This window comes from Myxine glutinosa, chromosome 5 (genome assembly GCF_964187855.1).
Source record: "Myxine glutinosa chromosome 5, kmMyxGlut1.1, whole genome shotgun sequence".
Taxonomy (NCBI): Eukaryota; Metazoa; Chordata; class Myxini; order Myxiniformes; family Myxinidae; genus Myxine; species Myxine glutinosa.
In genome coordinates this window covers 8722626-8794714 of record NC_136265.1, presented here as the reverse complement: position 1 = coordinate 8794714, position 72089 = coordinate 8722626, and the positions used below count along the sequence as shown (strand labels likewise).

General features: G+C 47.5%; 1 protein-coding gene across 1 annotated transcript; it reads left to right on the top strand.

Annotated features, from left to right (window-relative positions):
- The first annotated feature begins 20342 nt into the window (after positions 1 to 20342).
- On the top strand, positions 20343 to 60017 carry LOC137427971 (transmembrane gamma-carboxyglutamic acid protein 2). Its single transcript, XM_068117843.2, has 7 exons — positions 20343 to 20605; positions 40007 to 40102; positions 42871 to 43040; positions 55810 to 55846; positions 55996 to 56131; positions 56598 to 56756; positions 59504 to 60017. Exons 2-7 carry the CDS (start codon positions 40012 to 40014, stop codon positions 59574 to 59576), a joined length of 666 nt encoding a protein of 221 aa, XP_067973944.1. The 5' UTR covers positions 20343 to 20605; positions 40007 to 40011; the 3' UTR covers positions 59577 to 60017.
- Positions 60018 to 72089: the final 12072 nt, after the last annotated feature.

Below are 72089 nucleotides of genomic sequence, written 5' to 3'. Positions count from 1 at the left end.
GCGATCGTGAACGGCCGGTTTGGAGATCTTGCTGGTGGTCGTAAGGAGGACGAGCCGCGGCTTTCCAAGCAAGAGCGATGGGTGGACGAGCGCTGCTGGTTCGCTGCAGCGCGACAAGGCCCAGAGTGAGCGCGACACACAGTGAGGCCTGGTTCCCGCCAACGAACGTGCGGTTCCCGCCAACGAACGTGCGGTTCCCGCCAACGAACGTGCAGTTCCCGCCAATGAACGTGCGGTTCCTGCCAACAAACGTCCGTTTCCCGCCAACGAACGTGCGTTTCCCGCCAACGAACGTGTGTTTCCAACCAACGAACGTGCGTTTCCCGCCAAGGCCCTGGACGATTTCCACAATTACTGACGAGACCCCACCAGCGATCAGAGTTAAGTGTACACAAACACACATTTATTTTCAGTTATCCTTCCCTTTCGTCTGTTTTCAAGTCTGTTGTGGGGACGTCCCAATTTAGGAATTTAGTTTATCGTGCATTTTCTTTGTACCGCCATTTATTTATTTAAATAAACCGGTTATTTTTGTACATTTTAAATCCGTTTGCGTTTGAGTTATTTTTTCCAGGTATGAAGACGTCGAGTGAAAGGCGTTCAGGTAAGGCTCCGGGTTTGCTCTCTCCCTCTTGCTCCCCCACGCGTATTATCTGCCATTTGACTGAACGCCTTGGAGTAACAGCTCGTTTGGTCATCCGTGCTACCCTAAGGCGTTCACCAAGGGTAGTCACGTGACAATTGGTGTCAGGAGTGTAGGATTCGAACCTAGCGGACAGTTGGTGTTCAAGGGTTGCGAGTTTGACACCTGCTGAGGGCAAATTGCGCTCAGCTTTCGGAATCGAAATTTTTTAACGATTGTCACTCTCTCATCGAGGGGGAGGTAATTGTAGTACCGGGGTGTAAAATTTTGTAGTAATTGGTGAGCAAAGCGCAACATCGCGTTTTCGAACAATTGAAAAAAAAGAAGTTTTTCTTTGTCTGAGGTAAAATACGCAGGCGGGAGAACTACTTTCTAACCGCGGATGGCGGAAGAGAGTGAGATAGCGGAGCGGGTTGGGGAGCTCGAAGAATATGGAAGTGAGCCGGAGATAGGGGGATTAGAGGTTAGGAGTGATACCTCCTCCGTCCCGAGCATCAGTCCACCACCCCCCCCCCCCCCCCCCCTACCAGGGAGCCGGGACAGGACCCGGTCTTGTTGCAAATATTGGATAGAATGAATGAAATGAAGGTGCAGGGTGAACAAATAAGGGAAGAAATGAAGGGATTGAATGATAAAATGGATGCTCAGAGTGAGCGATTGGAAAGCAAAATGGATGCCTGTCATGAACAATTGAGGGCTGAATTGAAGGCCTGTAGTGAGCAATTGGATGCCTGTATTGAACAAATGGATGCCCAGATTAAAGAAACGAAAACCCAAAAAGAACAAACGAATGAAATAAAGAAAGAACAAAAGAATGATCCATTTGGAGCACAGGAGAAGCCATGGGTGGCAGAATTTGAATCAAAACGGGGGGAGGCAACAGTGGGAATGGAAGAGTGCGAGACCCAAGCTGATGCGCTTCGGGCACAGGAGGGGAAATGTTTCGTTAAAGATGGCCAGAGTGAACAAATTAATGCTCAGAGTGAGCTTGGGGAACAATTGGAAGGAAAAAATGATGGAATAGAGGGAAGGAACGAACGATTGGAAGGCAAAATTGAGGGAATAACACAAGACATGGGGGAACGAATTGACAAAGTAGCGGGGGAAGAGAAGACATTGGAGATTGAAGAGGGTGAAACCCCAGCTGATATCAACGGGGCACAGGAGCAGGTAACGGCAACAGAATTTGATTCAAAACGGGAAGTAAGTGGGGAATGTTTAGAGGTAAAGAGGGAAAATTGAAATTTAACTGGGGAATGTTCAACTGAAAAAGACCTGGAAGGTTATCGGGCTGGTGTGGATGCCGCAATGCAACAACAGGGAGAGGAATTTGGAATTGTGCAGCACCAGGGCAGTTGTGCGGAGCAACAGTGGGTAACAACATTGGAGGTCCGTGCAACGGAACCGGACTGGATAGTTGTGGATGAAGACCTGTCGGAGCCAGAATTGATGGGGGATGATGATGAGAATGAATTGACACAGCGGCTTGAGGCCTTGAACAGTACCATCGAGGAAGAGGTTGCTCAGGTCCAACAGGGTCTGGAGGATGAGGTGATCGGTCCGTTGATGAGGTTAAAGTGACCGAGGAGACCCTCACCACAAACAACGATTAGGCACAAGAGGCTCCGAAACTGAATAACCAGTTGGGGGGTGTTTTGGATCCGAGCTGGACTTGGACATGGAAGTGTCGGGAGTTAGAGCCTCGGAAAAGCTGATCCCCATAGAGAATTTGGAGCAGCTGCAGGGAGGGGCGGAAGAACCCAAGGAAAGGGTTGTCATCTGCAGCTGCGGTTATTGGGCACACGAGGCCAAAATCTTTAAAAAGAAAATTAAATTTAAATTTAAATGGGAGTTTGATTTGGCACAGCGTTGGAGGGAATCGGTCCCAGGGCTGCGGAATTCGGACCAGGAGAGGTCATTTGGGTCTGCCTCGTGGGGAATTGCCCCACTTTGAAATTGGTTTGTGCCAGCCAGCTGGGGGGCTGTGCTGGCAGGATTTGGACGTGGGGTCCGACCATGGGTGTCATGGTACGGCTTGTGCCCCATGGGGGTCTGGTGGAGTGTGGTGCCCCTTGTCCATCAGGGCGCCGCCCGAGTGAGTGTCTCAGGCCGGCAGGGTCACTGGAACCTGGTGGGGGTTAAGACCTCCGGTGGGGGGTCCGAGGTGGTTTCTCACAGGTACCTGGGATGGTATATAATTAGGACCACTAGGGGGAGGTGTTGTGGGCCGCGCTTTGGTGGCGGCACTACGGACGGCCAACGCGGGCCTGATGTGGTGACCACCCGGGCATGCGGCCTGGCAGCCTCTCCCTGAGACTCTGGGACAGCCAGCATGTGGTGACCTGCCGTGCTGTGCTGGTCGATGGACGCGGGGTCGATCCACATGGATAGGAACGGTATAGCCTACTGGACAATCATTGGAGCATCTGTGGAACATGATGGTGTGAGAATGACGTTCCACAGATGTTCTGTTGTGATTAGTGGACTCTTGGCTTGGGAAGAGAGCCATGGGGTTGTTGAATTGGGAATTTGTAACGAGCCAAGGATATAGGGCCATACTCGGGTGGCAGGGAGAAGCACCCTTCTTTTGTGAAGATAGCGAAATATGAAAAAATATTTGGCATGGGTAATCTGAGGGTTAGATGTAAATTTAAGAGTGAATTTTGTGAAGAGGAATGGTGGACACTGCACAGTGGCACCATTATTGATCCAGGTGTGTTAGACCAAAGTGTTGGAGGCTGGGATAAAAATGGATAGAGTAGTAGGACACAGCCTTTAGCTGGCTATGGGGGCGACGGCAACGATATTTGGGATGCGGGAATGTGGAGATGTAGTTGGGTAGTTTGGAGGTCAACGTGGTGCTATGGGTGTCTGAGGTGTGTGGACCATGTCTTCTGGATGAGTCTCCTGGGGGAGCATGGCTGCCGACTAGACCTTGGGCATGGTCAAGTGTGGGTGGGTACTGGGGGCTGCATGTGAGTAGACTGGGGGATGTGAAAGGAGCAGGGGACGTGATGTGGATGCCACACATTGCGACCATTACCCCCAGGTCCGAGGTTTTGGGAGTGATGGAGTTGGCAGCAGGTGCTCACCACATTGGCCAGCTGGGGCTAGTGGCGCCATATTCCTCGCAGGGGGCTGAAGGATGGATGGTGGACACTCATTGGCCATGTTGGCGTTACGACTACTCCACTTGTCCCGATGGCCCTTGCATAGTAGAGGGGCGGAGCTGTCAACGCCAAATGTAGTGGTGTAGTAAAGGTCACCGGAGAAGGCGGATCCACATACTTGCCAGTTCAGCTGACAAAAGGAAATTTGGTAGAATTTGACAGGCCCTATGGGATAAATTTTGGGATTTTGTGTGGTGGATGGCACTCTTTGGCCCGAGCAACCTGCAACTACCTGCACTTGAGGTAATCGCCTTGATGTGTACTGTCCCAGGGTTCAGTACTTGCTTATGTAAATTGGGACATGATAATTTGGAATAGGGGGCGGGTGAGAGTGATGGCATGGCCGGTGAGGGGATTGGAATGTGTGCCACAAAGTGTCTTGTAGGTGGCGTTTGTTTATGTGTAGAGGTGTTGTGTTTCTGTGTGGTCGGGAGGATGGAGACTAAGTTGTGATTATTGTGGTTGAAATGTGGTTAACATGTGAATGGGGATTTCCAAAGAAAGCAGGCCATGGCAGCATCGTTTTGTGACATCTTTGATTGAAAATGTGGTTGAGAATTGAATAGCAGTGGGGGATGAAATATTTTTGTGGATTTTGTGGGTGGGGAAGGTGTGTGTGTCCGCAGGTATGGATCAAGCTCTGGAGGAGTGGTGACTGCGGCCCCCTTTGCGGTAATTGCCCCTGGCAGCCAGTTGTGTCTGGAAATGGGAGCCCGTCAGGGTGGAGTCTGTTTGGGTACCCTGTGGTATGGAGAGACCCTCGGCGACCCGTGAGGCTGTGTGGAAGCCTGAGGTGGCGGAGCCTTGTGTGGAGACCTCCCCGGCGGGACGACAGTGTAAGGAGCTGTTTGGCTGCCATGGGGCCAGGAGTTTAAGGGGGGGGGGGGGGGGTGGGAGGGTGAAGAAGTCATAAGTCGGGCGACTTGTTTTTGGACTGTGGGCACCACAGCCTGAAGCGCCCCCACCTTTCTTGCTTGTATGGTACCTCCCCGCTGCCTAGTAGAAACACACACACACACACACACACACACACACACACACACACACACACACACACACACACACACACACACAGGTGTAATGACATCTATGCCATGGTCCTGCAGGGGGGAAAAATACGTGCCCTGATGATTTTGTGCTTTGATGATTTTTAGAACGTGTATGAGTGGTTTTGGGATTTGTGTGAATGGATGTGGGTGAAATCCACCGAGCCATGTCACTCACCTGTAACACCAGGACAGGGCCCGTGGAAATTTGGGGCACATTGGGATGGCCCCCACAGGTAACGTTGTCTTGTGGCATCCACCGGGAGACACGGTCTTTCGGAAGGGGTTGTATAAATGTTTACTGAATTTTTGCATTTTTGATGGTTATGTTTTGTGGTTAAGGTAGGTTTTTTTGTGCTTTGTTGACTTTTTTTCCCACCCCAGGAGTTAGGAGCAAGGACTTCATGTTTTGTACATAGTTGCATTGTTGCTTAAGGGGGTAGAACGATAGGGAGAATAGGTAAGTAGTTACGGCTCACTTCCCACAACCCTCCTGATATATTTCATAGGCTAATTAAGTGTGAGTTGGTAAGTGTTAAGACTGGGATGGCAGCGCCTGCAGTGAACCTTGCGGGAGCTACGGTTCCAGGGGGGGTGTCTGTATTATGTTTCTAGGGGGTAGACAATGATTAGGCCGAAAAATATATATTGCTGGTCTCTGGTCAGACCAAAGTTCCAGAATTGATGCGGCGATGCGGTTTTTTTTTTCTTTGTTTTTTTTTGAAAAGCATAGATTGCACATATAAAGGTGTTTTTTGTGTCCTCATGCCTTGCGGTCCTCCGTATCTGCCGCGGCGCCGTCCAGAGAGAAATTAAAGACAGCCAATGGGACTTGTAGGCCTTTATTTGTAAATAATGAACACAAGCTTGTTATTTTAAAATGTATTTATTCTGAAAATTATTAAGTTATTCAAGCATATGATAGACTGCCATTTCGTTCTCGAGATCGCCTCGCCGTACCGTCAAACATTCCAATGTGTCGATCGCGTCAACACTGCGCATGCGCAAGTGGTCTAACAGGCCGATGGTCTCCCACGATCTCTTCTCCCAGTCCACCAGATTTTCACAGACACTTACAACTTCATGACAAACGAGATAGGATCCAGGGCTAACTAACGAGACCACTCCCAGCTCTCTAGGCCTTCTGGTTGCTTCACACGAACCCGACAAAGAACGTCTTCGTTTCAATAAATTACAATATCCAGCCGATAGAGGCCTTGCATCGCGTGAGCGTCGTTCATGGCAACCGGTTCCGGCCGCCATCTTGGGTGGCATAAACAACATGACGGGAAAGCTGTCGTTTGATCAGACGATCAGACGTAAACCTGTCAGTTTACGCTCGTAGCTTGCCCGTTGAGGCGTTTTCGCGGTATTGCGAGAAACTGAGGCTGTGTCATCTGCCTGTGGACCCGTGTGGACCCACAAGTACGCCACACACACTCCACAGTGCACACACACTCCACAGTCCACACACACTCCACACGTACGCCACAAGTAGGCCACACACACTCCACACGTACGCCACACGTATGCCACACACACTCCACACGTACGCCATAAGTACGCCACACGTACGCCACACGTACGCCACACACACTCCACACGTACGCCACACACACTCCACATGAACGTAACCAAATGCCTAGTCCTGCTTTTCGCTTCGTGAGCGAATGAGCCATATCCTCACCTGAGTGCTGCAGTCAAGGCAGCTATGAATCCGTTTTAGTGTTGTGTCGTCCGGAAAACGGTAGAATGACGATCCCGATCCCTTATGAAATCGGGCTGTACATCCGACAGCACAACAACTCTTTACCATCGTGTAGGGGGCAATTTATATGTGAGACGAGTTTCAAATTGCCGCCATTACGTATGGTGGCAGAAGCAATGTTTTGCCACCCAAGCGGTCACGTGACTAAGACGATGACGTCACATGCAACTTCCCCATTGGATTCATGACGTCACGGCACACAAAACTACTCATATCTTTGGAACGGCTGGTTGGATTTGGACAAACTAAACGCTGTTTTGTAGGGGAGAACCGTGCGCGAACGTCGATACCAAATTTGAAAAAAAAATTGTTGACGCGCAGGGTCAAAATCGATGCGCGCGCTGACCAGAACCCGGAAATATATTTTTCTCGGCCTTACCTTAGAACCAGGTAGATTTGCATAAATTAGCATGCTCCATATTGTAAAGTATCTCGACAAACTGCGATCAATTGTCGTACGCGTTTATTCACTCTGCCGATCAAGGCCCGATTCACAGCAGCGCCATCCGAGCTCTGGCGTAGGGATACAACCCGGTCCCGGTGTAGGGATACAACGGTGAACATTTGCACTGCATACATTAAACAAGAATGTATCAATTGAATGCAGGTTTATTAGCAACAACGATGAACAATCAATCTGCAAGACAAAGAAAGCGATGGTAGATATTAGAATAAGATAATAGATACAGAATATGCAAATAACAATGTGCAGTATTACACAAGATGAGAACGCAATAGAGAACAGCACCATACAAGAGTTGTCTATCTCCCTTTCCCAAAAACGTTCAATTGTGACACAGAATAGAACGAAACTGGAGACCGAGAAAAAGGATCACATGAGTTTATAATTGATATTCTTCTGAATTGAATCGGGCTGGTGGTTTGATAATTCGCTTCGGGCGGCCCGTCACCACCCGATCAATCGTCGGAGTCCTCTGAGGGCAGTTCGTAATTTCCTGGTCCATTGTGGGAGTCTCCGGTGGGTGGTTCACTATCGCCCTGTCCGACGCCGGAGTCCCCTCCAGCTGGTCCATCATCACCCGAACCGTCAAGGGGGCAGAAATAGGCAGTGACCATGGAGGTGTGGCGGTGGTCTGCACATGTGGTTGGTTAGCGACTCTCGCGGGTGGTGTCATCGCGGTGGTGGAGCGGAGTGTCTGTGATGGTAAGCCCGGCGCAATGACATGTTGGGGTTCACCCTTCTGGGGAGTGGTAACAGGATTGAGACAGACTCTTGGAGCGGCGATGGGTTGGGTACCAGACATTAAGTATTTCGGTACGATTGGCATAACACTTGGCATAACGGTTGGCAGCATGCCACTTTTGCCAGTCGTAGTGGGAGTTGTCATGCTGAAAGGCGTAAAACGTCGCAGGAACTTACGATTCCGGAGAGTGATTCTTCCGGAGCCATCCACCTTGACAACGTATTGATCGAATTGTTTTACCTCAATCACGGTTCCGGTCCGGTCCCATTTTCGTGGTTCCAGGCCGGTCTGGTTCTGGATCCGGACATGGTCCCCGACGGCCAGTGGAGGTAGTTTTGTCGTGTGTTCAGAGAGTCTTTCGATCTCCCTGGCATGCCGAATGCGCAAAGCTTCCTCACGATTGTTGCGTGTTTCCCGCCAGGTGTCCGATGGCAAGTATCTGCCTGGGATGATGGGTATGAAGTCCTTGACTGGCCTCTTGAAGATGATCATGGCTGGAGACAACCTAGTGTCCTGATCCGGTGCATTCCGGTACTGGAGTATTGCACGTTGGAACCGATCAGTGTCTAGTTCACCATTGGAACCAGTGTTATCGGTGATCATTCTTTTCGATGTTTTGACTGCGATCTCGGCACGACAGTTGCTGTGTGGGAAGGCAGTGGATGACAACCGATGGTTAACGCCCCACCGACGCAAGAAGTCTTGGGTGTCATGTGCCGTGAATTCTGGCCCACAGTCAGATGCCAATTCGTCGGGGATACCATAAGTGGCGAAGTTCGACCGCAGACATTTCACTAGGCCTTGTGCCCCGCCAGTAGTTAGCTGAATGATTGGCCAATTAGAGTAACGATCAACGGTGACCAAATAACTCCGACCCTTGTGATGAAAGTAATCTGAACAAACGTACTGGAAAGGGTAGGCAGGTTCAGCTGAGGCTGTAGGTGGAGCACTTGGGTGCGATGGGGCCATCCGATTGCAGTGTGAGCAGCGATTGCGCATCTCATGAATCTGGGGAGTGATTCCAGGCCAAAAGATCGAGCTGCTGGCCCGGGTGGTCATAGCCGTGACTCCTTGGTGAGCAGCATGAAGATTCTCAAGGACAAGCTTCCGTAGCTTCGGTGGGATGATAATCCTCCCCTTGTAGACCACTATGCCATCAATAGTGTAGAGGTGTTCACGGAAGGGAAAGTATTCCAAAATGGACACAGGGAAATCGTCCCGACTGGCAGGTAGACCCTGCTCAATAGAATTGAGTAACTGCAGCATCTGAGTGTCACTTGCTGTTTCGTCCCGAACATCGTCCCAAGTGACGGACCGCACAGAATCGAGTGTCTTGATGGCTGCCATAGAAATAGCCATTTCCATGCCAGAGTCGTCATCTGTGGTCCACAGCCCAGTCAAGGTGTGCTGTCTTAGTGTAGTCGATGTGGCCACATCCATAATGGAGGAAATGTCATCCACCAGTGGCAGTCGTTCCGATGGTCTGGCACCCGACGGATGTCGTGAAATCGCATCTGGTACGCAGTGTCGTTTTCCCGGGATGTGGATAATTCGGAAACGATATGCTAGGGTCCTTTCTTTCAAGTTGGCAAGCCGCGTGTTATGGATGTCCTCTAATCGTCTGTCACCAAGAAGCTTGATTAAGGGCTTGTGATCGACGGCAATAATCAGGTTCTTGCATCCCAACACAAAATACTTTACTTTTTCCAGGCTGTCCGCCACTGCTAGAGCTTCACCCTCTATCGGAGCATAGCGCGACTCCGCTGCATGGGTGAAGCGGCCTCCAGCAAGGGTGATTTTCCAGCCATCGGGGCAGCACTGTGGGGTTTCACCAGGGCATCTGCAGTGTTTTTGGAGGAGCCAGAAGCCAATCCCATCCTTCGACCAGTCAGTTGCGAGACATGTTGTCCGTTCCTTGTCAAAGATCCGGACCCCATTTGCGACTTCAGATATGATGAGTCGTTTTGATTCTTCGAATAGGGATTGTAGTGTTGCATCCCAGTAGAAGGGGGTGCATGGTTTTAGGAGGTCCCGAAAAGGTCGCATCCTCTCGGTCATGCTGAAGCAGTATGTTACCTGATTGACTAGCCCAAACCAGGAGCGAATGTCAGTAATTGTTTTTGGTGTGGGGAAGTCCTGTATCGCTTGGAGATACCTTTGGCATGGTCGTACACTGTCCATGGTGATCTCGAATCCAGCGAATTCGACCGTGTCCTGACCAAAATGGAATTTCGTCGGATTTTGCGTAATCCCATTACGGCCGCACAGGTCGAGCCAGTTGCATGTCTGAAAAAAGCTCTCTTCCAATGTGTCGCTCCACATGATGGTATCATCAATACATTTGGACTTGTTTTTGAAGTCCGATACGATTTCGTCAAATCGTCTGGAGTATCCATCACCTGAAGCGATGTAACCTTGGGGAGTGGTGCAGTAACGGTATCGGCCCCATGGTGTGATGAACGTTGTCAGATGGCGGTCACATTCTCTGATTGGAACGCTGTGATAGCCATTCCAGGCGTCTGTTACCGTCTTTTTGGTGTTATGTGGCACCGCCATTGCTTGATGGAAGGGTGACTGGGTGTGGTGGGTCTCACGTGTGCAGTGCGCATTCAGTGGTTGCAGATCAACTGTCCTCCGTGGGGTCCCATCCTTCTTTGGACAGACGACCATTCTGCTGCACCATGTCACTGGTTCACCAATTGGCACCGGTTCCAGAACCCCTAACCTGATGTCGCGATCGATACCAGCCTTGACTTCTGCCTGCCAGTGTAAGGGGACAGGCACTGGGGTGTGCACCGCTTTTGGTGTTGCCTCGGGGTCAACCATCAGTGTGAGAGGCGGACCTTCCATGTGGGGTAGTGGCTGGTGTTCGCAGACATTGAATGTGCTGCTTTTGTAGTACTCCAGTAGCCATTTCTCCAGCCTCTCTCGGTTCTCGTCAGTGGCCGGAAATGGGATAGATGTAGGCAGTGTAGGGGGAAGCGATCTTACCGGGCAGTTACAATTTGCATCGATAACTGCTGCCACTGCAGCACCAACTGTGTTGGATTCGCCAATGGTTGGGAAGCTACTAGACACGAGGCCTAGATCGACGCATGCTTCACGACTGAGATACATGTTCCGTGTGTCAGGTGAGATGTAGCAGATTTGTCGGGTTTCAATAATGTCGCCATTGGCTGTGCGACCAGACAGGTGTAGGAGCATGGCGCCGATAATCCGGACCCTTCCACTGTTAACAGCATTCATCTTCAGGTTGACAGGTAACAGGTCTTCATTACGCAGCCCGAGTTTGTGGAAAATATTAAGTCCTGTGAGGCAGCTTTGACAGCCAGTGTCGGCCATGGCCTGGAGCCTGGCCGATTTTGGTCGGGATGACAGTGGCTGGCCGAAATGGTCATAAGATTCCTTATCGATCCGTGCTATGAGTTTTATGTACGGCTGTGGTTGAGACTTCTTCTTGGTCCAGCCAGAGAGGTGGTCAAATATATGGTGGTCGAGGTGTAGTGGAGTTGACAAGGTGGCCATGGCCCTTTTAATTTGCGGCTTCCAAATGGCCGTTTCTCGTTCCGTGACAGAGCAGAGGAGATCGTGGACCTGGCTGCTTTCATCCACATCATGAGCATCCATTGATTTGTCCGTAGGTTTGTTGTCCGCCTTTTTCGTGCCTCCCCGGCAGACATGTGCAAAATGGCCGCGAGTGGCGCATTTACTGCATGTTTTCCCGTAGGCATTGCAGAATTGACGCCTTTGGTCGATGTTCGGCTGTTTGCCATGACCAGTTTTGCCGCAATAACTACAAATGGCCGCCTGCTTGTCGGTAGTGATCAGGGCTCTTTTGTTCTTCCAGTTTTTGTATTGGCTTGCGCCATGAGCGCCTTCACTATCGAGCAAGGCATTCTGGGAACGTTTCCCTGCTTCCTTGGCCTCGACGAAAATGAGAACTTCCTCCAAGCTCATGTTCTGATTTTGATCGCCGAGAATGTCCTGTTGTATATCTTGATCGGCGAGTCCCCGACATAGGACATCGCGAACCATGTCCTTGGTGTAGTTGACATCAGTAGGGGGATTGCATGAGCATACAACAGAAAACTTGCAGATCTCGGCTTGACCAGCCAGACGGGCTGCGTAGGTACGAATTGGTTCTTCTCGGTCCTGTCGCATGTTGTGGAGGTTTACGCGGGACACCATGGTATTCTCCTCTCGGACAGCAAGGGACCGAATGGCTTGTAGTATAGCTGCCTCGTCCTTGATTTCAATGCGTGGGTTGCTGCGGTGGAGGTCACGTCGTAGGTTATCATCACAACATTCAAGGAGTTGAACGCGAACATCATTGCCGATTATCTGGATCGCTGCCTTGTAACCATCCCATCTTCTGGTGAAATATTGCCAATCTTCGCTGGTACCGCCGGTTTGGATACGAGGACGGCTGACTTTGTCCGGTTTGGCTGGTGCAATGGACGTGTGGGTCATGGCGTGGATGGAGAGCTGGATAGCAGCAACGGCATTGTCAGTGCTGTCAGTAACGTAGACACAGCTCGGGAAGGGGCAGACTGCAGCAGGCATCTTCAGATGAGTTGATTGTTCATAAACAAGAATGTATCAATTGAATGCAGGTTTATTAGCAACAACGATGAACAATCAATCTGCAAGACAAAGAAAGCGATGGTAGATATTAGAATAAGATAATAGATACAGAATATGCAAATAACAATGTGCAGTATTACACAAGATGAGAACGCAATAGAGAACAGCACCATACAAGAGTTGTCTATGAGCGAAATTTCGCAAAATCCGACGAAATTCCATTTTGGTCAGGACACGGTCGAATTCGCTGGATTCGAGATCACCATGGACAGTGTACGACCATGCCAAAGGTATCTCCAAGCGATACAGGACTTCCCCACACCAAAAACAAACGTGAGCGAATGAGCCATATCCTCACCTGAGTGCTGCAGTCAAGGCAGCTATGAATCCGTTTTAGTGTTGTGTCGTCCGGAAAACGGTAGAATGACGATCCCGATCCCTTATGAAATCGGGCTGTACATCCGACAGCACAACAACTCTTTACCATCGTGTAGGGGGCAATTTATATGTGAGACGAGTTTCAAATTGCCGCCATTACGTATGGTGGCAGAAGCAATGTTTTGCCACCCAAGCGGTCACGTGACTAAGACGATGACGTCACATGCAACTTCCCCATTGGATTCATGACGTCACGGCACACAAAACTACTCATATCTTTGGAACGGCTGGTTGGATTTGGACAAACTAAACGCTGTTTTGTAGGGGAGAACCGTGCGCGAACGTCGATACCAAATTTGAAAAAAAAATTGTTGACGCGCAGGGTCAAAATCGATGCGCGCGCTGACCAGAACCCGGAAATATATTTTTCTCGGCCTTACCTTAGAACCAGGTAGATTTGCATAAATTAGCATGCTCCATATTGTAAAGTATCTCGACAAACTGCGATCAATTGTCGTACGCGTTTATTCACTCTGCCGATCAAGGCCCGATTCACAGCAGCGCCATCCGAGCTCTGGCGTAGGGATACAACCCGGTCCCGGTGTAGGGATACAACGGTGAACATTTGCACTGCATACATGACATCCTCACCTTTAAGTCCAAAATTACCAAGAGCAATACGTGCTAGATTTCCAGAATTGACATTTCAAAAGCAACATTTCCAAAACATGTGAAAATATGTGTGCAAACGGTTATGAGAATAATGAAAATACGTGAAAATAGAACATGTGTCAACGTGAAAAAAAAACATCTTCAAAGATTCAACCGGTCGGGTGCTTTTCTCTCACGCATTGAGCGTCGCGGTGTACCAGTGGATACAGAGTCCGAGGTGATTCCTTTGGGTCGCGGTGTACCAGTGGATACAGAGTCCGAGGTGATTCCTTTACTTTGGTCTCCACGAAGGGTGTAGCGTTTGCAGAGGTTTTCGGGGCATCCGAGCCGGCTGGAGCGGCCACGACGATCTCCGGCAGTGGCGGGTCGAACTGTTGTCCTGACTGTGACGATGCTACAGGCTCCATCGACTCACAGTGACGGTAGGTTATGTGGTCCTGATGTCGACGAATTTCGCGGCCGTCCTGCAGGCGAATCACACTGGACAGTGGACCTGGCTTCTCGATGATGTCCCCCGGTAGCCACGTCGCACCTGCACCAAAATTTCGGGCAAACACTGGATCTCCAATGTTGATACATCGACTGTTGGACGTCTTATCGTGCACCAACTTTTGATTAAGCTGGCTCTGATAAACATTTGATGATATGTCTGGTTTGAGATTGTCAAGTGTCGATCTCAAGTGTCGTTTCATCAATAACTCAGGCGGAGCTGCACCGGTTGTTGATTGTGGCGTGATGTGGTATTTGAACAGGAGACGAGACAGCTTTGTTTCCAGGGTTCCCTCCTGAAGTTTCTGCAATCCGGATTTGATGATTCCCACGGATCGTTCGGCCAAGCCATTTGAAGCCTGGTGATGTGGGCTGACAAACTTATGTTTGATGCCGTTCCGACGTGTGAACTCGGCAAACTCGGACCTGGAAAAACACGAACCGTTATCACTCACGATCATCCTGGGCAGACCATGAGTGGCGAAACAGCGTCTGAGTCTTTCGATGACAATGGCTGACGTAGTACCACGCGTCACATAGGCATCAATCCATTTTGTGTGCGCGTCCGTAATTATTAGAATCATGCTGCCGTTAATAGGCCCGGCATAATCGAGATGTAGGCGATGCCACGGTTCGCTGGGCCATTCCCAGGGATGCAGTGGCGCTTTCGCAGGTGTATTCCGGGTGCTCTGGCAGGGGTAACAATGTCGAACATGATGTTCGATATCAGCATCAAGATTCGGCCACCACACATAGTTTCTGGCGAGTGACTTCATCTTCACAATCCCGGGGTGACAGTCATGGATTTCATCCATGACCCTGGAACGCAGATTTTTCGGGATCACGACACGACATCCCCAGAGTAGGCAACCATTTTCCACGCTGAGTTCGTTTCTACGTGCTTTAAAAGCCGCAAAATCTGGGTCACCCTCAGGTAGCAAATGCCATCCAAGCTGTACAGCCTGGACAGTTCTGGACAGAATGGGGTCTCGTCGAGTATGAGTGCGGATCTGGCCGGAATCGACAGCACAATCTTCCAGATGATCCATCAGTGCGATAATGGATCCTGGTGTAGGCGAATCATCAACGGATTCTGGAAGGGGTAACCGACTCATGGCATCTGCATTTGTGATAGACGAACCGGGCTTATAACATATGGTGTAGTCATAAGCAGCGAGAAACAGGGACCAGCGGATGATCCTGGGCGGTAGTGTGTCAGATGTCGCCTTAGTTGGACCAAACAGACTGATCAGCGGCTTGTGATCAGTGCGAATCGTGAAATGATGTCCAAGAAGGTACTGGCGAAATTTGCCGACGCCGAAAACGATTCCCAATCCTTCCTTGTCAAGTTGGGAATAGTTTTTCTCTGCCGGGGACAACGTTCTGGATGCAAATGCAACCGGTCTTTCCGTACCATCAGGCATCACGTGCGATAATACACTCCCCACTCCATACCGACAGGCATCGCATGTCAGCACAAGATCCTTCTCTGGATCAAAATGAATGAGAACATTGGACGATTTGAGCAGATCCTTAGAGGTCTGGAATGCTGATTGTTCAGTAGACCCCCAGCTCCAGGAGACTCCTTTCCTCAAAAGCTGATAAAGGGGGCCCAAAACGTCGGTCACATTCGGGATGTAACGACCATAGAACTGAAGCAAACCGAGGTATGACTTCAATTCGGTCACATCTCGTGGAGAAGGAGCATCCTTGATAGCTTGGACTTTCTCATCTGTCGGGTGTAGACCCTCGGCATCAATCGTATGACCCAGGTACGTGACTGATGGCACCATAAACTTGCACTTGTCTCGACGCAAACGTAGGCCGGAGTCCGAAATCTTCTTCAGAACTCTCTCCAGGTTCTGTAGATGTTCCGCGTCCGTACGACCAGTAACCAGAATATCATCCTGGTAACAAACGACGTTGCGTTCGGCGGCAAACAAACTGTCCATGACACGCTGATAAATTCCAGGTGCAGATTTCACTCCAAAACTAAGTCGGTGGTACCTATACAACCCACGATGCGTGTTGATGGTAAGATACTGTTTCGAATTCTCGTCCAAGCAGAGCTGTAGATAGGCGGATTTGAGATCGAGTTTCGTAAAAGTCTTGCCTCCCGTGAGACGAGCATAGAGGTCTTCGATCCTCGGGATTGGATATTTATCCAATGAAGAACACCTGTTCACGGTCATTTTATAATCTCCACATATGCGGATGGACTGGTCCGATTTTATGACCGGAACGATGGGCGCCGCCCATTCGGCATACTGGATTTGCTCGATGATCGCCAGATTTTCAAGATGATCCAGTTCCTTGTCAATCCGCTCACGCAGGGCGAAAGGGACTGGGCGAGCCCTGCAAAATATAGGATTGGCATCCCGGTCAACCCTGAGTTTAGCCGTATGTCCTTTCAAGGTTCCAAGCTCATCCTTGAAGACATCCGGGTACGTATCCAGCACATTTTTGAGTGTGTATGCTGCGGTAGGAGAAACGTTGGCTGCCCCGAGGTGATGAATGCTTTCCCACTTCAGTCGAATTATGCTCAACCAGCTCCTACCGAGTAAGGAAGGGCCCTTTCCAGGAATGACGATCAGGGGTAGGTGAAACTCACGGTTATCGTAGCCCACCGTGACATCACATGTACCGCAGGGAACAATCTTCTCACCTGTATAGGTGGAGAGTCCATAGGTAGTAGGTTTCAGATGGGGTCGGTCAGCATCACTCCACAGGTTTGTGAAAACAGCATGGCTGATGAGCGAGACGGCCGCACCAGTGTCGACCTCCATTTGCAATGGTCGATTGTTGACGACAACATTGGCAAGAAGAGGGTCCCGCCTATGGTGAGAATCAATATGAAGCAGGTCATACGATTCTGAGTTGTCGGAAACAGAGCTCACCTGGTCAAGCTCGGGTTCCTCCGAACCGATAAACTGATGAATCTTGTCAGCAGCTTTTCCTTTTCCCGATTTGCGAGTGATGCAAGCTGGAGCAATATGGCCAGTTTTCGAACAGAAATGGCAGGTGGCATCTTTGAACCGACACGTCTCCGGAGGGTGCTTTCCGTTGCACCGAAAACAGTTGTTGTGGGTTTGAGACTGCACTGGCTTCTGACGAGGAGCCTTGTTCCAACGTTGTGGCTGAACATGATCCAACCGATTCACAGCAGGGCTGGTACCAGATGAGCGAGTGGCACCGATGCTTGTAGCGTTGCGTTCAGCACTTTCCATGGAAATGGCGGTGTCTCTGGCATTTTGGAACGTCAGTCTTCTCTCAGCAAGCAGGCGTCTACGAGTGCGGTCATCGGACATGCCAACCACCAGCAAATCACGAAGCATGTCATCGATCGTGTCCCCAAACTCACACAGATGTGACAGTTTTTTGAGGTGTGCAATGAAGTCTGCGATCGACTGACCTTGCTGCTGTCTGCACATGTAAAAATTAAACCGACACAGGATGACTGAAGGAGATGGGTTGCAATGTTCCTTCAAAGCGGCCTTGAGCTCTGCATACGTGAGCTCCTGGATTGTCCGAGGCCGAATCAGGTTTTTAACGAGTGTGAACGTCTCACCTCCGCAAACGGACAGGAAGACGGCCTTCATCCGGGCTTAGGTCGCGATGCCGTTCGCCTCGAAGTAGAAAGACAACCGCTCAGAATACGTGTCAAAATCCCCCTCATGAGGGTCGAATTCATCGATATGGCCGAAAGATGTCATGGTCTAGATGTTTACCTTCGTCGCCATGTAAAGTATCTCGACAAACTGCGATCAATTGTCGTACGCGTTTATTCACTCTGCCGATCAAGGCCCGATTCACAGCAGCGCCATCCGAGCTCTGGCGTAGGGATACAACCCGGTCCCGGTGTAGGGATACAATGGTGAACATTTGCACTGCATACATGACACATATGTCGCCATGAAGAAGAAGAACCACCCTGTAATAAGTCGGGAATTTGTATTAGCCCGGATGTCGTGTAAGGTGTATCTTCATCCCCATTACGAGGAGTGGGGTATGTTAATTAGCTCAGAGATTATGGGTAATTTATCACCTGTATGTCGCTACCTCTGTAATTTATTTCCGATCTCACGACTTACCACCGGTGTTTAGCTGCACCATGACAATGCTGGGCCCCATACTGCCCGCGTTGCAGCTGCAACAATCGAGGACCTGCATTTTAAGTGTCTTCCTCATCCACCCTACTCGCCAGACTTCTCCCCTTCGGATAACCACATCCTTGGGCCACTTAAAGAGGCGCTTGATGGAACCACTTTCCGATCCAATGATGAGATCCAAGAGGCAGTGCACGAATGGCTACACATTACACAAGCATCCAAAATCTTTTCTTCTAGAGGAATCCAGGCCTTAGTATGGCGCTGGAAAAAAATGCATTGAACGCAATGGAGATTATGTTGAAAAATAACAGTTGTTACACACGTACATGCAATAAACAAGTTGTGAAAAATATTTTAAGGTTACTTATTGACTGCCCCTCGTATATACAACTACATGGCCAAAAGTATGTGGACAAATGCACATCACACCCGTATGTGCTCTGCGAACATCTCATTCCAAAATCATGGGCATTAATATAGACTTGCCCCCCCCCCCCCCCCCCCGTTGCTGCTATAACAGCCTCCACTCTTCTGGGAAGGCTTTCCACGAGATGTTGAAACATTGCTGTGGGGATTTGCTTCCATTTAGCCACAATAGCATTAGTGAGGTCAGGCACTGATGTTGGGCAATTAGGCCTGGGTCGCAGTCGGCATTCCAATTCATCCCAAAGGTGTTCGATGGGGTTGAGGTCAGGGCCCTGTGCAGGCCAGTCAAGTTCTTCCACACCGATCTTGACAAACCATTTCTGTATGGACTTTGCTTTGTGCACGGGGGTATTGTCATGCTGAAACAGGAAGGGGCCTTCCCCAAACTTAGAAGCACACAATCGTCTAGAATGTCATTGTATGCTGTAGCATTAAGATTTCCCTTCACTGGAACTAAGGGGCCTAGCCTGAACCATGAAAAACAGCCCCAGACCATTATTCCTCCTCCACCAAACTTTACAGTTGGCACTATGCATTTGGGCAGGTAGCGTTCTCCTGCCATCTGCTAAATCCAGATTCGTCCGTCGGACTGCCAGATGATGAAGTGTGATTCTTCACTCCAGAGAACGTTTTTGCACTGCTCCAGAGTCCAATGGCGGAGAGCTTTACACCACTTCAGCCGACGCTTGGCATTGCATATGGTGATCTTAGGCTTGTGTGCAGCTGCTCGGCCATGGAAACCCATTTTATGAAGCTCCCGACGAACAGCTGTTGTGCTGACGTTGCTTCTAGAGGCAGTTTGGAAATCGGCAGTGAGTGCTGCAACCGAGGACAGACTATGTTTATGCGCTCTGCACTTCAGCACTCAGTGGTCCTGTTCTGTTAGCTTTTGTGGCCTAAAACCTTGTGTTTGAGCTGTTGTTGCTCCTAGACGTTTCCACTTCACAATAACAGCACTTAAAGTTGACTGGAGCAGCTCTAGCAGGGCAGAAATTTGACGAACTGACTTGTTAAAAAAGTGGCATCCTATGACAGTGCCACGTTGAAAGTCACTGAGCTCTTCAGTACGGCCCATTCTACTGCCAATGTTTGTCTATGGAGATTGCAAGGCTGTGTGCTTGATTATATATACCTGTCAGCAATGGGTGTGGTTTAAACAGCCGAATAATCTAAGATAATACACACACACATACACATAAACAGCGGAATAATATAATTAGAAGGGATGTCCACATACTTTTGGCCATGTAGTATATATATATATATATATATATATATATATATATATATATATATATATATATATATATATATATATATATACATACATACATACATACATATATATATACATACATACAAACATATATACATAATACACACATACATGCACACATACATACATACATACATATATACATATATACATATATACATATATACATACATACATATATACATACATACATACATACACACATATATTCATACACACATACATGCACACATACATACATACATACATACATACACACATATATACATGCATACATACATACACACGCATTCATACACACATACATGCATACATACATACATACATACATACGTATGTATGTATGTACACATATATACATGCATACATACATACACACATATATACATGCATACATACATACACACGCATTCATACACACATGCATGCATGCATACATACATACATATACATAATCACTTGCTCCATTATACGTATATAGATAAGAAAGATGGAAGAAGAAGACTCGCATTCAAACTGGCGCCATGACGCTTACACCGACAGATAGGGATGGTGGAGGTGTGGACCGTGTGAATCACTGCCCCTTGACAACGTGTGACGAGCAACCAGGTAAAGGAAATTGGCTGTGACGTACAAGTATCAGCTTTGGGCGTTGAGGTATTTATTTTACGATCCACAAAGGCAGAATAATATAACCTCTTCGTTTTCTCTTTTACCGACTGACCGTGGCTTACTGCTCACCTTGATCAGTTGATGGCGACCTTCCCAGCTACCTGTCTTGCTGTCTGATCGACCGACAAACCCCGTACTTCGTGTATCGATTCGCAACACCTATTCTTGTGAGTAGCCTTACCTTTTCGTACTTTGTTTTAAATTAATTTCCTCATGTAGGATGCAACTTCAAGGTTTCCATGAATGGCTTAAGATCGCAAGGTCCAGAGTCCGAGCCCATGTGGAGCCCCTTGACTCAGGCTGCCATCCTAACGAGGTTGACAAAATGAGAACCAGGTCACTGGGATGAATGAGTCATTCAGGTATCCTACGTTGTAGTGGCGACCCGTCTAGGATTGTGCCCAATAGGCGAGAAACTCCTTTGGCAGCCATATGTATCTGAACATGCGAAAAAGAGTGGTCTTCATCATTACCATCATGATCCATATATGTACGTACGCACCAGATTACCTTAGGGATATAACTATCGCTGCCAGACGTAGATCCGTGTACTGTCCACCTTCTCAATTGATCACAAAAGCAATATACAGACTTGGCATTTAATATGGAATATATTTTTTTTCTTGACTTGGGTTTACTTTCTGAACTCGGTATATCAATCTGGTGAGTTTCTTTTACGCTTCGGTGATTTCTTTGTTAAAAGAGCCATGTCACTGATTGTCTGTCGCAGCAAGAAGTCAATAACAGGATTATATCACAGGTGGCGTGACAAAATGTACGGACAGGTACATTTGACGGTTGGCTTCACAATCGGGTATATAAGGGTTGTTGCGTTCTGTATTCGTGGAAAACAACTGCTGCACGTCTACAAAAGTTATTGCCGCTTCCCCTGGAGATGGTCCGTCAACTCGACAATGCTGTTTGTCATTTAGTGGTGGCTTTACGAAATTCCAGCATGAAACAACGTGCTATTGCTCGGCAATATGGCATCACTCAAGGTCAGGTGTCAAAGATCCTGAAACGAAATGCTCAGAGGAGTGTCCCTACTCCAATACCGAGGTCAGGACGTCCCCGCAGAACCACAAGGAGGGATGATCGCCAGCTGCACCGGTTAGTCCGCAATGGCCGTACCAAGTCAGCTAATCGGCTTAGGGCTGAGTGGCAGCAACTGACAAATGTGCCTGTATCCAGAAGGCTAGTCAACCAACGACTGGTTCAAGCAGGCTATCGTGCCAGGCGTCCCCTGAGAAAGCCACATCTGACCAGACAACACCGCCAGCGCCGATTGCAGTGGGCCAGAGAGCACCGTCAATGGCAGCCAGGACACTGGAATCACGTGACCTTCAGTGACGAGTCTAGATTTCTGGTCTATCGTCAAGATGGCCGCGTCCGAGTGTGCAGCCAAGTGCATGAAGCCCACAACGAAGATTGTATAGTGCCAAGAGTCCAAGCTGGAGGTGGTGGGGTGACCGTTTGGGCTGCTTTTCAAGCAGGGGGCAAAACTGACCTGGTTGTTCTGAATGGAAACCTGAACCAGTTCAAGCATAGGGCCATTCTGGAAGAAACGTTGCTTCCATTTGTTCGTGCAGCCTTTCAAGGAAACTTTGTCTTCCAAGATGACAATGCACGGCCTCATCGTGCTCGCATGATCCAACACTTTCTTGCTGACCGTGGTGTAGATCATATGGAGTGGCCTGCCATGTCCCCAGATATGAATCCGATAGAGAACTTGTGGGCAGAATTAACGTGTCAAATCGACAACTTGGACCAGCAGCCGACCTCTGTGCGTAAATTGCAGCAGACTATTGTAACTGCATGGCAAGCGATTCCTGTCCAAACCTTGGCAAATGTCATGAACAGCACGCCTCAACGTGTACATGCTCTCCTGAATGCTCGTGGGGGTTACACGAAGTACTGAACTGTAATTTTACTCTCCGTAATCCCAGTCGTAATTTAACTTTTGTTTTTGTTAAAAAAAAATTTTGGCTAATGTGCAAAATAAAGAGATACTTCTGGAAAACATACAGAAGTTTAACACAGTACTGTCCATGAATTGAGTTCGATATCAGTTTACATCACTTTCAAGGATCAATTTATTTGCTTTGAAATGTTAAATGTGGTTTTTGTTTCTTTTAAAGGTCACATTAACAAAATCGAGAATAATTTCAACATAATTCCAATGAACTTTTGGTTCTAAGTCATCTTGAAAAGTAAGTTCACCCACACAAAAAAAAATTCCATATTAAATGCCGAGTCTGTAGTTGTGATGTGAATATGTTCCATACACATACATATATACATATATACACACAGACAACATACACCCACAACACACATACATTTACACACACACACACATATATATATATATATATATATATATATATATATATATATATATATATATACATACATACATACATACATACATACATACACGACATGACCAAAAGTATGTGGACACCTGAACATCAAACAGCTCATTCCAAAATCATGGCCATTAATATGGAGTTGGTTCCCCCTTTGCTGCTAAAACAGCCTCCACTCTTCTGGAAAGGCTTTCCACTAGATGTAGGAACATTGCTGCAGGGATTTCCTTTCATTCAGCCACAAGAGCATTAGTGAGGTCAGGCACTGATATTGGGTGATTAGGCCTGGGTCGTAGTTAGAATTCCAATTCATCCCAAAGGTGTTCGATGGGGTTGAGGTCAGTGCTCTGTGCAGGCCAGTCAAGTTCTTCCACACCGATCTCGACAAACCATTTCTGTATGGACCTCGCTTTGTGCACGGGGGCATTGGTGTGGTGAAACAGGAAAGGGCCTTCCCCAAACTGTTGCCACAAAATTGGAAGCACACACTCATCTAGAATGTCATTGTATGCTGTAGCGTTAAGATTTCCCCTCACTGGAACTAAGGGGCCGAGCCTGAACCATGAAAAACAGTCCCAGACCATTATTACCCCTCCACCAAACTTTACATTTGGCACTATGCATTCGGGCAGGTTGCGTTTCTGCCATCCGCCAAAATCAGATTCGTCCATTGGACTGCCACATGGTGAAGCATGATTCATCACTGCAGAGAACGCGTTTCCACTGCTCCAGAGTCCAATGGCGGCGAGCTTTACACCACTCCAGCCGACGCTTGGCATTGCACATGGTGATCTTAGGCTTGTGTGTGGCTGCTCAGCCATGGAAACCCATTTCAAGAATCTCGCGACAAACAGTTGTTGTGCTGACGTTGCTTCCAGAGGCATTTTGAAACTCAGTATTAAGTGTTGCAACCTAGGACAGACGATGTTTACGTGCTACGCGCTTCAGCACTCGGTGGTCCCGTTCTGTGAGCTTGTGTGGCCTACGACTTCGTGGCTGAGCTGTTCCTAGACGTTTCCACTTCATAATAACAGCACTTACAGTTGAATGGGGTAGCTCTAGCAGGGGAGAAATTTGACGAACTGAGTTGTTGGAAAGGTGGCATCCTATGATGGTGCCACGTTGAAAGTCACTGAGCTCTTCAGTACGGCCCATTCTACTGCCAATGTTTGTCTATGGAGATGGCATGGCTGTGTGCTTGATTATATATACCTAATTAGAAGGGGTGTCTGCATACTTTTGGTCGTGTGTGTGTGTGTGTGTGTGTGTGTGTGTGTGTGTGTGTGTGTGTGTATATATATATATATATTTATATTTATATATATATTTGTATATATATATCTATATATACATACACATATACACACAGACAACACACATTCATACATATTATATACATATATATGCACACACACATACACATATATACATACATATATACACATATACACACAGACAACATACACACATACTGTATATATATATATATATATATATACTATATATATATATATATATATATATATATATATATATATATATATATATATATATATATATATATATATATATATAATTATAATTATGTTTGTGGGGGTAGGTATGGAATACCTTAGGAAAGTTCAGAATGTGTAGGTTTTGGTATGGACCGTGAGACGCAAAGAAGAAGAAGCCCAGGAGCCATCTCAATGTACATAATTAGGGAATCTGTATAGAATAATATCATACATATGTCTCTGTACGAGGGGTGGAGCTATGCTAATTAGGTAGGGTTTAAGGATAACCCCCAGGTGTAATTGCCCCTGTAATTTTTCCCTTCATTTCTATTTCATCAAAAAGGGCCGCCATTGGAACACCCATAAGCCTGACAGAAACCCAGCACATTTGCCAATCGGCAAGTAAATCCCTACGTCATCCGAACATTTCCGAATGGAGATTAGACTCCGCCCCCTGACGACTCGTGACGATGAGGCCACGCCTCGACCTTCGTCATTGGATGTCAAGCAAGACCGTGAGGCTCCGCCCCGAAGACGACGATTGGTCATGACGATGGACTGATTAAATTGGACGTGGGTGATTGGACAGAGTGTGACGTCAGCAGTGGAACATTTGAGAGCTAGGGGAGCAAAAATAAGCCGTCTCGCCATCTTGGTCTCTTCTGGAGTTCTGGTCCTGGCGTTGGAGGCAGCCGCATTCTCTTTTTTGTGCTGGCGTTCCTTGGAGGCGGTCACATTTTCTCTCGTTCTGGCTCTTGGCTCGAGTGGGCACGGTTGTCTCCGGTGCACTGGTGAGGAGACGTGTCGGAGTTTTTGTAAGTTTTGCAACGTCAGAGGAGGGGGTGTTGTTGACTGTGGTGCTTTTCGCGGGAGGAGAGAGCCGCATCTCGCTTGACTGTGGAAGCGAGGAAGGGCCGGTTGGCTGCTTGTTCATGCGTGGGCATTTGTTGGCGCCTTTGTTGGTGCGCTTCTCACGTGGGGGTTTGGATGTGACAAACGCCAACCCCCCTTATTGAGACTATAGTTAAGTGCCGGCCAGCAGGAACATCATTTATCTTTATTTAATCTTTCCCCTCGTTTGTACACGAGTCTGAGTGGAGATGTCTCAATTAAGAATGATAGTTTTTACCTCGCCTTTCATTTTTGTCTCTTGCATTTATTGTCATTAAATCCTTTATTTTTGCATTTCATTCTTGTATTGTGGATTTCGCTTGTTCCTTATTTGTGTTTGTGGGTTCCGATTAACCCAGTGTTGGCCGTCCGAGCAGATAAGGCTCCGGGCCTTTCCCGCGTGCGCCAAAGACAATCCCGCCAAGGTTCGAAGTACGCTTCGGAGTTGAGGCTCGTTTCGGTCATCTGTCACCCTGGGGACGCGACAATATATATATATATATACCCCCATCCCCGTTCGGTGACGATCCTTAAAAGAGAACTTGGAACAAAATGCTGAAAAAGTTCAACAGTTAGGTCCATGAACCGTGATATCGCTTACCGAAGAGAAGATGGATACTTTGGTTCCTGGGAGGCCTCCGTTCCACCTCCTGAAATCCTCAAATGGAGACAACAACCAATGATACACACACACACACACACACACACACACACACACACACACACATGCAGTATTTGGTCTTCCGTTTGATACAAACAAAAAACACACAAACTCACACTCACTCACGCTTGCATGTACAAAATCATACACATACTCACATACATACTCACATACAAACTCACACTCACAAACATGTACACTAACACATGTACACATAAGCTCAAACACACACACACACACACACACACCCACACACACACACAAAAACGAGAACGGCACTCGGTGGAGAGCACACCTCCGTCAGGCTGAACAGTTTATGTTTTGTATCCACTAATTGATCGGATCTGGATCCGGACCTGAACCCAAATCTAATCGGCTTGTTCTTGTCACCTACCAACTCATCCACCCACCATTGCTCTTGTCACCCACGAACTCATCTACCATTGTTCTTTTCACCTATCAACGCATCCACCATTGTCTCATCACCCACCAACTCATCCACCATTGTTATTGTCACCCACCAACTCATTCCACCGTTGTTCTTGTCACCTACCAACTCATTCCACCGTTGTTATTGTCACCTACCAACTCATTCCACCGTTGTTATTGTCACCCACCAACTCATTCCACCGTTGTTATTGTCACCTAACAACTCATTCCACCGTTGTTATTGTCACCCACCAACTCATTCCACCGTTGTTCTTGTCACCCACCAACTCATTCCACCGTTGTTATTGTCACCCACAAACTCATTCCACCGTTGTTATTGTCACCCACCAACTCATTCCACCGTTGTTCTTGTCACCTACCAACTCATTCCACCGTTGTTATTGTCACCCACCAACTCATTCCACCGTTGTTCTTGTCACCCACCAACTCATTCCACCGTTCTTATTGTCACCCACCAACTCATTCCACCGTTGCTCTTGTCACCCACCAACTCATTCCACCATTGTTATTGTCACCTACCAACTCATTCCACCATTGATCTTGTCACCTACAAACTCATCCACCATTGATTTTTCACCTAACAACCCATCCACCATTGTTCTTGACACCTACAAACTCATCCACCATTGTTTTTAACCTAACAATTCATTCACCATTGTTATTGTCACCTACCAACTCATTCCACTGTTGTTATTGTCACCTACCAACTCATCCCACCGTTGTTATTGTCACCTACCAACTCATCCCCTCTTGTTCTTGTCACCTACCAACCCATTCCACCATTGTTATTGTCACCTACCAACTCATTCCACCGTTGTTCTTGTCACCCACCAACTCATTCCACCGTTGTTATTGTCACCCACCAACACACTCCACCATTGTTATTGTCACCCACCAACTCATTCCACCGTTGTTATTGTCACCCACCAACTCATTCCACTGTTGTTATTGTCACCTACCAACTCATTCCACCGTTGTTATTGTCACCCACCAACTCATTCCACCGTTGTTATTGTCACCCACCAACTCATTCCACCGTTGTTATTGTCACCCACCAACTCATTCCACCATTGTTATTGTCACCCACCAACTCATTCCACCGTTGTTATTGTCACCCACCAACTCATTCCGCCGTTGTTATTGTCACCCACCAACTCATTCCGCCGTTGTTATTGTCACCTACCAACTCATTCCACCGTTGTTATTGTCATCCACCAACTCATTCCGCCGTTGTTATTGTCACCCACCAACTCATTCTACCGTTGTTATTGTCACCCACCAACTCATTCCGCCGTTGTTATTGTCACCCACCAACTCATTCCGCCGTTGTTATTGTCACCTACCAACTCATTCCACCGTTGTTATTGTCATCCACCAACTCATTCCGCCGTTGTTATTGTCACCCACCAACTCATTCCACCGTTGTTATTGTCACCCACCAACTCATTCCACCGTTGTTATTGTCACCCACCAACTCATTCCGCCGTTGTTATTGTCACCCACCAACTCATTCCGCCGTTGTTATTGTCACCTACCAACACATTCCACCGTTGTTATTGTCATCCACCAACTCATTCCGCCGTTGTTATTGTCACCCACCAACTCATTCCGCCGTTGTTATTGTCACCCACCAACTCATTCCGCCGTTGTTATTGTCACCCACCAACTCATTCCGCCGTTGTTATTGTCACCCACCAACTCATTCCGCCGTTGTTATTGTCACCTACCAACTCATCCATCATTGTTTTGTTAAAATCCTTTGGGGAGGTAACTTCATCCTCAGGCTCTGTACAAAAATGTGTTACAGTCGAGCAGGTTGTGCAGCTTTTTAAATTTACTATTGCACCATTTGGTAATTATTTAACTTATTTCAGGTGAAATGCGTCAAGATGAATCATCTTTACATTTGAAGTTAAATACCATTCAGAAAGTCATGACACAAGTTCTCTGTGGAATGTCATGTGTCCTGTCTCAAGCTGGGAGTGCCGGAAACCGCCTTGGACAGATGTCACCGGATGTGTCTCGTTGACAGTAAACTGCACATTTGCATGTCCAACGATCAAGCTGCTGTACATATACATATCTATGTGTATATGTGGAGGTGCTACTTTGACCTGGCTTTCCGATGAGGCTCAAATAATGGTCCTCCCTTATTTTTCTTTTTTTTTTTGGTATACTCAATCGAGGCTCGTTACTTCACAAACAAATCAACCAGACAAACAAAATATATAAAAAGAGGGAGCGGAAGACAAGATGGGGAGGGAAGGGGAAGCACACAACCACAACATTTGAGAGCAGGGAGATGTGTGGGAGGGAGAGGGCTTGGTGGGAGGGAGAGGGCTTGGGGGGGGGGGGGCGGCGTGGGAAGGGAGGGGGGGGGGGGTGGGAGAAGTATAAAACACAAAGACACCAAGGACTTCCAGGACAGAAGTTGGTATTTCAAAAAAGTGGAATTGGGGTGAAATTAGCGGGGGTAGAAAAGATCAAGGTTTTGGATGGGGGAAGATAAGAGATGGTGGTGAACAGCTGTTTTAAAGATCTGGAGGGTGGAGTGGGATTGAAGAGAGTGAGGGAGTTTGTTCCAGAGGCGGGAGAAAAGAGGAATGAAGGAGTGAAGGTGAGCAGAAAGTCTTGATTTTGGCAGTTTAACCATAAGAGGGTTGCAGGCAGATCTTGTGCGACCTGTAGGAATATTTGGGGGACAGAGCCCAGAGAGAGCTGGGGGGGCAAGGCCAGAGAGGAGTCGGTAGAAGACCGAAAGACCACCAACCTGCCTGCGGTGAGTGAGTGAGAGGCCCTTGGAGTTAGCTTCATTGCGGGAGATTCCAATGATTCTGAAAGCTTTGGTTTCAACAGCGTGAAGACGAGCTAGGTGTGAGGCAGGAGCACCGGCCCAGAGGGGAGAGCAGTACTCCATTGAGCTGCGGATGAAAGCCTTGTATGTGGTGAGGAGCTCAGGTGTGCCGAGGAAGGACTTCGCACGACGGAGGATGCCCAGTCGGCGACTGGCTTTGGAGGCCAGCTTGAAACGTGGTTTGTGTGTGAAATGTGGCCCTGGCTCATATCGACCCAAAAGAGCTCAATAGTTTCTGCCCTATTATTCTGGTTCACCTTTATGTTTCCTGTTATTTACTGAAAATTCGGAAATGTTGTGACAACACTGCATGTCTTCAAGGGAGATCTTTAATTACAGCTGCACCCAGAAACAACACCTGAGACTGCTTCCGCAGTGAAATGCGCAACGTGTCCAAAGAGTTATATTATACACTAGAGGGCGGACGTACCACATGGCCCCGTGCCGACAAGGACGACCGGCAGCCTTTTTTGGGGAAAACATTTGTTGACAACGTACATGTACCGTACATGACCTGGTTGTGTCGCGAATATTTTCTCGTGGCAAGATGCCAAAAAGTTGTGCCTGCTACGGGTGCACAAATCGTAGGAACCAGAAGAAGGATGTTAGTTTTCACAGGTGGGTACTCTGTCTGTGTTTTTCTTTTAAAAAGTAGAAATTTTGGTCGGAATTTGGTGAGATTCATTGAGAGTGGCGGACAGGCCTACAACAAGAAGCAGGGCTGTATGGCTCTCTTTTATGTCATGGGTCTTGTTGTTGTCTCCATTACAATAAGACCCATGGTAAAAGAGAGCCATACAGCCCTGCTTGTAGGGCGAGACAGGCACAGGCATGACAGGCGGAGTTGGTGTCTCTTTGCAACTCTTTCAATCTTTGGAACAATGGCCTTTCCATTCATGCCATTGTGGCCAAGCATTACACCAGGCCTTACACTAAAAATGAACTTCAAACCTGCGAGAGTTTATTTTTGTCTGTCATCTGGTCGTCATCATGATCGTGACTGATGGACTGATAACACCTACAATACTACAGAAATGTTTCGAGACAAGTCGGTCCCGAACCATCTCGGACCCAGACTGTCCCAGATCATCTCGGACCCAGACCATCTCGGACCCAAATCATCTCGGACCCAGACCATCTCAGACCCAGACCATCTCAGACCCAGACCATCTCGGACCAAGACCATCTCAGACCCAGACTGACCCAGACCATCTCAGACCCAGACCATCTCAGACCCAGACCATCTCGGACCCAGACCATCTCGGACCAAGACCATCTCAGACCCAGACTATCTCAGACCCAGACCATCTCGGACCCAGACCATCTCGGACCCAGATCATCTCGGACCAAGACCATCTCGGACCCAGACTGACCCAGACCATCTCGGACCCAGACCATCTCGGACCCAGATCATCTCAGACCCAGACCATCTCGGATCCAGACTGACCCAGACCATCTCGGACCAAGACCATCTCGGACCCAGACTGTCCCAGATCATCTAGGACCCAGACCATCTCGGACCCAGACTGACCCAGACCACCTCGGACCCAGACCATCTCGGACCCAGACTGTCCCAGATCATCTCATACCCAGACCATCTCGGACCCAGATCATCTCGGACCAAGACCATCTCGGACCCAGACTGACCCAGACCACCTCGGACCCAGACCATCTCGGACCCAGACTGTCCCAGATCATCTCATACCCAGATCATCTCGGACCCAGATCATCTCGGACCAAGACCATCTCGGACCCAGACTGACCCAGACCACCTCGGACCCAGACCATCTCGGACCCAGACTGTCCCAGATCATCTCATACCCAGACCATCTCGGACCCAGATCATCTCGGACCAAGACCATCTCGGACCCAGACTGACCCAAATCATCTCGGACCCAGACCATCTCAGACCCAGACCATCTCGGACCCAGATCATCTCGGACCAAGACCATCTCGGACCCAGACTGTCCCAGATCATCTCGGACCCAGACCATTTCCGACCCAGACCATCTCGGACCCAAATCATCTCGGACCCAGACCATCTCAGACCCAGACCATCTCAGACCCAGACCATCTCAGACCCAGACCATCTCGGACCAAGACCATCTCAGACCCAGACTGACCTAGACCATCTCAGACCCAGACCATCTCGGACCCAGACCATCTCAAATCCAGACTGACCCAGACCATCTCGGACCAAGACCATCTCGGACCCAGACCATCTCGGACCCAGACCATCTCGGACCCAGACTGTCCCAGATCATCTAGGACCCAGACCATCTCGGACCCAGACTGACCCAGACCACCTGGGATCCAGACCATCTCGGACCCAGACTGTCCCAGATCATCTCAGACCCAGACCATCTCGGACCCAGACCATCTCGGACCCAGACCACCTCGGACCCAGACTGTCGCAGATCATCTCGGACCCAGACCATCTCAGACTGTCCTAGACCATCTCAGACCCAGACTGTCCCAGATCATCTCGGACCCAGACCATCTCAGATCCAGACTGTCCCAGATCATCTCGGACCCAGACCATCTCAGACCCAGACCATCTCAGACCCAGACCAGCTCGGGTCCAGACCAACTCAGACCCAAGTACCAACTTGGACCCAAGAGTTTTTTTTCAGTGTGACTTATCTTAATTCTTATCATGAAGTATCATTCTTTTAAAGTCTTTTTTTTTCTAAATCCAAGTGGGACAAAAGTCATATTATACATATTCTTGCTTCAGGTTAATTTTACCCTTATACATTAAAGGTAAAATTAAAGGTACATTAAAGGATAGCAAACCTTAAAGACTTTTTTCCCCACGTATCAAAATATGTTGGAGAAGTCTAAAACAACTACACATTTTCCCTTTGGCGTTTTCTTTAGTGGCTTTTTGACCCAAAATATATTTGTACATTTTCCATGGGCAGTACCATCTTGAGACCCTGTGATGCAATGGGGTCCCATTGATCCAGACTACCATCACAAGGTCAATTCTAAAACATGCATGTAGCAACGTCACATGTGCAGCCTCAACAAAATCCAACAATCTGCTTTGGAGTTTTGTTAGGTCATGCGTAGAATGGATGTGGTGTTTGTTTGTTTATTTGTTGGGGTGTTTGTTTGTTACTTGCCGGAAAAGATTCGTATGTTGCTCACTCCGGTTTGTGTGTTTGTTTGTCTGTCCGCTCACTTATACTTGCCTACAGGACACAATTTTTAACCGATCTTCACGAAACTTTACCAAATGGTAGAGTTCGTGGTCCCACAAAATCGTATATATTTTTGGGGTCAAAAGGTCAACATAGGCCAAAGGTCAACCTCTTGTTTCAAATTTCCAAAATCCTCAATTTTCATCCGATTGGCTTCAAATTTGAATAGGATATACATGTCGGTGAATTGAATTCAACCACCAACTATTTTTTAGATCAGCGTGGGCCAAAAGGTCAACCACGTTTTTGAAATTTCTAAAATCCACAATTTTCATCCGATTGACTGGAAATTTCAAAAGGATTGTCAAATCAGCTAACTGAATACAACCACCAACCATTTTTGAGATCAACATAGGTCATAAGGTCAACATAGGCCTAAGGTCAACAACCTTTTTCAAATTTCTAAAATCCTCAATTTTCATCCGATTGACTTGAAATTTGAATAGGATTTACATATCGGCTAACTGAATTCAACCACCAACTATTTTTGAGATCAGCATCGGCCAAAAGGCCAACATAGGCCAAAGGTCAACCACTTTTTCCGAATTTCTAAAATCCTCAATTTTCATTTGACTTGAAATTTCACTTGAAATTTCATTTCATTCACTTGAAATTTGAATGGGATTTACGTATCAGCAAACTGAATTCAACCACCAACTATTTTTGAGATCACCATAGGCCAAAAGAGCAACATAGGCCAAAAGAGCAACATAGGCCAATGGTGAACAACAATTTCAAATTTCTAATATCCTCAATTTTCATCCGATTCACTTGAAATTTGAATGGGATTTACATATCAGTGAACTGAATTCAAACACCAACTATTTTTGAGATCAGGATCGGCCAAAAGGTCAACATAAGCCTAAGGTCAACCATGTTTTTCAAATTTCTAAAAGCCTCAATTTTCACCCGATTGACTTGGAATTTGAATTGGATTTTCATGGCAGCTAACAGAATTCAACCACCAATTATTTAAGAGGTCAAAAGGATGCTCTACTGAGTGCCATTCTGCTTTGTTCTCTTTTGCCAAGTGTCGCTCTATGAGTGATTTTTACTTGCCGGAAAAGATTCCGACAAGTATGTTGATCGGTTGGTTTGTTACTTGCCGGAAAAGATTCCGGCAGGTATGTTGGTTGGTTGGTTTGTCTGTCTGTCTGTCTGTCTGTCTGTTTGTTTGCCTGTCTGTCTGTTTGTGCGCAGTACTACGTCTACATCGTTGCACATAGCATCGCAAAACCTTTGCTAGCTAGCAACCGAGCAACGGTACCCGCCATCACGGTCGTCTCTCCAACTCACAATCCCATGAGATATGCGGAAAGGACGACCCAAAACTAATTATCTTCTTTTTGATTCGTATATAAACATCATTAAAAGTAAATAATGACCTCTGCCAAAGTTCAAACAACGTGGGTTTAATCTCAACATGATAGAATTCCACATAGCTATTTGGGCGGTGTATAAGCTAACAGATCGCTGTCTCCATCGATCTTGCCAAGGCCGTAACACCAATCGGCTCAAAATCCTTTTAACTGTTGAATTGGTACTTTTTACAATGAAGCCCCTAAGGGCGGGGCTTCAATTGGGAGGCGCAAATGATTATTTAAACGATTTATATAAGCGGGTGGTGAGATCATCCCTCAGTGGAAGTACATTTCGGCAAGTCCTCAGTCTCTGACTGATTTTTCATCTGTCTGTCTGTCTGTCTGTTTGCAGCACTACGTCTACACTGTTGCACGTAGAATCGCCAAACTTTGCACACATATTGGTCTTGCCCTGGAATAGACTGTGCCCAATTGATGACGTCATCGGTCACGTGGGGAATAAAATATGTTAATGATGATGTCATTGGTCATGTGGTTCGGCCGCCATCTTGGAAAAACGGAAAAACTTTGCACCTCCATATCTCCGAAAGTGCTGAATAGAAAAAATTGAGACATGGCTCATTGTAAAGCACTCTCCATGGGGAATAAAATATGTTAATGATGATGTCATAGGTGCCTCCATTATGACGTCATAATTCGACGAGTACAAAACTTCATCCGATCAAGATGAAATTTCTTGAGCATCATCAAGGAATAAATTAGTTTAGAAAACAAATAATGATGACGTCATCGGTCACGTGGTTCGATCGCCATATTTGTCCAAAATGGCCGATAAAAAGTACAATCCGGCAAGTCCTCGGTCTCTGACCGATTTTTCATCTGTCTGTCTGTCTGTCTATTTGTCTGTGCGCAGCACTACGTCTACACCGTTGCACGTAGAATCGCCAAACTTTGCACACATATTTGTCTTGCCCTGGAATAGACTGTGCCCAATTTTTTACTCTCTCGGCCCAAGGCCTCCATTATGACGTCATAATTTGATAATTTGACAAGTACAAAACTTCATCTAATCAAGATGCAATTTCTTGAGCGACATGACGGCATAAACTGGTGGAAAAAAAATAATAATGATGACGTTATCGGTCACGTGGTTTGGCCGCCATCTTGGGAAAAACGGAAAATTTTGCACCTCTATATCTCCGAAAGTGCTGAATAGAAAAAATTGAGACATGGCTCATTGTAAAGAACTCTCCATGGGGAATAAAATATGTTAATATTTTTCTTTTTTATTTCAATCTTTCTCTTTAAAATATTTTCTTTTTAATTATTCTTTTCAATTAAGGTTTATATTATAAATGAAGTTGCTATTAATTAAATTAAATATGAAAGTGGTCTTTCTTGTCACTGTGCCTCAGTTTTTTATGTTGCAGTTTTATACTATCAGCATATAAATGTGATTGTGCACCCCTTCCCGTTACAGTGAGCAGAGTGAATGTCCTAGTATAACTTAGTTTTATCATGGGTGTTTTATAATCAACTGTTTTACACTCCATTAATAATCAGGAAAATAGAACATTTTTTTTAGGTAAATAAATGTATCCTTTGTTCGTTCGTGTGGTTGCCAACTTCAATCAAGATTGGTGCTTTAATGTATGATAAATAGTGGCAATGACAATATTGTTCGTTTAGATTAAAGAAAAAAGAAACAAATAATAAAAATCAACTTTAAACAGCCACTCGTTCATCGACACCATAGCGTTAGTGTGCGCATCCGTGTACTTGTTGCCCCCCAAAAACATGGCGGCCGGGTCTCCATGGTGGCACGGCCGTGTTCTGTATGCGGCATAGCGAGTGCGACCTCTAGTCAATAAAATAACTCTATGAACGTGTCCAACAATTCCTGAACCTGGCCAAGCTACCTGGCCATGAGAGTTCCAATGTCCGGCTCTTCATAAAGATAGTGTGGGATATTTAAACTGCATGAGCAACTACACATGAGACAGCTGAGACTATATATATATATACGCTGGGCAATATATATGCAATATATATATATATATATATATATATATATATATATATATATATATATATATATTACTGGGCAACAATACGCAATATATATTTGCTGGGCAATATATATATATATATATATATATATATATATATATATATACACGCTGGGCTGGGCTGGGCTATACAGACTTGGCATTTAATATGGAATTTTTTTTTTGTGGGGGTGAACTTACTTTTCAAGATGTCTTAGAACCAAAAGTTCATTGGAATTATGTTGAAATTATTCTAGATTTTGTTAATGTGACCTTTAAAAGACACAAAAACCACATTTGACATTTCGAAACAAATAAATTGATCCTTGAAAGTGATGTAAACTGATATCGAACTCAATTCATGGACAGTACTGTGTTAAATTTCTGTACGTTTTCCAGAAGTATCTCTTTATTTTGAACATTAGCCCAAATTTTTTTTAACAAAAACAAAAGTTAAATTACGACTGGGACGGACAGTAAAATTACAATTCAGTACTTCGTGTAACCCCCACGAGCATTCAGGAGAGCACGTAGTCGTACATGTTGAGGCATGCTGTTCACGAGATTTGCCAAGGTTTGGACAGGAATCGCTTGCCATGCAGTGACAATAGCCTGCTGCAATTCATGCACAGAGGTCGGCTGCTGGTCCAAGTGGTCGATTTGACGCGTTAATTCTGCCCACAAGTTCTCTGTCGGATTCATATCCGGGGACATGGCAGGCCACTCCATATGCTCTACACCACGGGCAGCAAGAAAGTGTTGGATCATGCGAGCACGATGAGGCCGTGCATTGTCATCTTGGAAGACAAAGTTTCCTCAAAAGGCTGCACGAGCAAATGGAAGCAATGTTTCTTCCAGAATGGCCCTGTACTTGAACTGGTTCAGGTTTCCATTCATAACAACCAGGTCAGTTTTGCCCCCTGCATGAAAAGCAGCCCAAACGGTCACCCCACCACCTCCAGCTTGGACTCTTGGCACGATACATTCTTTGTTGTAGGCTTCATGCACTTGTCTGCGCACTCAGACGTGGCCATCTTGATGATAGACAAGAAATCTAGACTCGTCACTGAAGATCACGTGATTCCAGTGTCCTGGCTGCCATTGACGGTGCTCTCTGGCCCACTGCAATCGGCGCTGGCAGTGTTGTCTGGTCAGGCATGGCTTTCTCAGGGGAATCCTGGCATGATAGCCTGCTTGAACCAGTCGTTGGTTGACTAGCCTTCTGGATACAGGCACATTTGTCAGTTGCTGCCGCTCAGCCCTAAGCCGATTAGCTGACTTGGTACGGCCATTGCAGACTAACCAGTGCAGCTGGCGATCATCCCTCCTTGTGGTTCTGCGGGGACGTCCTGGCCTCGGTATTGGAGTAGGGACACCCCTCTGAGCATTTCGTTTCAGGATCTTTGACACCTGACCGTGAGTGATTCCATACTGCCGAGCAATAGCACGCTGTTTCATGCCATAATTTCGTAAAACCACCACTCCATGACAAACAGCATTGTCAAGTTGACGGACCATCTCCAGAGGAAGCGGCAATAACTTTTGGAGACGTGCAGCAGTTGTTTTCCACTAATACAGAACGCAACAACCCTTGTATACCCGACTGTGAAGCCAATCATCAAATGCACCTGTCCGTACATTTTGCCACGCCACCTGTGATATAATCCTGTTGTTGACTTCTTGCTGCGACAGACAATCAGTGACATTGTTCTTTTTACAAATAAATCACCAAAGTGTAAAAGAAACTCACCAGATTGATATACTGAGTTAAGAAAGTAAACCCAAGTCAAGAAAAAATATATATTCCATATTAAATGCCAAGTCTGTATATATATATATATATATATATATATATATATACTGGCGTGACGCGCCTCACAACACATCGTTTCAGAGGGATAGACATCTTTGAACATTTCGGTGTATTTTGGATCTTCAGGGTCCATTACTCTCTACCCTTTTACACACTTTCCTTAATCCCTTCATCCACTCCTACTTATTTTCCTTTTCGTGCAGAGACTGCTCAAGTTTTTCGTGCAGAGACCGCTCAGGTTTATTTTGCAGAGACTGTTCAAATTTTTCGTGTTTTTAGGTCAACTTGACAATCAAACTTGTGTATTTTTAGGCCAGTCAACGAAGGTATCTACCTGTTGTCACAGGCAGGGACTACGCGAAGGCATATTGGTGACACAGTCACATTGCTCTAGTTTTTGTTTAGTTTCGCCTTGTGTAGTGGAGCATAACAAGGAAAATGTTTCTCTGACAAGGGCTGTATCTCAACCTGTTTTCCTCAGAGTAGCAAGGTAGACTAGTTGTTTTCCTCAGGGAAGACCAGAACTTTGTTTCCATTAAGGTAGTGCACTTGTTTCCCTCAAGGTAGACCAGTTGTCTCCCCCTAGGTAGACCAGTTGTCTTCCTCAAGTTAGACCAGTTGTCAACCTCAAGGTAGACCAGTTGTTTTCCCCAAGGTAGACCAGTTGTTTTCCCCAAGGTAGACCAGTTGTTTCCCTCAAGGTAGACCAGTTGTCTCCCTCAAAGTAGACCAGTTGTTTTCCGCAAGGTAGACCAGTGTTTCCCTCAAGGTAGACCAGTTGTCTCCCTCAAGGTAGACCAGTTGTTTTCCCCAAGGTAGACGAGTTGTCTCCCTCAAGGTAGACCAGTTGTTTTCCCCAAGATAGACCAGTTGTTTCCCTCAAGGTAGACCAGTTGTTTCCCCAAGGTAGACCAGTTGTTTTCCCCAAGGTAGACCAGTTGTTTTCCCCAAGGTAGACCAGTTGTTTCCCTCAAGGTAGACCAGTTGTCTCCCTCAAAGTAGACAAGTTGTTTTCCCCAAGGTAGACCTGTTGTCTCCTTCAAGGTAGACCAGTTGTTTTCCCAAAGGTAGACCAGTTGTCTCCCTCAAGGTAGACCAGTTGTTTCCCTCAAGGTAGACCAGTTGTTTCCCTCAAGGTAGACCAGTTGTTTTCCCCAAGGTAGACCAGTTGTTTCCCTCAAGGTAGACCAGTTGTCTTCCTCAAAGTAGATCAGTTGTTTTCCCCAAGGTAGACCTGTTGTCTCCCTCAAGGTAGACCAGTTGTTTTCCCCAAGGTAGACCAGTTGTCTCCCCAAGGTAGACCAGTTGTTTCCCCAAGGTAGACCAGTTGTTTTCCCCAAGGTAGACCAGTTGTTTCCCTCAAGGTAGACCAGTTGTTTCCCCAAGGTAGACCAGTTGTTTTCCCCAAGGTAGACCAGTTGTTTCCCTCAAGGTAGACCAGTTGTCTCCCTCAAAGTAGACCAGTTGTTTTCCCCAAGGTAGACCAGTTGTTTTCCCCAAGGTAGACCAGTTGTTTCCCTCAAAGTAGACCAGTTGTTTCCCCCCTAGGTCGTTCAGTTGTCAACCTCAAGGTGGACCGGTTTTTCCCCCAAGGTAGACCAGTTGTTTCCCTCAAGGTAGATCAGTTGTTTCCCCAAGATAGACCAGTTGTTTTCCCCAAGGTAGACCAGTTGTTTCCCTCAAGGTAGACCAGTTGTTTCCCCAAGGTAGACCAGTTGTTTTCCCCAAGGTAGACCAGTTGTTTCCCTCAAGGTAGACCAGTTGTCTCCCTCAAAGTAGACCAGTTGTTTTCCCCAAGGTAGACCAGTTGTTTTCCCCAAGGTAGACCAGTTGTTTCCCTCAAAGTAGACCAGTTGTTTCCCCCTAGGTCGTTCAGTTGTCAACCTCAAGGTAGACCGGTTTTTCCCCCAAGGTAGACCAGTTGTTTCCCTCAAGGTAGACCAGTTGTTTCCCTCAAGGTAGACCAGTTGTTTCCCCAAGGTAGACCAGTTGTTTTCCCCAAGGTAGACCAGTTGTTTCCCTCAAGGTAGACCAGTTGTCTCCCTCAAAGTAGACCAGTTGTTTTCCCCAAGGTAGACCAGTTGTTTTCCCCAAGGTAGACCAGTTGTCTCCCTCAAAGTAGACCAGTTGTTTTCCCCAAGGTAGACCAGTTGTTTTCCCCAAGGTAGACCAGTTGTTTCCCTCAAAGTAGACCAGTTGTTTCCCCCTAGGTAGTTCAGTTGTCAACCTCAAGGTAGACCAGTTGTTTCCCTCAAGGTAGACTTGTCTCCTGTGGTTACCTTTGGGCTCGTATTACGGCTGAGATTTTCTTACCATCGAATATGGAATTTGCCATCTTGTTTCTGAGGACTCTCCCAGGTGTTTAACTGTTTATGTTCACGATTTATTTATTTTTGTGGATTAGCCGATGATTTACCTGCAAGGCCCAAACACTGCAAAGTCTGTTTGTTGTTCACAGAGACAATGAATACTCTGCTCGGAGTCCTCTTCACCTTACTGCTCGTGCCTTGCTCAGAGGTTCATGGAGCAAGTACCCAAGAAGATCTTTCAGATGGTGAGTGAGAAATCCCACATACCTCGCAACCCATATTCCAGAAATAGGAACGTATAGATCAGTCATATTCAGATCAGGTAGACCAGGAGCCCGACACACCAGCACGCAATGATGGAAATCCTGATTTTAAATATGTTGTACAAATTTAATTGATGCTCGGGAATATTAAACAAAATTTCTCTTCAAAATGTAAATGATTGCTTTGATCTCTTACATCCTCAGTGCAGCGTGTTGAATGTCCCGATCTCGGAATTATGTGATCAATGTTCCGATATCGGTGCCGCGTGATCAATGTTCCGATATCGGTGCTGCGTGATCAGTGTTCCGATATCGGTGCTGCGTGATCAGTGTTCCGATATCGGTGCCGCGTGATCAATGTCCCGATATCGGTGCCGCGTGATCAATGTTCCGATATCGGTGCCGCGTGATCAATGTTCCGATATCGGTGCTGCGTGATCAGTGTTCCGATATCGGTGCTGCATGATCAGTGTTCCGATATCGGTGCCGCGTGATCAATGTCCCGATATCGGTGCTGCGTGATCAATGTTCCGATATCGGTGCTGCGTGATCAATGTTCCGATATCGGTGCCGCGTGATCAATGTCCCGATATCGGTGCCGCGTGATCAATGTTCCGATATCGGTGTCGCGTGATCAATGTTCCGATATCGGTGCTGCGTGATCAGTGTTCCGATATCGGTGCTGCGTGATCAGTGTTCCGATATCGGTGCTGCGTGATCAATGTTCCGATATCGGTGATGGGTGATCAATGTTCCGATATCGGTGCTGCGTGATCAATGTTCCGATATCGGTGCTGCGTGATCAGTGTTACGATATCGGTGATGGGTGATCCATGTTCCGATATCGGTGCTGCATAATCAGTGTTCCGATATCGGTGCTGTGTAATCACTGTTCCGATATCGGTGCTGGGTGAACTACGTTCCGATCTTGGTGCTGGGTGATCAGTGTTCCGATCTCGGTGCTGTGATCAATGTCCCGATCACGGAATTGTGTGATCAATGTTCCGATATCGGTGCTGCGTGATCAATGTTCCGATATCGGTGCTGCGTGATCAGTGTTCCGATATCGGTGCTGGGTGACCAATATTCCGATATCGGTGCTGGGTGACCAATATTCCGATATCGGTGCTGGGTGATCTACGTTCCGATCTTGGTGCTGGGTGATCAGTGTTCCGATATCGGTGCTGGGTGACCAATATTCCGATATCGGTGCTGGGTGATCTACGTTCCGATCTTGGTGCTGGGTGATCAGTGTTCCGATCTCGGTGCTGTGATCAATGTCCCGATCTCGGAATTGTGTGATCAATGTTCCGATATCGGTGCTGCGTGATCAATGTTCCGATATCGGTGCTGCGTGATCAGTGTTCCGATATCGGTGCTGGGTGACCAATATTCCGATATCGGTGCTGGGTGATCTACGTTCCGATCTTGGTGCTGCGTGATCAGTGTTCCGATATCGATGCTGGGTGATCAATGTTCTGATCTCAGTGCTGGGTGATCAGTGTTCCGATATCGGTGCTGGGTGATCAGTGTTAAGATATCGGTGCTGCGTGATCAGTGTTCCGATATCGGTGCTGGGTGATCATTATTCTGCTGGGTGATCAATGTTCCGATATCGGTACTGTGTGATCATTGTTCCCATAGCCATGCTGTGTGATCTACATTCCGACATCGGTGCTGCGTGATCAGTGTTCCGATATCGGTGCTGCGTGATCAATGTTCCAATATCGGTGCTGCGTGATCAGTGTTCCGATATCGGTGCTGGGTGATCAATATTCCGATATCGGTGCTGGGTGATCAATGTTCTGATCTCGGACTTGTGTGATAAATATTCTGATATCGGTGCTGGGTGATCAGTGTTCCAATATCGGTGCTGCGTGATCAGTGTTCCGATGTTGGTGCTACATGATCAGTGTTCTGATATCGGTGCTGCGTGATCAGTGTTCCCATAGCCATGCTGTGTGATATGCATTCTGACATCGGTGCTGCGTGATCAGTGTTCCGATATCGGTGCTGCATGATCAGTGTTCCGATATCGGTGCTGCATGATCAGTGTTCCGATATCGGTGCTGCGTGATCAGTGTTCCGATATCGGTGCTGCGTGGTCAGTTCCGATATCGGTGCTGCGTGATCAGTGTTCCGATATCGGTGCTGCCTGGTCAGTGTTCCGATATCGGTGCTGCGTGATCAGTGTTCTGATATCAGTGCTGCGTGATCAGTGTTCCGATATCGGTGCTGCGTGATCAGTGTTCCGATATCGGTGCTGCGTGATCAGTGTTCCGATATCGGTGCTGCGTGATCAGTGTTCCGATATCGGTGCTGCGTGATCAGTGTTCCGATATCGGTGCTTCGTGATCAGTGTTCCCATAGCCATGCTGTGTGATTTACGTTCCGATATAGGTGCTGCGTGATCAGTGCTCCGATATCGGTGCTGGGTGATCAGTGTTCCGATATCGGTGCTGGGTGATCAATGATCCGATATCGGTGCTGGTTGATCAGTGTTCCGATATCGGTGATGGGTGATCAATGTTCCGATATCGGTGCTGGGTGATCAATGTTCCGATGTCGGTGCTGCGTGATGAGTGTTCCAATCTCAGTAATGTGTGCTTGAGGGAAGGCAGCATTTTGTTGCCTAAACATTCTACTGGTGCTGGGTTATCTGGTGCTGGGTTATCTGGTGCTGGGTGCTGGGTTATCTGGTGCTGGGTTATGGATGGAAGACTCACGATCAGCCTGTGCTGTCTCATCAGTGTTTATAACAGAGCGCGAGGCGCGGAACTTTGTGGTGAAGTCGCACAAGAAACGTTCGAATTTCGGGGAATTTGAGCTCTTCGCACGATCAAACCTGGAACGTGAGTGCATCGAGGAGGTTTGTGTCTATGAGGAGGCACATGAATTTTTTGAGGATGACGAGGCCACGGTAAGGTTAATGTTAACACTTGGAAGTTGGAGTGGAGTGGTTGACAGTACTCCCCGATGAGAAGTTTTTGAGTGAATGAGTTCAGGAGAGTCACGAGTGTTTGAAGGTTGTCAGTTGAATACATAGGATAAGAGGAAGAAATGGATTGGAGGATACCTGAGTAGAGTATTTGAACCACAGAAGCACAAAAGGCACAGATATCAATTGTTTAATTTCAATCCACTGGGGTCAAAGCTTAATACAATTATTACCAAGTACCAACATACCTTTTGAAGTCCGAATATGCTGCTGCTACTACTAATTTGAATGGTCAGTTAAGGTTGGAGGTTGGCGAGACAAACATACCCTTTGATGCATGAAAATCAAAGGGAGGCAAAAGGTACCCGTCCCTTTATATAAGAGGTACCCATCCCTTTATATAAGAGGTACCCATCCCTTTATATAAGAGGTACCCATCCCTTTATATAAGAGGTACCCGTCCCTTTATATAAGAGGTACCCATCCCTTTATATAAGAGGTACCCATCCCTTTATATAAGAGGTGCCCATCCCTTTATATAAGAGGTACCCATCTCTTTATATAAGAGGTACCCGTCCATTTATATAAGAGGTACCTGTTGTGAAAATCAACCAAGTCCACAACTTTGTCCCATAGGTAGGTTTAATTTCAATCAGATCTTTGGCATCATCCTGTAAAATACAATCATGCAATATATATTATATATATCAGGATCTTGGCATCATATAGGAAGGATTGATAATATTAGTCAAAGCGCAAGCCTAGAATATGAAAGGGGTACGTACCATCCGAGTCTACATGTCATAGAATAGTGTCGCAGGAGTGGCCCGAAGTCGCGGACGTCCGAGGTCTTATAGACGCCTCTCAGTGCTTTAAGCGAGCATCACACCTGGGTTCATCTTTGATACATTTTCACTACATTCTCTCCGCCGTTAGAACTACACTGCCGCTAGGCAGGAATCAAGCGTGCGTCAGCATTAATTGATTAGGAATGTCAATCCATGTCATTCGGTTCATCCGTAGCGGTCAGGGCGGCGAATTATCCTGCCAGCACGGGTCCGGAAACTACCGGGTATGACATCCACAAGCCCGGAGTCCCCTGCATCAGAGTAGCCGCTGGAGGCAGGTGTCGGAGGGGGCACCTCAGTGCCTTCAGGCAGGGGTGTATCTGGCGAAGGGAGGGACGGCAGATGCTCCACAGGGGGAGCTTCGGGAGAGTCCATAGACTCGTAAATCGGTTCGTCGATATCCCTACAAGGGTCGATGACCCCACAAGGGGCGAGATGGCGTACGGAGACAGTGGACTCACATCCATCTGCCGTCATCACACGAGCATGCTCGGGATTAGCCTGGAGTACCTGCACCTTATCCACGAAGGGATCGTACTTGCTCGTGCGAACCGCACATTTGAGATAAGCCGGCCCCGGCTCAGCGAGCCAACTGGGTAAAGATCGGATACTACCCGAGCTTCTAGGGTGGTGGAACAGCCTTTCGTGAGGAGTCTGGTTGGTGGCCATACATAGTAGAGCCCTGATCGAGTTCAGCGCCGCAGGTAGCGACCAAGCCCATTTATCTAGGCCCCGGCCGAGGGTCCTGAGGCTTAGCATGACGGCCCTCCATATGATCCCATTGAAGCGTTCAACCTGCCCATTCGCCTGGGGTCTGTACGGAGTGGTGTAACTCGAAGCGACATTATTTTGGAGCAAGAAGCACCTCACTTCCTGGGACAGGAACTCCGCACCCCGATCCGCATGCACGTAGGCCGGATACCCAAACATAGAAAACAAATTCTGCAGGCACCGTATGACTGTGGCAGCCGTCATATCTGCGCATGTGTAAGCGAAAGGGAATCGCGAGTACTCATCAACGACAGTGAGCAGCTAACGAGAGTTACTCGACACCGGCAGCGGGCCTTTGAAATCCATCGCCAATCTCTCCCACGGCCTAGTAGCCCTGACCAGCGTCCCCATGGGAGGGTTGTAAAAACGCGGTTTGAGTTCCGCACATACAGCACAGTCGTGGCAGACCCGGTGGATGTCCTCAATCGAGTACGGCAGATTACCACGATGCACAAAATGAGCGAAACGCATCACCCCAGGATGACACATAGTGTCGTGCAAAGCGCGCAGACCCTCCAAAGTTATGAGACCCGCACACGTAGCCGGCCTCGATAAGGCGTCGGCGACCAGGTTATCCTTCCCCGGGCGATATTTGATGGTGTAGCAGAAGTCGGCGAGTTCGATACGCCAGCGAGTGATTTTCTCATTCTTTATGTGTTGAGCATGTAAGGTGTCGTACATAAACGCCACGACTTTTTGGTCCGTGATGATTTGGAAGCATCGCCCGAGCAAGTACGAACGCCATCGCCGAATCGACTCGACGATCGCGTATGCTTCCTTTTTGACAGACGAATGCCTCCGCTCAGCGGAGGTGAGAGTCCGTGAAAAGAAAGCCACAGGGCGCCCCCACTGGGAGAGAGTCGCCGCTATCGCATGATCTGAGGCATCACTTTCTAAGACGAAAGATTTGCTCTCGTCGATCGTCGCCACAGCGGCACCAGCGATGTCGTCCTTAAGGCCCCTAAAGGCAGCCAAGGCGGCTGGGCTCATGGGGAACGCGTCGCAGGCCACAAGTGGGTGGAGTTTCGTGGAGAAATTTTGCACCCACTTAGAATAATGGGCGAACAGCCCGAGAGCACGCTTCAGCGAAGCTCGATCGCAGGGCGGGGCCATATCGAGCAAGGGTCGCAGACGCTCCTTATCAGGAGCAACAGAGCCGTGGGTCACGGTGTACCCCAGAAGATCTATCATGCATATGGAGTAACGACATTTAGCCTCATTCATGGTTAAGCGATACCTCTGCGCTACCTCGAGGAAGCGCTTCAGATTCGCATCATGATGCCCCTGGTTATGCCCGCAAACCGTAAGATTGTCCAGATATACAAAGACATCGGTCAAGTTCTCCTTAGCGATGAGGATGTCCATAGCCCTCTGAAAACAGGCAACCCCGTTCGTCACCCCAAAAGGTAGTAGGGTGAACTGGTATAACCGTTGACCTGATTCAAACGCGGTATAGATGTGGTCTGCCTCGGAGATGGGGATCTGATGATACGCACTGCATAGATGGAGAGTGCTATAGACTGAGTACTGGGCAACCTGTCGAACCAGGGCGTCCATTCCCGGGAGGGGGTAGGCGTCCAGCTGTGTAAATCAATTAATCGTCTGCGAATAGTCGATTACCATTCGTTTGCGATGTGCCTCACTTCGCAGCACTAAGACCTGTGCTCGCCACGGCGACCGGCTAGGTTCTATGATACCTTCCTTTAAGAGCTGGGCTGTCTCTTCCGCAATGAATTGCACGTCTGCTCGTGAGTAGCACCGCAATTTTACTGCTACCGGTGTGCAGTCCGTGGTCATATTGGGGAACAGCGACAGAGGCTCAATCTCCATCCCTGCGAGTGCACAAACAGCCAGCGTATCAGTACCACCAAATTCCATTTCCAAACGTCCGTGTCGCTTAAGAAAGTCATGTCCTAACAAGATATCAGCACATAGAGCAGGTAAGACCATGAGATGTACATCTGGAAACATTCGTCCCTTTATCACAAGCTTCAATCGACATTTCCCTTTTCTATTGAGCCTAAGCCCTTGGGAGGCCATAAAGATCCGACGGCATGTCCCGAGGATCGGCCATCCGTGTTTTTGCACCAGTCGATGATCGATATAACTATCCGTGGACCCTGTATCGATTAGAGCCCGTGCAAAAATTCCCTCGATCATAAGTGGGATGATGGCCTGAGCCAGGCCAGGCAGTCCGGCAGAAGCCGAGCCATCAGAGCGAGATGATCGCGCCTCGCGTGTAGATCCGACGCCAGCTGCAGTTCTCTGTTTGTTCGAGCAGCCTCTGGAGGGCGTTCGTGTCATGCGCGTCGTTTGAAAGCCATCTGCAGTCTTCCGTGCCAAAACAGGAGCTTGTAGTCATACAAGCAGCCTTCGGATGGCGCTAGAGTAGCGCGGTGAGTCTCATAGCCATCATGAGACGTTCGGATACCAGCCAAGGACAGTCGCTCCGCGTTCGAGCGTATTTGCGCCATTTGTTTTGGCGGTCCGATGGAGATCCCCAAGGTCGAGCGCGCAGCTAGGGGCCCACGAGGAGGTACGCCACTCATCAAAGGCGGGTGAGGCGCCCCGCTCTGTGCTCGGCCCTTTGGCCCAGCGATAAGCACATTCATTGTCACGCATGTTCGTTTGCCCCGTGCAGCCTTTCGGCACACTTTTGCAAAATGCCCTTTTGTTGAACACAGATGACATATCGCTTCCCGAGCCGGGCACGCTGACCAGGGATGTTGTCGATTCCCGCAGAAATAGCACATAGCGTTTCGTCCGGGCTTTGGACCCGCAGCTGCAGCTGCCGCCAAGCCGGAATGAGGATCCTCCTCAGGAGAAGCCAGGGGTTCCGGCAGGGATGCCGTGTCGGCTCCCGTGTCGTCGGCGGTAGCCCTCTCCGGTCGGGCTTGACAAGAAATCCCCGCAGTGACGCGCGTGTGATCGTAAGCGTCAGATTGTTCACGAGCTGTAGTGTAGACGTGAGCCAGCCATAAAGCCTCCGTGAACGTCAAGTCCTCAACCTCAAGAAGCCTCTGTCTAACGGTAGAAGACCCGATTCCTGAGACAAAAGAATCGCGTACAAGGTCGTCCTGTACTTGCTCGTGTGTCCGTACCTCTTGGGCACTCTCAGCGAGCAGACGTCGCAGCTCTTGTGCGTAGTGGTCTAGCGAGTCTGTGGGTTGTTGAGTCCGCTTTGCGAGCAGATGCCGGGAATAGACCACGCTTCGCTTCTTAATGTAAATCCGTTTTAGCTCTGTCACCACAGCATTGAACGTCGTACACTGCTCGATTCCCCTGTAGACGGTATGGTGTACTTTAGTTTGCAGTACTTGTAATTTTGTTTCATCAGTGACATCGGCGTCCTGGGCTTTGAACTGATTGTCCAGGGACTTTAGCCAATGTGTCAGCTCCGAGCCCGCATCCACTGCTTGTGGGTCGGCGGAGAATTGCGGCACCTGGATCATCTTGTGTCCCGCCATGTCCACCTCGTGTCCTCGAGTGGACGGTAGACTGATTGAAATTAAGTGTTGTGAAAATCAACCAAGTCCACAACTTTGTCCCATAGGTAGGTTTAATTTCAATCAGATCTTTGGCATCATCCTGTAAAATACAATCGTGCAATATATATATCAGGATCTTGGCATCATATAGGAAGGATTGATAATATTAGTCAAAGCAAGCAAGCCTAGAATATGAAAGGGGTACGTACCATCCGAGTCTACATGTCATAGAATAATGTCGCAGGAGTGGCCCGAAGTCACGGACGTCCGAGGTCTTATAGATGCCTCTCAGTGGTTTAAGCGAGCATCACACCTGGGTTCAACTTTGATACATTTTCACTACAGTACCCGTTCCTTTATATAAGAGGTACCCGTCCCTTTATATAAGAGGTACCCGTACCTTTATATAAGAGGTACCGGTCTCTTTTTACAAGAGGTACCCATCCCCTTATATAAGAGGTACCCGTCCCTTTATATAGGAGGTACCCGGCCCTTTATATAAAAGGTACCCATCCCTTTATATAAGAGGTACCCATCCCTTTATATAAGATGGTACCTGTCCCTTTATATAAGAGGTACCCATCCCTTTATATAAGCGGTACCCGTCCCTTTATATAAGAGGAACCCGTCCCTTTATATAAGAGGTAACCGCCCCTTTATACAAGAGGTACCCATCCCTTTATATAAGAGGTACCTGTCCCTTTATATAAGAGGTACCCATCCCTTTTTATAAGAGGTACCCGTCCCTTTATATAAGAGGTACCCGTCCCTTTATATAAGAGGTACCCATCCCTTTATATAAGAGGTACCCATCCCTTTATATAAGAGGCACCCATCCCTTTATATAAGAGGCACCCATCCCTTTATATAAGAGGTACCCGTCCCTTTATATAAGAGGTACCCGTCCCTTTATATAAGAGGCACCCATCCCTTTATATAAGAGGTACCCGTCCCTTTATATAAGAGGTACCCGTCCCTTTATATAAGAGGTACCCGTCCCTTTATATTAGAGATCGTTTCTCTGTACGCAACTTTATCATGGGGACTGAAAATGCGTTTCTCTGCTTCTACTGGACTAAATTGGATGCACATTTCATAAGTGAATGCTTTGTACCTCAAAGACAAAAGTAATATGTTCCAAATTTCAGTAGTTTTAAATAAATTTTCAGTAGTTTTAAAATTTCAGTCGTTAAAAAATTTCAATTTAAAGTAATATGTTCCAAATTTCAGTAGTAAATTATTTGTATGTTGAGGTAATATGTTCCAAATTTCAGAAGTCAATGCTTTGTACCTCAAGGTAATATGTTCCAAATTTCAGTAGTAAATTATTTGTATGTTCAGGTAATATGTTCCAAATTTCAGAAGTAAATTATTTGTATGTTAAGGTAATATGTTCCAAATTTCAGAAGTCAATGCTTTGTACCTCAAGGTAATATGTTCCAAATTTCAGAAGTAAATTATTTGTATGTTAAGGTAATATGTTCCAAATTTCAGAAGTCAATGCTTTGTACCTCAAGGTAATATGTTCCAAATTTCAGTAGTAAATTATTTGTATGTTCAGGTAATATGTTCCAAATTTCAGAAGTAAATTATTTGTATGTTAAGGTAATATGTTCCAAATTTCAGAAGTCAATGCTTTGTACCTCAAGGTAATATGTTCCAAATTTCAGTAGTAAATTATTTGTATGTTCAGGTAATATGTTCCAAATTTTCAGCAACGTCTGTTTCCACATTCTTGAGTTTTATTAAGAAAACCCTCAAATTCACGTTGGTGTCCGTCCGTCCACCCAAAATGTGTTGTCACTCATATCTCAAGGACTATAAATTTAAACTAGCTGAAACTTGGAATATCTGCTTGGTCTAGTTAATGGCTTTGAAAACAAATTCAAAATCTGCACTCATTAAAGTGGTCTACGGGAGGATTTGACTCCCCAAAATAGGTATTTCCTTTCTTCTCTGAAACTACACACACAATTTTGATTAAACTTCGCTACAAGCGTCATATCTCATGCCTAACAAAGGTGTATTGCCCGTATTAAAATCTGCGCTAATTGTAACGGTTTACGGGGTTTTTTGAACCAACCTCCCTCCCCCCTCCACTCAAAATAGGTACTTGCTCTCTTCTCCAAAACGACACACACAATTTTGATGAAACTTGCCCACAACCTTCATCACCCTAGCTAGGTGTGAGGCAGGAGCACCAGCCCAGAGGGGAGAACAGTATTCCATTGAGCTGCGGATCTAAGTCTTGTATGTGGTGAGAAGCTCAGCTGTGCTAAGGAAGGACTTCGCACGACGGAAGATGCCCAGTCGGCGACTGGCTTTGGAGGCCAGCTTGGAAATTTGGTTTTCCCAGGAAAGATCATGGCAGATAGTGAGACCCAAAATCTTGAGTGACAGAACTTCTTGGAGAGTATTGTTGAGGAAGTGGATGGGAGGGTTTTCCAGTCGGTCTTTTCGGAGAGACATCGTAAGAGTGTGAGATTTGTCAGGATTGAAAGACATGTTCCACTTGTTTGAGCAGTCTGTGATTTTGTCCAGGTCTGCAGAGAGTGAGGAGGCTGCAGATTGCCGATCTGAGGGATGAAGAATGGAGCGACAGAGTGTAGAGTCGTCAGCAAAGAGATAGAGAGGATTTTCCAGAGAGTCGGAGAGATCATTGATGACAAACAACAACAGGCATTTTAAGGCCATTTTCCCTGCTGGAGCGGGTTTAGCCTTGCGGGCCCCATGACCATGACAAACCCCCCATGACAAAACAGGAGAGATCATTGACGAAGACAAGAAAAATCACAGGGCCCAGAACACTGCCTTGGGGAACTCCAGCCTGAACAGGAAGGGGAGATGAGAGAAACCCATTCAGGTCCACACGTTGACTACGACTAGAGAGGAAGTCCGCCAGCCATGTGTGGAGATTTCCATGGATACCAACAGAGGAGAGTTTGGTGAGCAGAGCGGGGTGCCAGACCGTATGGAAGGCATGTGATGTGTCAAGGGAGACAGCTCTGATTTCCTGTTTAGCATTGAGGACCTCATTCCATTGTTGAGACAGCAGAAGCAGCATGCCCAGAGTGGAATGACCTGGTCTGAAACCAAATTGATGATCAGAGATCAAGCCATTGGAGAAGAGGAAGGATTTGATATCTGAAGCAATGATGGATTCCATGACTTTGCTGATAATTTGGAGCAGGCTTATTGGTCTGTTGTTGCAAGGATCTGTTTTTGCACCTTTTTGTGTAAAGTGGTAATGTTGACTGATTTCCAAGCTGATGGCAGATGACCTTGAGCAAAAGAGAGGGCGAAGAGAACAGAGAGAGGGTGAGATGGAGCGGCAGAGCAGGATTTTAGGACCCGTGGGCTGATGCCGTCTGGTCCAGTTGTAGAATCAGAGTCGAGGTTTGATAAAAACTTCTCTACCTTGTCAGGAGAGAACCTTAGACTTGTTTGTAACCGTCTTTCCAAGTTAATCTCTCAACTCAAGCCACTTTATAACCGACAGTTCTGCTTGAGACCTCGACATTGTACTGACATGTCTCTTGTGCAACTAGTTGATAAACTCACTGATGCGGTTTGCAACAAAATATCTACCGCAAGCATTCTTATTACCTGTCCATTGTCTTCGACACAATTGGTCATATAGTAGTTGTAGGTTTCTGGGTGAGCACGTGGTTCACGAGTGGTGCAGTGGGGTCCAATGAGTGGGTACAGCAAGGGGTCCAATGAGGGGAGCAGTGGTGACTCAGACCCTCCACTGGACCTCTGACCCTGAAGCCGCAAGCCACGGATAACTCTGTGAACCAACAGGTTTCTAAGCAGCTATGGACACAGGTTGGGGCAACCAGATATATCAGGGTCCTCCTGCCCAGCATCACGTTATCTTACCTGGTGACCTAGTTATCCTAACTGGGGAGCTGCCCTGTCAACATCCCACCTTGTCTACTTATTGTGTACGGCCGAGCAAAACTGTAGGTGGGGCATTGGCTGTTCTTGTGTAGTGAAACGATGGGGTATAACGTGCCGTCTATCTATCACATACACTATGTCGAACCAATGATGGAAAAGGACAATTGAAGTTTAAAAGTTTACCAAATTATTCAAAAGTACATATTCACAAGGCATGTGTTTATTTACAAGCTCAATGTAACAAAGAATGAAATGATCTCTCAGCACGTAAAGATCCCCTTAAACAATCTGACTCAACTATGCACAGAACAGGTGCGCCACAATCATACTGTGAAAGTAGAGAAAGAAAAATACGAGGCTTGACTGTGGCCTGTTGCTCATTCAACCAAACTGTGTCGGCGTCGGTGATTGGATGGGAGTTTTTTTCGATGACGACTAGACCAAAGAAGGGACGTTTCAAAGCAAGTTAGAATTGTGATTCTTCTTTCTGCTATCGAGGGGAGGTTATAGGCACAGAGGAGATCAGCATCATGGGATGTCACAGGAAACGTGATGAAGCGGAGGGCTCTTCGCTGTACCCACTCAATGCTTTGCGACTGCTTCGCGGTCAGGCTAGAGCTCCATCCAAGACCGGGAGGGCTCTTCGCTGGACCTGCTCAATGCTTTGTGACTGCTTCACAGTCAGGCTAGAGCTCCATCCAAGACCGGGAGGGCTCTTCGCTGGACCTGCTCAATGCTTTGTGACTGCTGTACGGTCAGGCTAGAGCTCCATCCAAGACCGGGAGGGCTCTTCGCTGTACCCGCTCAATGCTTCGTGGTCAGGCTAGAGCTCCATCCAAGACCGGGAGGGCTCTTCGCTGTACCCGCTCAATGCGTCATGGTCAGGCTAGAGCTCCATCCATGAGCGGGAGGGCTCTTCGCTGTACCTGCTCAATGCTTTGTGAATGCTTCAGGGTCAGGCCAGAGCTCCATCCAGGAGCGGGAGGGCTCTCCGCTGTACCCACTCAATGCTTTGTGACTGCTTGGTGGTCGGGCTAGACCTCCATCCAGGAGCAGCTAACGCCAACAGAGGTAGAACTTACATGGTGTACATCAGGATAAAATCTGCAATGAGAACACCATTTCTCTTCAGCGAGCACAGCATGTAGAGATGACACTCGACTTGCGAGTCCTATTTTAGGTCCGACTGAAGAATAAACGAATTCACCCCAGATGCACTTTTTGTTTTTTTTTGAAATTCCAACTTCTTTCCTGGAAGTCCTTGCAGTGTTCATATGTTTTATACCTCTCCCACCTCCCCCCAAGCCCTCCCCCTCCCACATTTCTACCGATGTCCCTGCTCTCAAATGTTGTATTTGTGTTCTTCCCCCTCTCTCCCCATCTTGTCTACCGCTCCCCTTGTTTTTTGTGTTTTATGTGTCGGTTTCACTTTTTGTGTGATTAATGTTAGCTCTTTCACGAGCCTCGATCTTGTATACAAAAAAGAAAAGAAAAAGAAAAAAAAAACTCCAAGGAGACAAAGTGAAGATACTCTCTCAAGTGCCATGTCGTAAATACAAATCACAGGAAGACAGGGGGCAGCATGTAGAAAGCTAACTTGCAGAACTTTACATGCCTGAGGCGTTGGCTGCATGCAATTGTCATGACTCCAAACAGAAAGAACATCTAGTGTGTCTGCAGAGCATCTTCTTGTGATTTGGGGACAATCTCCATAAGCGCAAGGTCATCCACATATTTCCACCTGTTGTCACAAGGAAGAACAGCGTCATTGATCCCAATCAAAATCATAACCCAGGCCCCGAGGGACACCGCACCAGGGTCAGAACCTGGGATGATGATGTGGCATAAGAAAGAAAGCTGCATATGGCAGGGATGATCGCAGGGTCGATGTCCAGTTGAATCGGCTTTTGAAGTCCTGTCATATGGTCAAGAAGAGACGGCAGACGGCAGCCCTCTGTGCTGTCTTTCCCTCGCGGTCCCTCTGTGCTGTCTTTCCCTCGCGGTCCCACTGTGCTGTCTTTCCCTCGCGGTCCCCCTGTACTGAATTTCCCTCACGGTCCCACTGTGCTGTCTTTCCCTCGCAGTCCCTCTGTGCTGTCTTTCCCTTGCGGTCCCCCTGTGCTGTCTTTCCCTCGCGGTCCCCCTGTGCTGTCTTTCCCTCGCGGTCCCCCTGTGCTGTTTTTCCCTCGCGGTCCCTCTGTGCTGTCTTTCCCTCGCGGTCCCACTGTGCTGTCTTTCCCTCACGGTCCCACTGTGCTGTCTTTCCCTCGCGGTCCCCCTGTGCTGTCTTTCCCTCGCGGTCCCCCTGTGCTGTCTTTCCCTCGCGGTCTCTCTGTGCTGTCTTTCCCTCGCGGTCCCACTGTGCTGTCTTTCCCTCGCGGTCCCACTGTGCTGTCTTTCCCTCGTGGTCCCCCTGTGCTGTCTTTCCCTCGCGGTCCCCCTGTGCTGTCTTTCCCTCGCGGTCCCTCTGTGCTGTCTTTCCCTCGCGGTCTCTCTGTGCTGTCTTTCCCTCGTGGTCCCCCTGTGCTGTCTTTCCCTCACGGTCCCACTGTGCTGTCTTTCCCTCGTGGTCCCCCTGTGCTGTCTTTCCCTCGCGGTCCCTCTGTGCTGTCTTTCCCTCGCGGTCCCTCTGTGCTGTCTTTCCCTCGCGGGTCCCTCTGTGCTGTCTTTCCCTCGCGGTCCCTCTGTGCTGTCTTTCCCTTGCGGTCCCTCTGTGCTGTCTTTCCCTCACGGTCCCTCTGTGCTGTCTTTCCCTCGCGGTCCCACTGTGCTGTCTTTCCCTCGCGGTCCCACTGTGCTGTCTTTCCCTCGCGGTCTCTCTGTGCTGTCTTTCCCTCGTGGTCCCCCTGTGCTGTCTTTCCCTCACGGTCCCACTGTGCTGTCTTTCCCTCGTGGTCCCCCTGTGCTGTCTTTCCCTCGCGGTCCCTCTGTGCTGTCTTTCCCTCGCGGTCCCCCTGTGCTGTCTTTCCCTCGCGGTCCCCCTGTGCTGTCTTTCCCTCGCGGTCCCCCTGTGCTGTCTTTCCCTCGCGGTCCCTCTGTGCTGTCTTTCCCTCGCGGTCCCTCTGTGCTGTCTTTCCCTCGCGGTCCCTCTGTGCTGTCTTTCCCTCGCGGTCCCTCTGTGCTGTCTTTCCCTCGCGGTCCCCCTGTGCTGTCTTTCCCTCGCGGTCCCCCTGTGCTGTCTTTCCCTCGCGGTCCCTCTGTGCTGTCTTTCCCTCGCGGTCCCACTGTGCTGTCTTTCCCTCGCGGTCCCACTGTGCTGTCTTTCCCTCGTGGTCCCCCTGTGCTGTCTTTCCCTCGCGGTCCCTCCCTCTGTACTGTCTTTCCCTCGCGGTCCCTCTGTGCTGTCTTTCCCTCACGGTCCCTCTGTGCTGTCTTTCCCTCGCGGTTGTCAGCTTTTTCACGAGCCTCGATTCAGTATAAAAAAAAGAAGAAAAAAAAAATCAAATCAAAGGCCTTTTTGATGTCAATGGTACAAATGTTGGTGTAGTGGCCCGGCTTGTCAACCCCCCGATAAATACCATCAATTGTTTAATATCCTGCTGGTGATGATTTGGAAATTACGAATGAACAAGAGGAACCACGAAGACGTGGAATGTGGTGATGAGGAATGAATGAGAGGAGGTGATGACCCGATTGAATGTGGTGATGAGTGTAAATCACGAATGAATGAGAGGAGTGTTTGCTTGCTCGTTGACCCTTGTTCACCCGATTGTCCCACTTGAACTTTTATTTTCCATGCAGAGGAAGTACTTGGCCGACCTGAAAGACAAGAAGATGGGTATGGCTCGATTACATGGTTGTCTTGCTGTATACAACACCGTCATGGCACTTTATCTATATGAGGTCGTGGTTGATATGATTCGTTCACTTTGGTTGAATAGAGATGTCTTGAGTTGAATATTGCGTGTGCATGTGTCTGTCTCGCAGGGAAACGGGGGAGTCAACTCCCAATGATGATCGGGATCACGTTTTTTGTTGCATGTTGTTTGCTGTTCATCAGCATCGGCCTGTATTACTACTGCAAGCAAAAGCGAAAATACTCTTCCAGGAACAAAACCTCCAGGTACGCATATGGCCTACCGGTAACCCACAAGTACGTGTATCCTACCTGTTAATCCAGGGTCACGTATTAAACATTATTGCAGACATGCCAAGTCTGTCGGTGTCGCAGATCTCCGCTATTTTACGTTACCTATGAACCCAGTCTCTCCTTTTCAATGCGCTTCTCCCGTTCAGAAACTATTCAAATTAAAAATTACTTATTCTTCGAGAAGTCCATCAAAGTAATTTCTTTGCAAAGCTTTGTTTATTTGGGTTTAGTTTCAGATTCGGGAGGCCTAGGGGGCCACAACCATGCTCAAAATGTATGACCATCCACCATTTTGGTTGTTGCTGCATCTCACTAAGGGGACAAGAGAAAGGCTCATTGGTGCTGTTGTTCCTTTTTCTGCCTAAGTGTGAGTCACAGGGCAAGAGATAAAGCAGATAAGGCTTCACCGAGTGCACTACCTTTTCATCCCTCTGAACAGAGAACAAGTACCAATGACAAGGCAGGACCCCCGATATCCAGGTACCCGACCAGAGGACACTTCGGATGCACCCGGACCCCTGAGGGGGTTGCCATCGTATGAGGATGTCATGATTGCAAGCGGTGGACCTCATGACTTGCTCCCACCTGATTACCCTGGGTAAGGCTCAAAGACATTGATAGGAAGCCTGCTCATCTTGTCTGTCTTGTCAACGTAATCCCCTAAGTAGCAACTCACTCTGGAAGCTGGACTGGCATCGTCAATCCACGATGACATCAATGGCATCCCATTAAAAATGGCAATCCAGTTTGAATCAACTGGATTTGCATCTCGATTGGATTGAAGAAACTCGGTTGTAAATCTTGAAGTAATATCTTTCAATCATTGCAAGTCAGATTTATCAAAACAGTACATTTAGGTAACTTGAGAGCTGCTTTTAAATTAGCACCAAGATTGACAATTGTCGATAAGACGCGCGTTTGTAGTGACGATCAGACGCTGTGAGATACTCGTCTATTAATCCCCTTAAAACGAGTTCCACCAGAGTTTTTTTTAGGAGCAGTTCGAGCAACTTTGGTGGTTGCTGCCACTGGTTAAACTGGAGAGAGTTCAGGCAACTTTGGGTGGTTGCTGCCAATGGTTAAATTGGAGAGAATTTAGGCAACTTTTGGTGGTTGCTGCTGATGGTTAAACTGGAGAGAGTTTAGGCAACTTTTGGTGGTTGCTGCTGATGGTTAAACTGGAGAGAGTTTAGGCAACTTTTGGTGGTTGCTGCCAATGGTTAAATTGGAGAGAGTTCAGGCAACTTTTGGTGGTTGCTGCCAATGGTTAAATTGGAGAGAGTTTAGGCAACGTTGGGTGGTTGCTGCCAATGGTTAAACTGGAGAGAGTTCAGGCAACTTTTGGTGGTTGCTGCCAATGGTTAAATTGGAGAGAGTTTAGGCAACGTTGGGTGGTTGCTGCCAATGGTTAAACTGGAGAGAGTTCAGGCAACTTTTGGTGGTTGCTGCCAATGGTTAAATTGGAGAGAGTTTAGGCAACGTTGGGTGGTTGCTGCCAATGGTTAAACTGGAGAGAGTTTAGGCAACTTTTGTGGTTGCTGCCAATGGTTAAACTGGAGAGAGTTCAGGCAACTTTGGGTGGTTGCTGCCAATGGTTAAATTGGAGAGAGTTTAGGCAACTTTTGTGGTTGCTGCCAATGGTTAAACTGGAGAGAGTTTAGGCAACTTTGGGTGGTTGCTGCCAATGGTTAAACTGGAGAGAGTTTAGGCAACTTTTGGTGGTTGCTGCCAATGGTTAAATTGGAGAGAGTTTAGGCAACTTTGGGTGGTTGCTGCTAATGGTTAAACTGGAAAGAGTTTAGGCAACTTTTGGTGGTTGCTGCAGCTGGTTGAACTAGAGAGTTTGGGCAGGCTTTGGTGGTTGCTGCCACTGGTTTAACTGCAGAAAATTTGAGCAACTTTTGGTGGTTGAACTGGAGAGAGTTTAGGCAACTTTCGGTGGTGAAACTGGAGAGAGCTTAGGCAACTTTTGGTGGTTGCTGCAGCTGGTTGAACAAGAGAGAGTTTGGGCAAGTTTTGGTGGTTGCTGGCACTGGTTAAACTCGAGAGAGAGTTTCGGCAACTTTTGGTGGTTAAACTGGAGAGAGATGAGGCAACTTTTGGTGGTTAAACTGGAGAGAGTTTAGGCAACTTTTGGTGGTTAAACTGGAGAGAGATGAGGCAACTTTTGGTGTTTAAACTGCAGAGAGATTAGGCAACTTTTGGTGGTTAAACTGGAGAGAGTTTAGGCAACTTTTGGTGGTTAAACTGGAGAGAGATGAGGCAACTTTTGGTGGTTGCTGCAGCTGGTTGAACTCGAGAGTTTGAGCAGGTTTTGGTGTTTGTTGCCACTGGTTAAACTGGAGAGAGTTTAGGCAACTTTTGGTGGTTGCTGGTACTGGTTAAACTGGAGAGTCTAAGCAACTTTGGGTGGCTGTTTCCACTGGTTGAACGAGAGGGTTGAGGCAACATTTGTTGGTTAAACTGGAGAGAGTTTAGGCAACTTTTGGTGTTTAAACTGCAGAGAGTTTAGGCAACTTTTGGTGGTTGCTGCAGCTGGTTGAACTAGAGAGTTTGGGCAGGTTTTGGTGTTTAAACTGGAGAGAGTTTAGGCAATTTTTGGTGTTTAAACTGCAGAGAGATTAGGCAACTTTTGGTGGTTGCTGCAGCTGGTTGAACTAGAGAGTTTGGGCAGGTTTTGGTGTTTAAACTGCAGAGAGATTAGGCAACTTTTGGTGTTTAAACTGCAGAGAGATTAGGCAACTTTTGGTGGTTGCTGCAGCTGGTTGAACTAGAGAGTTTGGGCAGGTTTTGGTGTTTAAACTGCAGAGAGATTAGGCAACTTTTGGTGGTTGCTGCAGCTGGTTGAAATAGAGAGTTTGGGCAGGTTTTGGTGGTTGTTGCCACTGGTTAAACGGAAGCAAATTTGAGCAACTTTTGGTGGTTGCTGCGACTGGTTGAACAAGAGAGTTCTAAGGCAGATTTTGGTGGTTGCTGCGACTGGTTAAACTGGAGAGTGCAAGCAACTTTTGCTGGTTGCAGCCACTGGTTAAACTGTGTGGCAGCAACCACCAGAGGGATTGGTAAAAAGGGATTTTCTTGTTCGCTTGTTTCAGAGAAAGGGATTGGGAAATTTCATCAAAGCTTTTCCGCTTGTTGGTTGACGGGCCATTAAGTGCAGTACTGTATATAAAATGTCGGTGTTAGTTAACAGCAAGTTCCACCACAAAAGGCTGAACTCCGGAAACTGCAACAATAACCGTGTCACTTATTGCCCGAAACACCCCTCCATCACGGTCTTTGCGGAAGAATGCGAAGTTATTGAATCGCATGATTCAGGGTTGTTTTTCCTTTTTGGGGATGCAGGTCTCCAACCCACCAGCCTGGGCAGCCCGATGACACGACCAATGAGCACCCAACACAACCACACTCGCTATGACCTTGAGACCAAGCGATACGTCACTTGACACCCTTGGTCATTATGTTGATCCAGGTCTCGATGCCCGAGAATGTGATCCAAGGCAACGTCTGGATCAGTTACCATCCCACCATGGAAGCAGTCACCGCTAATGTTGTTCCCGGGTGTCGAACTTTACCGGGAACTTTACCGGGAACTTTACCGGGAACTTTACCGGGATGATATAAAGGTTGTTGACCGGGATTTACCATCGCGCTGCTTGTATGACAACGTCATGTTTTTGTATCGATGTTCAAAACTTTATAATTGAGTCAAAGTTTGTGGATTGTTGTGTGTCAAAGTTCGTTATGATTGTTGTGTGACCTTATAATGTCACAAAACGGATTTTATTGTACATGGGTAAAGGGATATGGGATAAAGTGGATGAGTTGATGATTAATAAAAGTCAAAATAGGATATAAAGTGTGTGCCGAGAGCTTGATGAGGAGGGTTCTGAAGGAGGTTATGTGAGGATGTAAAGTGTGTGCTGAGAGCTTGATAAGGAGGGTTCTGAAGGAGGTTATGTGAGGATGTAAAGTGTGTGCTGAGAGCTTGATAAGGAGGGTTCTGAAGGAGGTTATGTGAGGATGTAAAGTGTGTGCTGAGAGCTTGATAAGGAGGGTTCTGAAGGAGGTTATGTGAGGATGTAAAGTGTGTGCTGAGAGCTTGATGAGGAGGGTTCTAAAGGAGGTTATGTGAGGATATAAAGTGTGTGCCGAGAGCTTGATGAGGAGGGTTCTAAAGGAGGTTATGTGAGGATGTAAAGTGTGTGCTGAGAGCTTGATGAGGAGGGTTCTGAAGGAGGTATGTGAGGATGTAAAGTGTGTGCTGAGAGCTTGATGAGGAGGGTTCTGAAGGAGGTATGTGAGGATGTAAAGTGTGGGCTGAGAGCTTGATGAGGAGGGTTCTAAAGGAGGTTATGTGAGGATGTAAAGTGTGTGCTGAGAGCTTGATGAGGAGGGTTCTAAAGGAGGTTATGTGAGGATATAAAGTGTGTGCTGAGAGCTTGATGAGGAGGGTTCTAAAGGAGGTTATGTGAGGATATAAAGTGTGGGCTGAGAGCTTGATGAGGAGGGTTCTAAAGGAGGTTATGTGAGGATATAAAGTGTGGGCTGAGAGCTTGATGAGGAGGGTTCTAAAGGAGGTTATGTGAGGATATAAAGTGTGTGCTGAGAGCTTGATGAGGAGGGTTCTAAAGGAGGTTATGTGAGGATGTAAAGTGTGTGCTGAGAGCTTGATGAGGAGGGTTCTGAAGGAGGTATGTGAGGATGTAAAGTGTGGGCTGAGAGCTTGATGAGGAGGGTACTAAAGGAGGTTATGTGAGGATGTAAAGTGTGTGCCGAGAGCTTGATGAGGAGGGTTCTAAAGGAGGTTATGTGAGGATGTAAAGTGTGTGCTGAGAGCTTGATAAGGAGGGTTCTGAAGGAGGTTATGTGAGGATGTAAAGTGTGTGCTGAGAGCTTGATGAGGAGGGTTCTAAAGGAGGTTATGTGAGGCTATAAAGTGTGTGCTGAGAGCTTGATAAGGAGGGTTCCAAAGGAGGTTATGTGAGGATGTAAAGTGTGTGCCGAGAGCTTGATGAGGAGGGTTCTGAAGGAGGTTATGTGAGGATGTAAAGTGTGTGCTGAGAGCTTGATAAGGAGGGTTCTGAAGGAGGTTATGTGAGGATGTAAAGTGTGTGCTGAGAGCTTGATGAGGAGGGTTCTAAAGGAGGTTATGTGAGGATATAAAGTGTGTGCCGAGAGCTTGATGAGGAGGGTTCTAAAGGAGGTTATGTGAGGATGTAAAGTGTGTGCTGAGAGCTTGATGAGGAGGGTTCTGAAGGAGGTATGTGAGGATGTAAAGTGTGTGCTGAGAGCTTGATGAGGAGGGTTCTGAAGGAGGTATGTGAGGATGTAAAGTGTGGGCTGAGAGCTTGATGAGGAGGGTTCTAAAGGAGGTTATGTGAGGATGTAAAGTGTGTGCTGAGAGCTTGATGAGGAGGGTTCTAAAGGAGGTTATGTGAGGATATAAAGTGTGTGCTGAGAGCTTGATGAGGAGGGTTCTAAAGGAGGTTATGTGAGGATATAAAGTGTGGGCTGAGAGCTTGATGAGGAGGGTTCTAAAGGAGGTTATGTGAGGATATAAAGTGTGGGCTGAGAGCTTGATGAGGAGGGTTCTAAAGGAGGTTATGTGAGGATATAAAGTGTGTGCTGAGAGCTTGATGAGGAGGGTTCTAAAGGAGGTTATGTGAGGATGTAAAGTGTGTGCTGAGAGCTTGATGAGGAGGGTTCTGAAGGAGGTATGTGAGGATGTAAAGTGTGGGCTGAGAGCTTGATGAGGAGGGTACTAAAGGAGGTTATGTGAGGATGTAAAGTGTGTGCCGAGAGCTTGATGAGGAGGGTTCTAAAGGAGGTTATGTGAGGATGTAAAGTGTGTGCTGAGAGCTTGATAAGGAGGGTTCTGAAGGAGGTTATGTGAGGATGTAAAGTGTGTGCTGAGAGCTTGATGAGGAGGGTTCTAAAGGAGGTTATGTGAGGCTATAAAGTGTGTGCTGAGAGCTTGATAAGGAGGGTTCCAAAGGAGGTTATGTGAGGATATAAAGTGTGTGCTGAGAGCTTGATGAGGAGGATTCTAAAAGAGGTTATGTGAGGATATAAAGTGTGTGCCGAGAGCTTGATGAGGGTTTGAAAGGAGGTTATGTGAGGATGTAAAGTGTGTACTGAAAGCTTGATAAGGAGGGTTCCAAAGGAGGTTATGTGAGGATGTAAAGTGTGTGCTGAGAGCTTGATAAGGAGGGTTCCAAAGGAGGTTATGTGAGGATATAAAGTGTGTGCCGAGAGCTTGATGAGGAGGGTTTGAAAGGAGGTTATGTGAGGATATAAAGTGTGTGCCGAGAGCTTGATGAGGAGGGTTCGAAAGGAGGTTATGTGAGGGTATAAAGTGTGGGCTGAGAGCTTGATAAGGAGGGTTCGAAAGGAGGTTATGTGAGGATGTAAAGTGTGGGCTGAGAGCTTGATGAGGAGGGTTCGAAAGGAGGTTATGTGAGGGTATAAAGTGTGGGCTGAGAGCTTGATAAGGAGGGTTCTAAAGGAGGTTATGTGAGGATGTAAAGTGTGTGCCGAGAGCTTGATGAGGAGGATTCTAAAGGAGGTTATGTGAGGATATAAAGTGTGTTCCGAGAGCTTGATGAGGAGGATTCTAAAGGAGGTTATGTGAGGCTATAAAGTGTGTGCCGAGAGCTTGATGAGGAGGGTTCGAAAGGAGGTTATGTGAGGATATAAAGTGTGTTCCGAGAGCTTGATGAGGAGGGTTCTAAAGGAGGTTATGTGAGGCTATAAAGTGTGTGCCGAGAGCTTGATGAGGAGGATTCTAAAGGAGGTTATGTGAGGCTATAAAGTGTGTTCCGAGAGCTTGATGAGGAGGATTCTAAAGGAGGTTATGTGAGGATATAAAGTGTGTGCCGAGAGCTTGATGAGGAGGGTTCTAAAGGAGGTTATGTGAGGCTATAAAGTGTGTTCCGAGAGCTTGATGAGGAGGATTCTAAAGGAGGTTATGTGAGGCTATAAAGTGTGTGCCGAGAGCTTGATGAGGAGGGTTCTAAAGGAGGTTATGTGAGGATATAAAGTATGTGCTGAGAGCTTGATGAGGAGGGTTCGAAAGGAGGTTATGTGAGGATATAAAGTGTGTGCCGAGAGCTTGATGAGGAGGGTTCTAAAGGAGGTTATGTGAGGATATAAAGTGTGTGCTGAGAGCTTGATGAGGAGGGTTCGAAAGGAGGTTTTGTGAGGATATAAAGTGTGTGCCGAGAGCTTGATGAGGAGGGTTCTAAAGGAGGTTATGTGAGGATATAAAGTGTGTTCTGAGAGCTTGATGAGGAGGGTTCTAAAGGAGGTTATGTGAGGATGTAAAGTGTGTGCTGAGAGCTTGATAAGGAGGGTTCCAAAGGAGGTTATGTGAGGATATAAAGTGTGTTCCGAGAGCTTGATGAGGAGGGTTCTAAAGGAGGTTATGTGAGGATATAAAGTGTGTGCTGAGAGCTTGATGAGGAGGGTTCTAAAGGAGGTTATGTGAGGATATAAAGTGTGTGCTGAGAGCTTGATGAGGAGGGTTCTAAAGGAGGTTATGTGAGGATATAAAGTGTGTGCTGAGAGCTTGATGAGGAGGGTTCCAAAGGAGGTTATACGAGGATGTAAAGTGTGGGCTGAGAGCTTGATGAGGAGGGTTCCAAAGGAGGATATGTGAGGATGTAAAGTGTGTGCTGAGAGCTTGATGAGGAGGGTTCTGAAGGAGGTTATGTGAGGATGTAAAGTGTGTGCCGAGAGCTTGATGAGGCGGGTTCTGAAGGAGGTTATGTGAGGATGTAAAGTGTGTGCTGAGAGCTTGATAAGGAGGGTTCGAAAGGAGGTTTTGTGAGGATATAAAGTGTGTGCCGAGAGCTTGATGAGGAAGGTTCGAAAGGAGGTTTTGTGAGGATATAAAGTGTGTGCTGAGAGCTTGATGAGGAGGGTACTAAAGGAGGTTATGTGAGGATGTAAAGTGTGTGCTGAGAGCTTGATGAGGAGGGTTCGAAAGGAGGTTATGTGAGGATGTAAAGTGTGTGCTGAGAGCTTGATGAGGAGGGTTCTGAAGGAGGTTATGTGAGGATGTAAAGTGTGTGCTGAGAGCTTGATAAGGAGGGTTCGAAAGGAGGTTATGTGAGGATGTAAAGTGTGTGCCGAGAGCTTGATGAGGATGGTTCCAAAGGAGGTTATGTGAGGATGTAAAGTGTGTGCTGAGAGCTTGATGAGGAGGGTTCGAAAGGAGGTTATGTGAGGATGTAAAGTGTGTGCCGAGAGCTTGATGAGGATGGTTCCAAAGGAGGTTATGTGAGGATGTAAAGTGTGTACTGAGAGCCTGATAAGGAGGGTTCTGAAGGAGGTTATGTGAGGATGTAAAGTGTGTGCTGAGAGCTTGATGAGGAGGGTTCTGAAGGAGGTTATGTGAGGATGTAAAGTGTGTGCTGAGAGCTTGATGAGGAGGGTTCTGAAGGAGGTTATGTGAGGATGTAAAGTGTGTGCTGAGAGCTTGATGAGGCGGGTTCTGAAGGAGGTTATGTGAGGATGTAAAGTGTGTGCTGAGAGCTTGATGAGGAGGGTTCTGAAGGAGGTTATGTGAGGATGTAAAGTGTGTGCTGAGAGCTTGATGAGGAGGGTTCTGAAGGAGGTTATGTGAGGATGTAAAGTGTGTGCTGAGAGCTTGATGAGGAGGGTTCTGAAGGAGGTTATGTGAGGATGTAAAGTGTGTGCCGAGAGCTTGAGGAGGAGGGTTCAAAAGGAGGTTATGTGAGGATGGAAAGTGTGTGCTGAGAGCTTGATGAGGAGGGTTCTGAAGGAGGTTATGTGAGGATGTAAAGTGTGTGCTGAGAGCTTGATGAGGAGGGTTCTAAAGGAGGTTATGTGAGGATGTAAAGTGTGTACCGAGAGCTTGATAAGGAGGGTTCCAAAGGAGGTTATGTGAGGATGTAAAGTGTGTGCTGAGAGCTTGATGAGGAGGGTTCTAAAGGAGGTTATGTGAGGATGTAAAGTGTGTTCCGAGAGCTTGATAAGGAGGGTTCCAAAGGAGGTTATGTGAGGATGTAAAGTGTGGGCTGAGAGCTTGATGAGGATGGTTCCAAAGGAGGTTATGTGAGGATGTAAAGTGTGGGCCGAGAGCTTGAGGAGGAGGGTTCAAAAGGAGGTTATGTGAGGATATAAAGTGTGTGCCGAGAGCTTGATGAGGGTTCGAAAGGAGGTTATGTGAGGATGTAAAGTGTGTGCCAAGAGCTTGAGGAGGAGGGTTCAAAAGGAGGTTATGTGAGGCTATAAAGTGTGTGCCGAGAGCTTGATGAGGGTTCGAAAGGAGGTTATGTGAGGATGTAAAGTGTGTGCCAAGAGCTTGAGGAGGAGGGTTCAAAAGGAGGTTATGTGAGGATATAAAGTGTGTGCCGAGAGCTTGATGAGGAGGGTTCAAAAGGAGGTTATGTGAGGATATAAAGTGTGTGCCGAGAGCTTGATGAGGGTTCGAAAGGAGGTTATGTGAGGATGTAAAGTGTGTGCCAAGAGCTTGAGGAGGAGGGTTCGAAAGGAGGTTATGTGAGGAAGGTTGAGGACAGTCAAGCGGTCTTGGTTATAGGCCCCAACTCTACTTGGAAGTCCCGGAAGTTCTTACTTCATCAGTCATCAGATGGTCCAGTTTGCAAGTGTTGCAGCTTTCCAATAACCTCATTTATAACTTTGAATAAATTAGTTTGATTTTTGTACTCTTCACACCTATTTAAAGTCTATTTTGTGTATTTCCTCCCTTGCGTTGCTGTCATGTTTTGTATTGCGCGGGAAAAACAAAACAAAATGGATACCGGAAACGTGAAAATATTTTTGGATGTTTTTTCCCGATATTTTTACGTCAGGACGTATCTACGCCAGTGAGCTGAGATAGACCTTATCGTGTCCTCACTCCATCGGATCACACACAGCACGCCATTTCTGTGAACATGTGTAACATGTGCATGTGTTGCACATGTGTAACAGTATTTGCACATGTGCCTGAAGACAGTAGACCGATGATGCCAGGTTAAGAGGAAAAGCGCCATCACTCGATTGGCTGTCCTCAGGTGCCTCGGGATTGTACTGCCCCATTGACACATATGCAACCACTCATCCATCAAGAACGTAGTCATCCAAGTGTTTGGGGCTTGAACGTCGACGTCCTGACCTCCTGATAGGAGGTGACGCGGTTGCCATGCTGACAGCACCATGGCGTTGGACCTGGGAATCACAGGGATGGTCAAGCATAGAGGGTAGAACCGCAGGAGGAGGACTTGGGGGCAGAACACGTTCAGCTGGAGTCGAGAGAATGGGAGGTATGTGAGGTGGATCGGGGGGGAGCAATAGGTGGCCCATCCGAGTCGTCTTCATCACCGAGAGAATCATCACAGGAACCTCTGTGGTGATGCGGGATGGTATGTGTCGTCCACGTGGGTACCATGTAACATTCCGATTGTAGTACACGATACGCCGAGCATCGGAGTTGAGAGCCAACAAACTTGCGGATGTCGCACCAGTTCCCGTCCACAGACACAACCAGGTAACGATCCTGTGCTCGAGACTTGGATCCATCCGAATGTAAGTACACCATGTCTCCAACATGAACTGTCGGAGTAGCCGAGCATTTTATTGATGGGGACTTGGACTTCTCGCTGTAAGTATGGTTCCTGGAGCGTTGGGCATGCTGCTCTCGGATAAGCTTCTGATCCAAGATTGGAATCTGGTGGTTAGTGAACTGGTCACGTTGTGTCCACGTTTCCCATGCAGACATACCGCGAGATCTGATACGTGAGTTTAATCGGCAGTAGCCGTGGAAAGCTGATGAGGCGACACTGGACCTCCTAACGGGTCTTGGTGTAATAATTCAGCTTCTAATTCCTGGATGGCTTTCTCGGCGACAGGGTTTTTGTTGGGGTTTTTGACGCGACCAAGTTCGAGGGAGACACGGTGATCTTGTAAGAGCTTGTCATTAGTGAGAGCCTTGAATGCAGAGGCTTGATCAGTCTGGATTACAGCAGGTGGCTCCTCCATCGGATGAAGTTCACTGTTCTAGCAGGCCGTCACGTAAGGTGTCATGGCGTTCATCATAAATTAGATAAGAACGGGTGGAGGAAGTGATACACTCACGCAAGACCAAGATCAGTTGACGCCCAAGCTTTAGGACATCTGCTGCAAAGATCACACCAACTGTATCGGGAGGATCATCGGATGATTGAGGAATGGCACACGGAGTGATTTTCCACAGGGAAGCACAGTGGTGGCAACTGGTAGTTACATGGTTGATGGACCTATCCATGTCAAGGGCAAAGAAGTGGTGATGCATCACTTGCTTAAGTTGGTGGCAAGATGGGTGATCAAGCTTGATGTGTAGAGCCATGACAAAGCCGTCCAGGACCAGGCGAGGAATAACGATGCGTTCACAGGAAGGTTGGAAGGGGTCATGATATCGGACAACTAATAACCCGTCTTTTGAAATAGTGACTGAATTCAAGTACCTTTTCACGTCTTTAAATATTGGTCAGCTTTTTCGATGGTCGGGTACCTTGTTTGAGATGGGCATGTGTTCTGTGTAAATCTGCGCACACAGACTGCAGCGCCAACCTGACGGAACGGTTTGTAAACGGTAATTAGGAGTAACCGGTGATGATGTATTGGATGGAAGAATGACGTATGATGCAGTTTTCTGTCCGCTCTACAAATGAGCAAATTTGGCAATGGGGATTGTCACAATCGAAGGCATTCCGGCTGGCGAAATCTGATGGTACATTAGCGGAGCCCGCGAGATGGCGGATTGAGGCCTGGAACCAGCTGACTGTCGACAGAAAGGTTGAAACGCGTGGACTAGCCGAAAACTCTCCTCGGCATAGCTTTTCAAAGGCTTGTACACATGGCTTACTATCGGTCAGTATGCAAGCTTTATGATTGGATTGAATGATGAATGGTCCAAAGTGTTTAGTAGCCATAGCGATTGAGAGTGCTTCAATTTCGCAGGGAAGCCAGGTGACCTGGTGTCCTCACAACTTGGCGCTAAAAAACCCCCGCAAGTCGTTGGGTTCCATTGCAAGTGACATACATCGCAGGTCATGCCATTTTTTTCACTGATCCATCAGTGATAATCCACAATTGGTCTTCAGGGTGTGGAAGGATAGTGGTTCTGTTTTAAGAAAGGGCTTTTTGGGCAGAGTTCAATGAGGTCGGAGGTCCAAGCGATTCTCTCTTGGGATAGGCGGCCAGCCACAGCATCGTCTAATGGCGAGAGTAAGCTCGAACAGCCAGAGATAACGCGAGCTAGGACTTTGCAAGCGCCAATAAAGGATCGAAGGCCCGGAGACCTTTTCAGGGGAGGAACACATGGATAATGTGGAGATGCGATGGGGGCTGGCTGTTATAGTGCCTTGATGCCACACCCACCCTCGGGTAGTGATGGAAGATGGGCCAATGACAGTCTTGAATGCTGACAGATTTAAGCGGTTGGCTTGAAGTGCATCAAGCAGTCGTTTTCAGTTGACCAACAGTTCGTCTACGCTTGCTCCACCACAATAGAGATCATCGGCGAGTTTGGCCACAACACCCTCCTCCACTAGGTCTCCAAGGACGCGACAAGTTAGTTCTTCTCATGCCGTTTCAGAGCCAGGCATACCCATGGCGGATGTGCCGTAGACTCTAACACCATGAAAAGGAGTCGCAACACGGCAGTACTTCATTGACTCTTTAGATAGTGGGATTTGATAAAAGGCATTAGTCAAGTCAGTAGTGATAATGTGCTTCCATCTCCCGATTTGTCGAAGAGTGGAATCGACGTTTGGCATCAAGGAAGGCTGGGGTTTGCTATATCGGCCAACATCGGCAAATGCCGTGACCAGTTGGAACCCGCCACTGGACATTTTCACCAGGAAAAACACGTTTAGGTACTCGACGTTGACTCCTGCATCTTCTGTTTGACAAAGACACCCATATATAAAGGTAGGCGACCATTGCATTGAGGGGGAGGGACAGGACCCATGTTAACTATCGATTGGAATGGACCAGATGCAGCATTGTACCCTTTGGGCCTGGGTTCAGACATCATCATACTCTTGGAGAAGGGTCTGAAATTTACGTCTAATGTCAAGGGGAAGGGAATTGTCCGGATCGAGTGTAACACTGGCAGAGTAAAGGCTTGGGGCAGTTTGTTTTTTGTTTGGGTTGAATCTTCGTGGGTGGGGGGATACAAGTCTCACCGGTGAGGTGAGGCTTGAAGGCATGAAGATGGGGTGGATTTGACAAAAGTGTTTTTTTTTTTGTTGTTTTTTGTATACTGAATCGAGGCTCGTGAAAGAGCTGACATTTACTTCACAAACAAATAAACCAGACAAACAAAATATATAAAAAGAGGGAGCGGAAGACAAGAGAAGGGGAAGCACACAAACACTTGAGAGCACACAACATTTAAGAGCAGGGAGATGTGTGGGAGGGAGAGGGCTTGGGGGGAGGAGGCGTGGGAAGGGGGGGGGGGGCGTGGGAGAAGTATAAAACACAAGGACACCAAGGACTTCCAGGACAGAAGTTGGAATTTCAAAAAAGTGGAATTGGGGTGAAATTAGCGGGGATAGAAAAGATCAAGGTTTTGGATGGGGGAAGATAAGAGATGGTGGTGAACAGCTGTTTTAAAGACCTGGAGGGTGGAGTGGGATTGAAGAGAGTGAGGGAGTTTGTTCCAGAGGCGGGAGAAAAGAGTGAAGGAGTGAAGGTGAGCAGAGAGTCTTGATTTTGGCAGTTTAACCATAAGAGGGTTGCAGGCAGATCTTGTGTGACCTGTAGGAATATGTGCGGGACAGAGCCCAGAGAGAGCTGGGGGGGGCAAGGCCAGAGAGGAGTCGGTAGAAGACGGAAAGACCACCAACCTGCCTGCGGTGAGTGAGTGAGAGGCCCTTGGAGTTAGCTTCATCACGGGAGATTCCAATGATTCTGAATGCTTTGGTTTCAACAGCGTGAAGACGAGCTAGGTGTGAGGCAGGAGCACCAGCTCAGAGGGGAGAGCAGTATTCCATTGAGCTGCGGATGAAAGCCTTGTATGTGGTGAGGAGCTCAGGTGTGCCAAGGAAGGACTTCCCACGACGGAGGATGCCCAGTCGGTGACTGGCTTTGGAGGCCAGATTTGAAATGTGGTTTTCCCAGGAAAGATCATGGCAGATAGTGAGACCCAAAAGCTTGAGTGACAGAACTCCTTGGAGAGGATTATTCAGAAAGTGGATGGGAGGGTTGTCTAGTCGGTCTTTTCGAAGAGACATCGTAAGAGTGTGAGATTTGTCAGGATTGAAAGACATGTTCCACTTGTTTGCCCAGTCTGTGATTTTGTCCAGGTCTGCAGAGAGTGAGGAGGCTGCAGACTGCCGATCTGAGGGATGAAGAATGGAGCGACAGAGAGTAGAGTCATCAGCAAAGAGATAGAGAGGATTTTCAAGAGAGTCAGAGAGATCATTGATGAAGACCAGAAAAAGCACAGGGCCCAGAACACTGCCTTGGGGAACTCCAGCCTGAACAGGAAGAGGAGATGAGAGAAACCCATTCAGGGCCACACGTTGACTACGACTAGAGAGGAAGTCCGCCAGCCATGCGTGGAGATTTCCATGGATACCAACAGAGGAGAGTTTGGTGAGCAGAGCGGGGTGCCAGACCGTATCGAAGGCATGTGATGTGTCAAGGGAGACAGCTCTAATTTCCTGTTTGGCATTGAGGACCTCCATCCATTGTTGAGAAAGCAGAAGCAGCATGTCCAGAGTAGAGTGACCAGGTCTGAAACCAAATTGATGATCAGAGATCAAGCCATTGGAGAAGAGGAAAGATTTCATATCTGAAGCAATGATGGATTCCATGACTTTGCTGATAATTGGGAGAAGGCTGATTGGTCTGTAGTTGCTGGGATCTGTTTTTGCACCTTTTTGTGCAAAGCGGTGATGTTGGCAGATTTCCAAGCAGATGGCAGATGACCTTGAGCAAAAGAGAGGGTGAAGAGAACAGAGAGAGGGAGTGAAAGAGCGGTAGAACAAGATTTTAGGACCCGTGGGCTGATGCCGTCAGGTCCAGTTGCAGAATCAGAGTCGAGGGTTGACAGAAACTTTTCCACCTTGTCAGGAGGAAAGGACACAGAGTCCAGGAGTAGCTGGGTACGACTGGGTACGGTGGGTACAGAGAGGGATGGGTTTGGGACACAAGATTTAGAGGCAAACACAGAGTTGAGGCATTCAGCTTTTTCACGTGTGGAGTCAGCCGTGTGGCCGTTTGAGGTGAGGGAGGGGATGGAGGGGGAACAAACACCAGAAACAGATTTGACCAGACGCCACCAGGATTTGGAAGAGGGAGGCAGATAAGAGAGTTCTGTCCTGAGAACGAAGAGATATTGTTTCCTGGCTCTCCTGAGGGTGGACACACACTTGTTTCGGGCTTTGTGAAAGGAAATGAGATTTCCTTCCGTTGGATTTGCTTTCCAGGAGACGAAAGCAAGTTGTTTCTGGGCAATAGCCTCACCACAAGATTCCGTGTACCATGGACGGGAGGAAGTGTATGACAACTGAAGACGAGATGGGATAAATCTGTGCATGAGAGAGAGAGAGCAATTTACTTTGGAAGAATTCCCAGGATGAGTTGATGTCAGAGGCAGTAGAGATGGGAGACCAGTCCAGATGATTGATGGCTGCTTGAAGACCGTGCCAGTTGGCCTGAGTGAAATGCCTGCGGTGTTCATGTGATCGAACAATTTGAGGATCACCGGTCAAGTTGGCAATACGGATCTTGCCAGATACGCTCGATACGAGACTTGAGGAAGGCCATATTTTGGTTGAAGGACGATGAGCCCGATACTCACTGCAAGGTTCAAGGGCGTATGTAGAATCAGACAAATTGTCAGGGAGGTTTAGCTCGATGTACTCGCCGGGCCATACAGTTGTACTTTGTAGAGGGGCACGTAACAAAT

Coding starts and splice junctions, on each gene's coding strand:
- LOC137427971 (XM_068117843.2), top strand. CDS start 40,012: ATGAATACTCTGCTCGGAGTCCTCTTCACCTTACTGCTCGTGCCTTGC. Junction 43,041..55,809: donor TTGAGGATGACGAGGCCACG/GTAAGGTTAATG, acceptor TTTTCCATGCAG/AGGAAGTACTTGGCCGACCT. Junction 55,847..55,995: donor CCTGAAAGACAAGAAGATGG/GTATGGCTCGAT, acceptor TCTGTCTCGCAG/GGAAACGGGGGAGTCAACTC.